The 54,705-nt window shown below is 38.7% G+C and overlaps 2 protein-coding genes across 2 annotated transcripts in view; one reads left to right on the top strand and one right to left on the bottom strand.

Moving 5' to 3' along the window:
- The window catches only part of pnpt1 (polyribonucleotide nucleotidyltransferase 1), a 12,531-nt gene extending 12,038 nt beyond the window's left edge, over positions 1 to 493 (bottom strand). Inside the window, exons 1-2 of the mRNA XM_015017663.1 lie at positions 243 to 493; positions 47 to 107 (exon numbers count right to left, since the gene is read on the bottom strand). Coding sequence (XP_014873149.1) covers positions 47 to 107; positions 243 to 361 — 180 coding nt within the window. The 5' untranslated portion in view covers positions 362 to 493. The remainder of the gene's footprint in view (positions 1 to 46; positions 108 to 242) is intronic.
- Positions 494 to 6,706: 6,213 nt separating this feature from the next.
- Positions 6,707 to 54,619, top strand: ccdc88ab (coiled-coil domain containing 88Ab). The gene is made up of 27 exons (XM_015017667.1): positions 6,707 to 7,408; positions 7,524 to 7,624; positions 19,167 to 19,275; positions 30,665 to 30,734; positions 38,145 to 38,203; positions 38,614 to 38,697; positions 38,791 to 38,931; positions 39,461 to 39,633; positions 43,101 to 43,182; positions 43,653 to 43,811; positions 44,330 to 44,476; positions 44,564 to 44,708; positions 45,809 to 45,987; positions 46,738 to 46,875; positions 47,630 to 47,813; positions 47,938 to 48,068; positions 48,619 to 48,912; positions 49,663 to 49,845; positions 49,928 to 50,206; positions 50,427 to 50,551; positions 50,803 to 50,941; positions 51,144 to 51,320; positions 51,434 to 51,595; positions 53,018 to 53,295; positions 53,412 to 53,555; positions 54,167 to 54,353; positions 54,445 to 54,619. The coding sequence occupies exons 1-27, from the start codon at positions 7,346 to 7,348 to the stop codon at positions 54,592 to 54,594; spliced, it is 4,083 nt and encodes a 1,360-aa protein (XP_014873153.1). The 5' UTR covers positions 6,707 to 7,345; the 3' UTR covers positions 54,595 to 54,619.
- The last annotated feature ends 86 nt before the right edge of the window (positions 54,620 to 54,705 follow it).

Genomic DNA, 54,705 nt, shown 5'->3' with positions numbered 1-54,705 from the left:
ACACATTAAAATTAAAATAGAGTAAATTGTGGCATCTCTTGTCTACCTGTACTACAGCAGACCCATCAGCAAATCTGGCCAAACTCCCTGAAGAGATTTCAAGTTTCCTAGAAGACCAAACACATAAAGAGACTCTAAATAACAGCTTTAGTTCATTTATCATTTATCTACCGAGAATAGAACTCATGCTGAGCTCAGCCCCAGCTACTTAGAAAGAAAGGAAAGAGTGAAAGTCAACTCACTTCTCTCCAAGGTCTACTCCCACTCTCCGTGGGTTGGAGTTCCTCCCATAAATGCTCTGGTGACATGAACGGACATGAAGGCGCGCGAACGAGCGTCCGAGTCCAACTAAATACTTCATATTTACAGAAGCCCACAGCGCGACAGATGGTTCTGAAGAAAGCCAGGAGGAGTTACGGTTTACAGGTAGGAGCTGCCATGACAGTCAGTCAGTCACATGTAAGGAACTACGTAACGACATCGTCGCTTCTGATTGGCTCGGTAAAATAGTTGTGTGTAACATCAAATGTAGTCGCTTTACAACAGTTCTGTTTTGTGTCGTTCCTCTTCTTCTTCATTTTCTATTATGGCGGATTGCAAAATAGCTTCACGGAGCATACTGCCACCTACTGCAATATGCGTGTGTAGCAACAATGATAACATTAACTCACATCCATTAAATCCTATTTTTTAAGTTTGTACTATGAAGATAAATAAATAATGCTTTCCTTAATGTGTAAATATCCTCTATGTTTCCTTTGGCTACCAATAAAAAGATTCCATTCCTGTCCTGTCCGTCTTACTGTTTTCCTCAATCTTTCCCTTTCAGGTTCCTTTCACAATTCATCAATACTCTAAATTTTCTTTCCCTCACATCTTTCACATTTATCATTATTTTTCCTTTTCTGTGGGCCTAGATGCTATCATTAATATTTTAGCTAGCATTAGCCTTTTATCTAATTTTAGCTTTTACATGTATTTCTTTCACACTGCATTTGATATTTTACTGTAGGTCATCTTACTAGTGATAGTCTACATGCCGTCATTAGTATGTCAGCTAGCTTTAACTTTTTACCTAATTTTGCCTTATGATATGCTATGACCTAACAATTTAACTTTGAAAGCAGTGTTCACTGCTTTCCGGTTTTTGGGTGGGATGTCTGCATTGACTGTTTTCACTCCTCTTCAGCAGCTATTTTATATATGGCTTTTGCTTTCTTCTTCTGCCTGTACCCATTTCCCACAGTTCTAGTTGCAGCCATTCTGGAAGATAATTTACCAACCAACAGCCTCCAGTCAGTCACTGAGCAGTCTTGCTTACAGTAGGGGGGCACTCGCAGTTGTTATGGCAACAAATGAGCGTTAACAGCATCTCTGGTGCATGCTGGATCACCTACAGGCATGACAACATGCACACACAAACACAGACACATGCACACAGCAGCTAATTGCTGGAGAAAATAGAAGGGTTCACACAAGTGCCTACAAGTGCATCGCACAGGCTCACATTCCCATAATTACTAGGAGCAGTAACCGTAGGAACACATTATTCTGTTGTGTGTTTTTATGGCTTAGGGAGGCACTGATATCACATTTCGATCATGCAGAACTGATGAAACAGAACCCATCAAATGTTCAGTATGCAGCTTCATCAAAAACAATCCTTTCCCACATAAGAGTATTACATGTTTTTGTGGGGAGCTGAGACTAAAATAAACACTCACAAGTTTCTTACTTAAAGATACAAAATGGCAATAAAATATGACATATATGGTTGGGGGTTGTGGAAGTGCCCATTGACCCGTGCAAACTTAAGCGTCTGCATGTTTTCACCCCTTCAATACTCAGAGGGCTTGCATGAATTTGTAGTTGTCAGGCTGCAACATTGAACAAGCTGCACATGTACATGGAGATTATCTCTCCTATAAGAATTCGGTGAACAAATGCATGTGTGCAGACTTGCAATACATTTTGTTTGTAACTCACCAGGTTTGATCTGCTATTCCAAGAGGACCTCATCCTTAGGCGAAGAAAGTTTTATCATCAATGATGCTCAGTTTGTATCATAGTACTCTCTGTAGTGAGGTTTTATTGCTCCTTGTGTAGTAATAAAATCCCTGTGAATGATCTAACTGACATGCAAAGGCATGATAGAAGTCAGATAGACAGCTCTTGGCACCCTGAACTGGTAGGACATGATTTTCTTTGTCAGAAGCGTGATAATTACATTGTGGCAGATGGCAAACTTCCACATCGCTCCCCTCTCGGATGAATGTAAAAAAAAGAAAGAAAGAAAGAAAGAACTGTTGAAAGATTTGTGCATTTGGAGGAATACAGTTGTACAAATCTCCCAGCATCAAAGGTGTCTAAAAATATCAGATCAGAACTCCAGAAATCACTTAAAGAGAACCTCTCAGACAACACGAAGTAGGCCAAGATATTTCAAAAAGCAATGCACAGTGTCCGAATCCTAAGAAATAATTGTCTTTAAACATTTATCAGTCTGGCAAAGGTTACAAAAGCATTGCAGACCTCACTTCCCTCAGTTAAGGTCAGCGTTCACAATTTAACAATGATTAAAAAAAAACTGGGATAAAATTATTCCTATTTCAAGACCAAAACCAAAACTGCTGACCAAAAAGAACTCAAAGTTGTATCTGACATTTACCAAACATCTCTTTATGATCCTTACAACTTAAGAGAAATGGTTCCTTGAACTGATGAGAGAAATGTACAGCAGTAATTCAGAAGAAGAATATTACACCTACAGTCCAACACGGTGGTAGTAGTGTCATGATCTGGGGGCATTTTGCCGCTTCAGGACCCAGATGACTTACAAAGAGCAAATGGAACCATGAATTCTTCTCTTTAGCAGAAAGCCTCAAAGCAGAAAATCTAGCCTCTCAGAACTGGACTATTGTCTGTGGAGCAGCAACAAGTCCTCTGAATGATTTGGGGGAGAGAAAAAAAGCTAAGTTAAGATTTTAGAGTGGCCTAGTCAAAGTCTGGGCTTCAATCTGATTTTGATAGTGTGCCATGACCAATATAGCTGAAATAAAACATGTACACGAACTCCAAAACTCCTTCACAACAATGTATGACTCATAGGCAATTATCGCAAATACCTGATGAGAGTTTTTGCAGCAAACAGTTAACTGGTTTCATTTTCCTCTGATAATTAAAATCATTGCTTGAAAATTGCATTTTTTTATTTATATTTTCTCTGGTATTGAGATTTCTTTTATAATCTGAAACATTTAAATGTAACAAAAAATAATAATAATAATTTTTTCACATATCAATCCCAAATATGAATAATATTTGATACGGTAACATTGCATAAGCTTTAATAAATCTCAAATGTGACTTAAATCCAGAGATTATAGTTCATAGTTTGGTAACCGATTTTAAAAACACATTAAATGAAATAAAAAGATACATTTTTGGGTGGGAATAAATTACTTTTCAGTCATTTTCATGCTGTGGCATTATATCTCAGCGTCCTAGCAGAATATAACATATTTCATGTGCATGGCCATTTATTGCTACGCAGTCTTGACCTGACTGGGAGCATCCATCTTGATTTTGAATGGATCCTCTGAGAGTTGATTTCCTATGACAACATGGCAGGTCAAAGACAGAGTGGACGTCAGAGTCGCCTTATGAGCAAACACTGAAGTGACACATATAAATAATTTAGTAACTGTGTTTTCTCAATGGGATCCATGGGTAATGTATATGTGTGGCGGCTGCAGGGTTTTTTTTTTGTTTTGTTTTTTTCAGGACTCCATAACCGTGTAGTCATACATTTAGATTTTTATTTTCATGTACAATCCTGGATATAAAACATTTTACAGCCATACTCCTAATATTTCAGTAAAAATAGTCTACAAATGTCCTCTGGTTGACCTTCAAACCTTAATAAACCTTCAAATTTAAATTTGTTTATACAATATTGTCTTTAAATCATTTTAATTTAAGTGTGAAGTGGACTGATTATCTAACCAGATGTTAGGATTTATTTGACGAGTCTGAGAAATTTGAATTATTCATGATGTAAAGTAAAAATGAAAAAAAAAGTCAATAACATGATTTGATTTGAACTGAATTTGATTTCTTTATTAACTAATTTCATATTCAATGATGTATCTAATATATCTTTCAATTAATTGTTGGCAGATCACTTTTTTTAACTTCATTTTATTTATTACATTTTGGCACTGCAAGAACTTGCTCAGCTTTTCACATAGCAAAAATGTTTTAAGTCTTAATTCAAAGCTCATAAAACTTATGTTTCAACAGGCCACATTTTGAACTTCCTTGTTTAACTCCAAAACAAGAACTTCCAGTACGCAGGGAAGATTATTGTGGGTTAAATGTCACTGCAGGAAAAATGAAAATTCCACTCGACCGTAGCCAGAACCGCTGTGCAGAACCAGCTCCAAATAAAAATGCTTGTGGTAACTTGTAACTTCTTGTAAAATAACTCAAGAGAATTTCTCCAGTGAGAGGGGTTTGAGGTCATCCAGGTTCTTAGTCAGCGATTCTTAGTCAGCGAGCAACGCTGCTCCAGAAATAATGGATTTAATTGACAAAACTAACTTTTAAGAGAATAAGAGCATTTCACTATGCCGCAGAAGGAAAATCAAAATCAGATCGGTGGGCTTACAGTGAGCCCTGCTTCTATCATGCTGCAAGTGAGGAATGTGGCGGCGGGTCTATAAACTCCCTGATTCATCAGATGAAAGCTGAAGCTGCTTTGGGAAAGTCCTTGAAAGCATCGTGAGCAACAGATGTTGACGGGGATGGAACAAAGGCCCCGTTCGGTAGAGTTAATGATGATGAATTCCACAGAGATCCACACAAACGCTAACGCACAATAACAAACAAACCCCCTGAGCTTAAAACCGTACGCCTCCGCAGTGACGGAGCAGAAAATGACTGTGTTCCGGCTGCTGTGTGGGTAAGCTGCAGCGACACCAGCAATGAAAGGTTTTCATTAGGTGCGTCACAGTTTAATTGTCTGCTAAAGAGATGGGGGGAGGGGGGGGTAAGTAAGAGATGTGTGTGGGCGCCCTAGAAAAGGGGGAATTAATGTACTTAAATATATACTTTAATATATTGAAATAAAGTACTTCATTTGCAGATGTTCAAAAGCTTTTGTTTCACACAAGGAAAATGACAATATCTTGTGCAAAAAGTGTTTGCAGCCTTTTAAGTTTTCCACAATTTGTCACATTTTAACTACGTTTTAAGGTACTCCGTTGGGATTTTATGTAATACACCAATCCAAACAGGACTTTGTTGGGAGTTTTAATGACAGCAATGCATGTTTTTAGAAAATCTACAGCAGATAAAAATCTGTAAAGTGTGGTATATTCTTGTATTTAGGTCATTTACTTTAAAACTCATAGAATCTAATCCTCTTGCAACAGCAGTATACCCACATGCATACACACGTGGACGCACTCACACGCACACATTTTTTTGTTTTATCCAACATTGGAAATTAGGATTTATCTAGTTTTCAATGCATGTTTACCATTTCAACTGACTGCACATGCTCAGGCACGAGCACGGACAACACTGTCTGCTATAATGAATGCAAGTGAGAACTATTTCTGTGGAAAGGCTGCCTAAAGTGACAGTTTTAGCTGATCTCTTATGCCTTTATTCAAACTACACAATTGGGAAACTCTGTTTCCCAAATTCCCATATCAGCGATTGCCTTTTTATTGGCTGTTTTGCCACATGACCTCTGCTCCGTTTTCACACAATCAGAGCCGTTCATCAAGTAGGTGTCTCAAATCCCAAGAAGTTTCTGACAGTTTAGCCTTGCATGACAGTGACTCCCTGTTGAACAGTTTCCTTCAGAGTCCAAATTAAATCCACTTAATTTAGTCATGACTTGCTTCTTTTATTCAATGTGATTATTTTTGACTGATAGTCTTAAGCTAAATGACCACGGATATGATTTTTTCCCCCCCAACATACAGTGCAATTTCGCCATAGAGTTAAATAAGCACAAGATTTAGGAGATGAAATGTGCCCCATCCTTTGAAGTTTCATTTGGAGATTATTCAGGGCATTAAACCTACCATACATCGGTTCACATACACTGATGTTTTCTTTGGTGGACACAGGGCACCAAAACTCCGAAGCCCAGGGGCCCTCGTCGCTGTAATTCCGGCCCTGGTATCCAAATTAGAAGTTCTTACATTTTCAGCGTAAGATTATGCTACTAAAAGAAAAATATGAATTTATTCCATATACAAGGATGCCAACACGTGTCCACCACTGTATGAGTTCGGTGTTTACCCACCAGGTGTCAGTAGCATCATTGCGTTTACTCCTACACTGCACGCAATTGATGCAGACAAAGAGGGTAATAAGGATGACCTCTATGCATGCTTAAAAAGAACTGCAATAAGCAATTGCATATTCATTAAGATCTAAATTATGCCAGTGGAGCGATTATAAACAGCTTTTTATTCAGAAAAAGAGCTGGCTTGCTTCCTTTCCACACATTCTGCTGGAGACTAATAAATAAAAATTACTTGCATAATAAAGTGTTGACTATGAAGTATTCCTTGCAGTGACTCAGAGGAAATTTGAACAGAAAGAGGATGCTTTGATCCATGCCCTAGTTTTCTTTGAGCAGGGAGGGCGGAGGGAGATGCTTGGCGATCAGGGAGGCGGTTCTTCGTGTCCTCCAGTCATCCTCTCAACTCTTCAGCTCAGTTAGTGTTCGGCGTTTGAAAGGAGTCAGACTGCAGCCCACGTCTGGAAGTCACTTTATTGACAAATACGAGAAGAGAACCGACAACCCGAAAAGGAGGACCTTAAACATCAGGATTTTTATATGTATATTTGCCTCGCTGCAGGATATTTCCCCTTTAATTAACCGTCTCGGATGAATATTACTCCCGTGTGCTGAAATCTTCTGCCACTAACGGTCCACAGTTAGCTTACCTGGCACAGGTTCGCCGCTTTTGTGCCGAGCTAGCTGAACCCGGCTGACCTTGCATCACAGAATACCTTCGTTTTTTAATGTTTTAATTTTGAAAAATGTGATTCCATGCCTCTCTCTCTCTTTTTTTTTTTTTTTTTTCCTGAGAGGAAGCCAAGCCCCTTCATTGGCATCTGACACAGCTGGGTCGTGTCGAGAAGATTGAGGATTAACGGGTTTTTTTTCTCCCCCTTCTTCTTGAAGAAACCCTTTTTCTTGGCTTTGTTTCAGCCCAAATAAAGGTCGAATAAGCAACATGAGCGGAATGTAAATGAATGCATATTTCACTCATATTTCCCTCCACATATCAGCTGACATAAAGGGCACCAAAAGAATATGGAAAACGAGGTTTTCACCCCACTGCTGGAGCAGTTCATGCTCACGCCTCTGGTCTGCTGGGTAAGGAGGACCCCCCCTCAATTAAATATTCGCATGTACTCTCAAAATTTATCACACTGTTTTGTTTTTCTTTATGTTAATTTGGACTTTTATTTTCCATTTCTATTTTTTACAGGTAAAGAGTGTTGGGCACTCGACGGTGACCGATGGCAGTAAATTGTTGGAATACATCGAGTTGGTGGATGGGATTTACCTGAACGAGATCATGTTTGAGATGTAAGTGATTTGACAGGAAGGGAGACATTCCCATCTGTCCCTCTTCTTTGGCCTACATCGAGGGACAGAATTAGCCAAATGAGGGCATGCGAAACTAGATTTATAGTCGGGGTGTTGTGTGTGTGTGTGTGTATATTGTGGCCGTTTTCTGCGATCATTTACATTGTGGTGAGGGGTTAAAACGACACTAACCCTCAGGCCTTTTTTCTCCGTTTTTTTAGGGTCATCCCGTTGAGCAAATTAAAACAACTGCAGCCTCTGTCGAGTTGTTGAATTGAATGTAGGGTACTCACAAAGGGACACTGTTTTGGGTGCAATGCACAGTCAAAAGTGTTCTTGCAAGGCTCCTTTTTGAGCCTTTCTGCGCCCATTTGTTCTTGTTCTTGTTTTTTTTTTTTTTTTTGTCAATTTAAACTGCTTATTTCAATTTTGTCCCTTTAAGGACTGTGATGCATATGAAAAACTGCTGTAGGTTCTTTGATGGAGCTGTTGGTTCTGAATCCAACATAAAATGAAGAAATTGTATGATTATTCCAATTTATTCTAACCATTCATGGTGAATCATAAAAGATGCTTTTGGTTGATAAATTTCTTCAAGAATAGTGACATTTTACTGCATTAGGGGAAAAACAAATCTGTAAATCACCGGTCAGGGAGTACGCTCTGTGTCTGATTGGTCGGTGCATTTCTGCCCTGTTTTATGGATGCACATCTTCACAACTTTCAAATGCCAGGATTTTACTCCACGCTAGATACTGAATGCAGGTTACTTTTGAATGCAGCTGTGTTTTGGATGCAGTGAGGATGGGTTGTAGTACATCCTATTGGTTGGTGCATTGATGGAACAAAAATTGCAAGATTTATTGGGCTTAATGAACAAGGGACTGCCAATCTGATCAGAGCTGATGAAGGAAAAATGAGCTTATTCCAATCTCTGTCCAATTGATTGTTGCATCTCCAATCTGTGGTGCATGGCTGCAGCATGCTGCTCCACTTTCAAATGCTTTTTTTTTCTTCTTTTTCCTTCGCACTACTCTGTCATTTGCAGTAGTTTGGAAGATACCCTGGCTTCTTGAGGTAGCTCCCTGCTGTGTTACAGATTAGTCTGCAAATAGTAGCCTTAAGCATGAGAACCACTTAGTATCTGCAGAGAATCTGGATTTGGGGAAAAAAAAAACATGCAAGCGGGTGATGGAGGGAGACCCAAAAGCACATGTTTGTTTTTTTATCCAATTAAAGCAGAATTAGACTGTTTGCTCCGTTTCTTGGCGTTGAGGGGAGCATTACATGTCGAATTTGTCTCTTTCCACTCACTGAATTATGCATACGGCATGATAGGAGACGGATTTCCACTCCTTTGTCTGGCTCCAGGCTGCTACTTCCTGCTATTAGGATTTTCCATATTCATTCTTTTTTTTTTTTTTTTTTTTTTAAAGATTTTTCCGCTAATACCAGGCTTTACACTGTCAGCATTTTATCCTGCTTGCCAGTCTTAGGGAGTATTCAGCCATGGCTTCTCCCAGTCGAAGGGATCGTCACTTTGCAGGAGGGGATTAAGTGTGGCACATCTTGTGTCGCCTCCCATCAGTTTGAGTCAAAGTCTTGCCAGTTTGGCAATAGTTACAGTACATAAAGAGGATCGCAAGTGTTTGTTATAAAAGTAAAATAACGTATAAAGAAATAAAAATATATAGAATGCAAAGAGAAAAAAAACACAAAAGCAGTATTTTAGCCTTGATATAAGATATTTGAATACAGGTATTTAATGCAATTATCAAGAGCTGTGTTGACATTGGAAGAAGTGTACAGACGATTTTAAATACAAAAACGTTTGTATTTAGGAAGTTTATTTCTTAATCCATTCACCCATGGTGCATTTTCAGAAAGAAAGGATAAAAAGGACAGAAAACATGCTTGGTCCACTGCAATGCAACTCTAGTTTTCCTAGAAAGTCCGGTTCTTTTGGAGAGGTGTGAATGATCAATCAGACTCTCATGCAGACCAAAAAAGCAAACTCTGGTCTTAATTCGGTTGAAGTGAACTCTGGCGTGGTTTGAATTCATACGTTAATGCAAGCTGACCAGAGACCGCTCCTAAAGCAGGAAGTGGGCTATAGCACAGCACATTTTGGGTAAATATAACCAAAACAAATTCGCGTCTCTAGCGCTAGTAGGCGAAATGTCTTGTGGTCTTTTACCAACAACAAAAGTGAAGTCCTGCTAAAATCTGACATCACTTCATATTTGTTTACATTTCGTTAAGAAGGAAGAGATTTTTCAATTGGTTTGAACAGCCTTGGTTTAGAAAAGTATAAATATGTGTAGGATCCCTTTGTTGCACAAAAAACTCATTAACCCCGCTGGCTGTTTCCTGTCATTTGATGACAACCTCTTTCTCCTGCCGTCGCCTCCTTCCTAAGTCCCTGACCTCCCGCTGCTCTGGCGATCAGTCAGCTAAGATGAATCAAGTTAAAGCAGCCTCTTCCATCTCACCCTCTAGTACTTGTTTTTCTCCTCCCCCTTTCAGGCTGCCTTGACTGACTGAGTTGTTTCAAAGGAGAAAATGTTTAGGAAGGCTCTTTTTAGGTCGGCCCTTTCTTGTTTACACGTTGCTTGTGCAAAAACAGAACATGTCCGTGATATTTTCAGATCATTTTTTCCCCTGTGGGGCCGACGGAAATTGGCAAGCGGAAGGATTTTGGGGGGAAGGGTTGGATGAGGAACAGACATGGGGGAAATTCTGCCAAAATCTAAAGGATAACCACCTTTGACACGATGATGCATCCCGGAAAAAGGAAACAAAGTGTTTGAAATGCTAATTGTACAACGGCAACCTCATGACAGCTCCTTAGCTCAAGCTTTCAAGGATAAAAAAATGAGATGCAGTTAGAATTTCTGTCTATAAATGTATGCTGTGGAAATTAAAATTTTTCTGTTGATGGTTTAGTGATTCTGGAAAGGACAGCACTGAACTGAAATGAAGTGTTACTGGTTTGGGGATTGCCTTACAGGATACCAGAGATAGCCAGACAGAGGCAGCACTGTGTGTTTGTGTGCATGAATTTCTGTAAGGCTTCTGTTTGCGTGGGTGTGTGGATTTGTGGATACTTTTTTTTTTTTTTTCCATTCCCTGTGCATTTGGTTATGGACTGAGGCAGCTGTTGGTAGTTGTCTGGCCCAGCCGCCCTCCCACACAAAGGCCTTCAGTACTGGTTAGAAGTTGTTGGTGAAACTGCACGCTCTTTGTCTGCTTCCTCGATTTACGAGAAATGTGTCTGAACAACAAGGAGCTCAGGTAGCAGAAAATATTTTCAGCTTCTGCACAGACGCTTCAACTTTTCCTTTTCCTTCTTTGTCCCAAGTTTGTTGACAGAAACATTGTAACTGTAGTTTATCTATGTCTCGCTGCCCTTATTCTGTCATTGTTAGTTAGTTTTGTGGTGCGTGGTAGTTTTTTTTTTTTTTTCAACATATTGGAAGGCCTGAAGGTGGACATTGATTAATTTGGTTTAATCATATGCTAAACTCCTATACCTTAAATTTTATCTCCCCCACCTCTTCTTTGGTAGTGTTGTTGATCCAGTTGGTTTAAAATGTTTTTTTTTTATGTTGGTATCCTGCAAATACTTCTATTTATTACGAAAATAATGTGCCCAGTGCTCGATTTCAAAATACGCATTTAACTTGCAGATGGGGTGGGCAGTTTTTATATCGTTGATCATTTACTGCAAAAAATTTCTTATAAGAATCTTCATGATAAATGCAAGACAAAACTGACAGCACGATTGGAAATTTTTTCTGCTATTTTCTCCACTGTTCCACAAAAGCCTCATTAAATATCAGTAAATTTGAAAATATGATTAAATGCAGAAGGGATTCACGCTATATCGGCACTAATATCGGTATCGGTTGATTTTCGTCAGTTTTTAAAATGTTTTGTGTCGATCCGATGTGAACAAACAATATTTACTTTTATCTTGTGGCCGTCTGTTCCTGGTCATTTTTCTCAAAATAAATATAAAATTGTTTATTGGCATTAACAGCAATATTAATATTGGATATTGCTATTGGCCCAAATTTTCACATTAATGCGAAGAAGCCTGTTTTAAATGGGAATGTTTTTCAAGAATTAAGTGTTTTAATGCTATGATTGAGTTTCCATGGAGTGCCATAGTTTCCAAAAAGAAAATTAATCATAATCTTCATCAATATCACAATAATACCACAAAGTATTGTGACTGAATTCTCACCCACCCCTAACATGCAATAATGTATTTACAAAATAAAGAAAAATTCCTCTTGAATCCCTTTTTATTTCTTTAAGAAAAGAATATTAAAGTTAATGTTTTGCTGATGGAGTCAGTTGTTCCAGTATGAGCTGCAGCGTTGTATGAATGTGTCACCGATCCAAAAACGGGGCAAATCAACTAGCAGCAGTTGTCATCAGGACAGCACGGGAGAGCGTAGACGGACCCCGGGATTATCTAACGGTTTGCTGACGGACACCCAGATGGCACAGGGACCCCTCCCCTTGTGCCCTCGTGTGACTGACATCATCCAGCCAATTACATTGCCTCCGTTCTGCTGTCATACCAATTGGCTTCCACGCTCGGGGGAGAAGGTGCCAGTTAAAAATTGTCAGACACGCTGCATGTCTGAAATCTGTTTTCTTGGCAGTTCTGTGGAGCAGTGCTGGCCTGCTGGCCCCTTCAGCGAACCGTTTATTCCATCTTCTTCAGACTGTTGGGGAAACAATTGGAATTGTTGTAAAGAAAATCGACGCAATAGAGATTTTCCTCTAAGCAGCTTCACACTGTTTTCAATTTTCATCGAACAGTACTGTTCTGTATAATAGAATACCACAAAAACCGAGTTTAGTTTTTATTTAACTTCTTTGTACCTCTTAGTCTAGATGTCTGTATAAAACCTGTCCAAATCTTCTTGTGAGTTACTGGCACTACTTATTGTCCCTAGCCATGCTTCAGTAGACCGTTTATTATTGGTTGATGTCACGGTTCAATCATAATTCTTGAGCCAAGCATTAGCTGTATCTCGATGCACATCAACCTTTCTGACTCCACTCTGATGTGCATCATATTCAGCAATGTGTTCCAGATGAGGTATGAGTAAGTTGCTCCTCTCAGTGACCTTCTCTTTGCTCTAATAGTCATTGATTGTAAAGTTGAGGCAATTATTTTAAATGCATAGCAATTCCTTTGTTCTACTTGTGCACAAGGAGAAGTTCCACATCAGACTACTTTAAAGGTTTTGGTCAGAGTTCCTGACCGTAAACCCTAAAAGTGAAACTTGTCATGCTCATGTTATGTGGATGCCATTCTTTGTCAATGGGTCAACACTTTTTTTTTTTTTTTTAAGATTATTGACAGTAACATCATACATGATTTTTACATTACCAAATTAACTGTGCTTCTTTTCATTTGGTTTAACTGTAAAACAATACAGTTATTCTTATTTTTCATTGATTACGCATTGATGCAGAATTATTACTATCGAGACCAATATGCATCTAAGAATCAGTAAAACGTACACAGATCTACACTTGGGTTAGTGCATGCTCATGAAAAAGCCACCTCACAAGGAAAAGATGTAAAAAAAAACACCCTGTTTTTTTATTTTATTCAACACGGCAAAAGTTTCATGAATCATAAACTGTCATGTAAGGTCTGTAATGACCGAGGAGTTTTAGTCCACATTTGATGTTTGTTCTTGTTTACATCTGATGTTTGTGTTTTTACAAGTAGAATACAGATTAGAAAAGTCTTTTTCTTTTTTTTTTAAGAATATCTGTAAAGTGTTGATTTATCCCGTTCAGGCTTGATTATTTTAAGTCTTTCACATTTAACGTAATTGGATATGGAAAAATTCTGGCAAAATTTCTTAAAGAAAAACATGAAACATTTGTTAACTTCTGTGCCATTAATCAGTGGTATTCTTACTTTGATTACTAACAGTTTGTCTCACATTTTGCTTCCTTTCTTATTTGAAAATGAGAGCTGGAAACATAGTCTGGGGGAGGGTGCTTATCTGGGACTCTTCATGGCAGTTTGCACTCATAAAGCAACTAAAAAGAAAACACTTTGTAACACAGAATTCACTTTACAGTGGAATCGATGACCTCATGGCTCGTGACCTTGTTACAACCCTATGATACATGCAGCTTAGTCCTTGTGACTGTCATCACTTGAGTGTGATGTGATTTGTTGAAAGGCGTTTGAGATAAGAAGTGTTGGCAGTAGAGATTTAAATCCCAGATTTTTGAAGACTGCTCTTTTGTTCATGATCTTCTAGACTTTTTATTATTCATTTTGTGTACTTTGCTTTGTATTACTGTAATGCTTCTGTAATCCTAAAACTAAGCCAAACATGTTCTCTTTTGAAATAGAAAAAAACTTGAAAACATTGCAGAATTTTGTGCACATGATGAGGATGGTTGCCTTGCTTTTGAAGGGCAGATATCAGGAAAAAGTTCTGCTTATATTATTGTAAAGCCCTGCTTAATACATGGGAAGCACCCCAAAATTCAATCACTCATTTAGTTAGTTAGCATGTTAAACAGAAACGAGTTGATAACTAGTACAATTGGCACAGGAAAACCACATAGGAAATATGTACTGAATATTCCAACTGTGGCACATATCAATATGGCAGAGTTAATTTAGTTTCATGGTTTATAGCAGAAGATTAGTTGTAACTCCCTCTTGGAAAGTCATTCCTTCTATAATTGCTTTTTTCTTGATGGGCTACAAAGTAAAAGAAGATGCTGAAAAACTTCATGCACTACATTGTATTTAAGAAAGTAGTCAACAGAGTCATTGGTTCATTATTTTTTCTATCTTCACTTCAATCTGAAGCTAAGGACGACAGGAAAGTTCGTCGTTCCCAATCACTTCACTCCTCTGCTTTCTTCTGTTTCCTGTATGGACTAGATTATAGCATACATAGTTCAGATTCCTGTTCTGACAAAAGAGAGCCAGGGCTATCTGCTGCTGGGCTGTCTCCTCTTTTACTGCTACTGTCTGCACAGGAGGAGTCGAGGCATTTTTGTCAGAACGTGGAGTTTGATGTTCATCTTGTATCACTCGCAGTCAATCACTCGCAGTCATCTTTGAGTCATGCCAGATCCTTTGTGTCTATAAAGTGGCAGGATGTGCATCATGCTTGTTAGGAAACTACGGCTGTGACCTCAAGGGAAGAAAGCTTGACACACAGTTGTGGTAAAGCGAATCACTGTTAGCCTTATGACCAAGGAAGTGCTTAACCTATAGTTTCAAATCTGAGTTATCCTCTTACTTTACTGCAATGCAATATCCTTCAGACGTTTTTCCAACTAGAAATCCACTTGGATTAATTATTTAACTTTCACATTTCCTTTTTGTCGTCTTCTGTTATCTGCATTAATTTGTTAATGCTGCTTTTTTTGCAGTCGATGCAGAGTCGACACTTTGTCCATCTGTTCCTAGCCTCCCAATGGCTTAGGGGACATATAATCCCCCCATATTCCCCTCAAAGACATTTACTATAAAACATCAGCAGGATTATTGAGTTCCATTAATTGCAGCTTAACATTGAGCATTAGCAGCAGGGTTGTGATAATTATTAACCAGGTACAATATTTCTGTTCCATAGAGGAACTTGGAGCAACTTATTTAAGGCAGAATTACACTCATAAAAGGATTTCATACTCTGTACAAATAAATTCACAGGATTACAATTTAAGTAATTTTGGTCATATGAGATACTGACTGAATAACAAATGAGCACAACTAGGGGTGAACATTTATCATATTTATTGTACTGGATTTCTTATAAGGATTTTGATTTGTTGTCACAATGAATTCCAATTAATGTTTACAACCCACCAAAACTGTCCTTATTGTCGGGGTTAATAGTTTACTATTTTCTCTGTTTGTTCAATAAAAGCATCAATAAATACCAATACATTTGAATATACACTCTCTGTACAACTTAATAATTCACTAAATGTGACCAGTGTCGTAAAGAAGCGCATTACAAATGACAATGTTTTTCAAGAGTAGTATTTGTATTTGTAGGGCTATAATTGCTGTGACACACAGAGTCGTATAGTCACCTAGAAAATATGTAATGAATAGTTATCATCCCTTTTATTGTTATCACAATGGTACCAGTTTCTACTAATACAGTGAAGAGGGGAAGAAACGAAAGTGAAGAAGCCATATGGAAGTTTGGAGACAAAGATGGGATACAATTGACTTCATGTGGAGCAAAAACAAGAAAATTGGGCAATGGGTAATGTACATAAATAAATGATTGGGAATTCAGCAATCTGTTTTGTTTTATGATGTGCAAATACATGCAAACAGTTTTAGTTGTACTAGTAAGCATGTTCAAAAAATGAGATTTATTGCTAACCAAATGAAGGAGAGGCTTTCCTTAAGAGGCCACTATTGTGGATAGAGAGACAATATAGGAAATACGACAGTTTGCATTAAATGAGCGAGTAAACCTTTCGAGTACCGAGTTGGACCAGCCTTTAAACCTTCATACCTGACAGTTTTCAGTTTATATTGACGTGATGGCATCAGGCAGTTGCTGCAGATTTGTCTGTGACGCAAACCTCCGATTCCACCACATCCCGAAGGCGCGCTATTGGTTTGAGATGTATCGACAACACTGTCGTGTTCAAGAAATGGGTTTGAGATTAGTGGAGCTTGGCAACATGGTGGATTATCCTGCTGGAAGTAACCTTTAGAAAATGAGTACACTGTGATTGTAAAGGTCAGTAGCAAAGCCCAGGTAGGTTGTGGTGTGTTTGAGGTTTAGTTGATAAGGGGCTGAAAGTGTGCCTAGAAAGTATCCCTCATGCAATTATGCCTCCGACCTCAACCATGAATACAGGTCACAACGGATGACTGAATGTTGTTTATGCCAATTTTTCACCCCATTATTTGAATACTGCAGATGAGATTTAAGCTAATTAAACCAGGCACCTGTCTGATTGAATGGCAGCCTCAGTTTCCTGTTCTTGACTGACAGAAGTAGCATTTGGGTGCGTCTTACTGCCCATCTTCCTTTAAGGTTCGACAAGTTTTACATTCAGAGATGGCATTAACGAGCAACCAGTTTGCACATAATTCATTGCAATCCTGAGATTGCACAAAAAAATCCCAGTAGATCAGCATTTTCTAAAATACTGAGACCAGACCCAATTGCTTGGCACCGATAACCATGCAAGGTTCAAAGTTACTTGAAGCATTCTGATGGTTGGTTGGAACATCAGAGTCATCGCCACCTTATCTAGAAGCATAACTGTGTGATTGACGGATTTGTATGTGCAGACGGCTCTACCTAATCAAGCGCTTGGTGAGTGTAGTTTATTGAACTAGGGAGATTTTACGCTAAGGTCGTAACTTTCTCTATAGAGTTGTTTATAATTCAGTTTCTGTTGTCAACTCCGAGACTTCAGTATCAAAAATAATTTGGATATACATTATTAGATTTGAGATCCTTGTCGAAATCCTGATTAGACATTTTAGTGTGTGCCAGGTTCTATTTTCTTTTCTCATTTTCACAAACTGAACTATTAACCTACACTGGGCTTAAGTGCTTCTCTGCTCGCGTTGCCTGGCACACTTCAGGGGCCAAGCCCACACCGCCCCGCTGTGCTTGGACTGTACAGCTTATAATCCCTAGCTCCAACACGTGGCCAAATCTAGCCTGCATTCTCTTTCTTTGTGTGTATGTGTGCGCACATTTAGGCCGGTTTCTGTGTCTGTGTGTATGTGCGTGGCTGCCCAAGCTGAGCCTAATTCAGCCTGTCATATATAGGTTAACACTACTCCATAACTCACTCAGCCAATCAAAGGCGGGACATGGGAGGAGGGGGCCCAGCGGCCCCGGGGTCTGAGGCTGGGGCGACGACGGACATCACCAACGGGTTGGCTTACTGACCGGCCGTCTGGCCCAAGAGTTGTCTACCTTCCTGGCAATTGAACTGGCTTCGGCTGGTCATCCCTAATCTTTTCGTGTATTTAAAGTGTTAGGTTTACTGTATCAGCCGGATTAAGAAGGGCGGGTGGGGGTAATAAGCGTATTTTTGACAGCCGTTACTGCTGTAAGTCTCTGTATTTATTTGCCTACTAATCAAAGAGTGCGTCAGGCCGCCCTATGCTGGTTAGGGGCTGCATCCACAAAGCGATGTTTTGGTTGTGTTTCTGTGACCGTCATGTTGTCAGCTGACTGCAACGACGATGAAGGAATGCCATTTTTCTCTCACACACCACATTACCCTGCTCGCCCTGATAGGATTATAGCCTCCTCTGTGATTTTAATTACTGAGTTAAACAGACCCCCCACAATGGGCTTCGAAAGGGGCTGTGTGTGTGAAGGGGAGAGATGGAGCAGTCACATGGGGGTTCATTTAGACCAGAATTAAAAGAACCCTGTGTTCTGCAATTAGCATTAATGTTTTTCTGTGTGTATTAGGGTGAAGGCTGGCCTAAGGCTAATTGACATATACAAAACTTAGCCTGTTGAATTAGGTAAAATGTTTAGTTGGTTTTTTTTATGTAAAACTTACATTCATGCCTTGTTTGGCATCTTAAATTTTAAGGCTTATTATATTTTTAGACTCCTGGTTATAAATCAAATACATGAAATATGTTGATGAATGTTCCACTTCCTACTAATAAAAGGAAGCGGAACATATAGCCTTTATTTAAAGGAATCGTGTTTCAGCATCTTGGCAGGTTTCTGGAAAGCAACAGTTCATTTTAGACCTTTATATATTTCTACATATAAAACATGTTTTCTATCTATATGAGCCACAAGCAGGCAATTGAGTAGAAACTGATTATACATTTCTACTCTGAGTTTTGAGAAAGTTAAATTTTTTATTTCTTTGAATTAGTAAATGAATAAGTAAATTATTATACATAGGATGGTACAACAGATCAGATGTCTATATGCAATATGATGCAAGTACATGCTTGACTTCACTTTTGCTGCCTCACTGCAAGCTTCCATCCATTCATAAACAATCTGACCCCACCTCCTCCTTCTGCTTTAAGAGGATAAATCAAGCATTTGACTCAAAATTAGGTCGTAATGTGGATATGTATTGTCGATTTGAAGTTCATGAAAAAAAATTAACTTGAAAAAATAGAACTTTACATTGATGTCGGTGTTATAAGAGTCTCTGTGTTGTTTCTCAAACAACACAGGAAGACCCCTGGTCAGCATCGTGGTCAACAGAAGATTTCTAACCAGAATAATTAAAAAGATAAAGCACATTGCTCAGGACATGATGGACACTTTTAATATCTCTTTGTAGCAAAATCAGCTTGTATTACTTTGTAGCGTCTTCCTTGAGTCTACATTTCTTCTCTAGATCTGAAACGATTTAATTTTTTTATTTTTTTTATTTTGCCTTTAAAAGTGTGTGGTTTGCTGTACATAATCATGTTTTTGAGTTTTCTCATTATGTTGTACCATATTTGAAAACGTATATAAAATAAAATTTAATTTTCTTGTCTTATATATAGAAATCCAAAAGCAACAGTGCAGAGGACCAACAAGAAAGTAAACAATGACCCTACACTGCGCATTCAGAACCTTTCTATTCTCATCAGGCAGATTAAAGCCTACTATCAGGTAAGACGCTTTTCTTTTACTTAATCAAAAGTTCAGTTTTCTTGCTTAGGTTAATATGTTTTTGTATTTCTCTGTACGTGTCACATTTTATGTGGTTTTGGTTCATAGTTTTCAACCAGTTAGCCCACAAATCAAATAAATTTCCCATCCAAGCTTTTGCTTGACTTACACATATTTTTATAGATCCACACAAGAACATACCCATAATTACTTGGCTGTATAAACAAAAAGATATTTGCAGATGTGAGTGCGTGTGATGTGGTATCCAGATTATCCAGAACTCAGATGGCTCCATAAATTTAAACTGACATCAGAAATGTAAAACACATTGATGCAGCAACATGTCTGCTGCTTACACTGACTCTCTTGCATTAATTTCAAATCTTAGCATCGGTGCAAGTGTCATCCCTTTCAACGAGTTGACACACTAATCTGGAATTTGTTTGAACGCAGCTAAACTTTCACAAGAAAAACTCAGAAGTGAAAGCAAGAGATGTGCTCAGTTTCCTCTAAGAAGGTTTTATCTTGTCATCAGCCTTTCTCTATTTCATAGGCTTGCATCAGCTCAGCAAGCTTCAAAACATGTTGGTTTTTGTTCACGCCGTGATTAATCTTCACTTGATCAGAAAGAACATAATTGCAGTTTCCCTCTCATCTCTGCTAAAATAAACTACGGAAGAGGAAATTTTAAGATGGGTTTCTGAAATAAGGATAAAACTTTGGTGAAATGATTTCAAGTAGAGCGCTTGCAGATATATGTGCTGCTACTTTTGAAACTAATCTTTTTATTTTGGTTTTGCCGTTTGGTTCTCGACTTGACATGAAAGAAAAGAAAATGTTAAAATGAATGTTTTATACCACTTCTACACTGAAGTTGCTTTTTCTTCTATATCAAGAGTCACTTAAAAAAAAGTCTATTTCAAAACGTACTCTGACTTGTCTGGAGATTACAAAAAAGGGTCAACGCACTAAGAATTTAGAGATACCTCTAAATTCAGGTCAGAAGAAATTCCTGTTTGCAGCAATGTCTTTCAGATTCTGTATTGAAATGTAAATCTATGATTAAATTCGAAATGAGAGTGCTTAGGAAAAAAGGTTTTTTGTTTTTCTTTCAAGGTGGAATTGGCTTTGCCGGTACATGTAGAGATGGTATCAGTGAGGCGATGCGGGTTCCTACGAAGTCCAAAGTCTTTTTCAGCGTGCCAGTTGTCAGCTGGAATGGCGGATGCGATCTTGTTGGCTTGGTTTGTCGTTTTGTTTGTCCCGTTTCTGTACCGTCTTGACCAAAAAGCGCGATGCCAGTCAGTAATTTGCTATAACTTCTATGTAAAAGCAGCCATCACAGCAAAATGTTGCAATATGTATTTAACATGAGTCATCATTTTTGTTGGAATAGCTTGGCATCTCGGTGGATTGTGACCTAACAGGCTGTTGCGTCAGTGTGGTAAATTAAGGCAGTGATGTCAAAGTCTGGTCCTGGAGGGCCGGTGTATTGCAGCTTTTAGGACACTGGTCCAACAGAACTTAAGCAAATGAATAGATTACCACTCAACTTTAAAAATGTAAGGAAAAGTTTTTAGTTCAGCACAACTTATCAAAAGTAATCACTGGTTAGTTTTTTGTTCACTGATTGCAAACATCCTGCTAATTACTCTTAGATTGTCTTTTGGAAACAGTCACTCTATTGTTTTGCTGATGATGTTAAAAGCTCCACTAGGCTGCTTCAAATTGCCAGCAGAATTAACCTTTATAAGTGGCTACTTGGGTTAAGACCTTCAAAGTCTGTGGAGGATGAGAGCAGGAAAGGTTAAAGGCATTAGCAAGGGTCAATGTTGTGACTCTGTAAGCTACAAGACAAGTCCAGTGCAATTATGTGATGGTAGCATTTGAAGGAGTCATAAAATGTTAGTTTTGTGCACAACTGTTGAATTGTTACATTTGTGTTTTAATTTTAAGTCACTTTACCCTCTTAATAGGTTGCAACATATTCTGAAAAGATTTAGGGATTTTTCTCTTCTTATTGTAAATTGGCTGTATTGTTGTTAAAACAAACTGCTCTAGACTCAAATAAGTTTTTGAGTTCAGTAGCTGACTTAAGAATTTTGTCATTTATTGTTTGGGGGGGAGAAAAAATGAACAATTAGCATGTTAATTCTGCCCAATTAAATAATTAGTTTTGGTTCCTGTGTTTGATAAACGGCGGTGGAGAAATGTCTAAACATGTTATTGCTGAACTGGTGCCGTTTTCTCAACCATTCAGCTGTCAGGTTTGCATGGTTTTAGATTTAGGGGGACATTATGAACCAACAATGAAACTCTTGTTCATGTTTGACGTTTGATTAATCCTGCCTATTTGTGTCTGCATCGCCCTGTTGACCTCCGGGTCACACTATTGTTCTGCCACTTGTGTCTGTAGGCCCCTGCCTCACAGAGACCACCTATGGGGTTTAAATCCCTGGCTATGTGTTCATCCGCCCCATGATGGCATTCCAAAGACTTTATTGCTCCCTTAAGGTTTCTTGATTGAATGCAATTCATGTTTTATGCCAAAGTCGAGGTAGAAGGCAAAAATTTTATTGAAACTTTTTTTTTTTTTGCTATTATTCTCTATTTATAGTCATATTTAGTAAAAACCAATTATAGATTTTATTGGTTTCATGTACTATAAACTTAAATGTGATGTATTCATTAGATGCAGGTGGAAAATTGTCATCATTAACAGAAACGACGGCTTTAAAACATCAGTCTGTGTAATTTCTATAAACTGTTTCACTTATTGACTTGAGTTACTGAAATAATATAATCAGAATAATATTCTGATTATATGCATCTATGTCCTGCTTGTTATTTTTGAAATTACAATAAATCCAGTAGCAAAACAAATTCTGGGTGGAGAGCACACAAAGTGGATCAGATCAGCATTTTACTATTTCAATAGATTTGAGCAAAAAAAATAAAAATAAAAATAGGGCTGCTTCATTATCAGTGTTTACAGTATAAATATCACAGAGAGCTGGAAAGACTGTATATTCCAAATGTGTTGAGCTGTTAATGGGCTTTGTACACTGTGGTAGATGTCAACATTTAAAATGAATATATATTAATATCTGTATTGGTCCCAATATTGAAAACAATTCTAGATCCAATATCAGTGGCTATGATGATGATGATCCATAAGGGCAGATCTGTTTAGTCTAATTCTATGCTTGGTGCATAGACTTGAGCGACATCGTGCTTTATTATTTATTTTACATCATATTTAGAATTCCTAATTGCATTTTCAGAACTATCTCAAAGGTTTGTTGCAGTTTTTTTATGTTTGACCTAGGTAGTCAATATATTGTTTTTGTCAGCATGCATTATACTCCTAATTTAACTGATTTAACAAATTAAAGTTGAGTTGTTTCTACATGTATGACCAAGCTGGTGAAGCAGTTGAAGTATTTAAGTATGCTGTATTGGTGCAGAGTTATCAAATGTATAATTTACTGCATTCATGTCTGTGTTTTTTGTTGTTTGGTTTTTTTTCTTTTATAAAGAAATGTTTTTATGGACTTCTTTTCTGTCTCAGATCGGTATCTGCTGATGGTAAATCTCAAACATCTTTGTCGGTATCGAATGTGAAGAAAGTGGATCTGTGCATCCCTAATTTATACAACCAAACATATTTTCAAATGGCATAATTTGTCTAAGTAAGATTATGTTTGTAAATGATGGAGCCAGTCGAGAAGCAGTTTGAAAGCCATACATTTTTAAAATCTCAGGACATAGGCCCATTTCTATTTACATTTGTTATTGTTTATGTTCTCTGTCAAATACGGACCGAAACCCCAGAGATCCAGGCAGAGTTATGATGCTCATCTGCTGTGGATGGTGGTACAACACATGCTGTGCAGATGGTGACACATTTTTCTTATTTTCATCTCCATCGTCTTAAACTTGAATTTTGTCATCACTTCCTCTACAAAAAACTCGTTCTTCTCTTTTCATAGGGATATCTGCAAAGCCAGACTCATTCTGTGCTTGTTCTAATGTATTTCCTTGTTCAATACTCTACTCTGCACTAAAAGAAAGCGCTCATCAATTGCACAATTCCTTTTTAGTACTTAATTTTAATTAAAATGGGGGAGATAATGGAAAGTAATTCATTTTAAGATTTAGGCAAGTCAGCAGCACTTTGTAAATACCACCAAAATAAAATGCACTGATGTCAAAAGCTGTTTGACTTCATTAAATCTGAGCCTTTGCTAACTCCCTGAAGGATCTTCTGGTGTCGGGAGGAAACCTAATTCATTAAGTTTGTTGGACTCTTCTAGGCAGACAGTTGAGGACCTTTCCTGGGTCTGTTCTTTGTCCTTCATCTCCCCCTCCTCTTTCTTCCTCCCCTCATCTCTGTACTGTGTGTAATTTTAGGAGCTTGTATTGAGAGCGTATGAGAGGAAGAGTGAAGGTTGACAAGAAATTCAATAATGACGGCTTACATTTCATAAAATGAGCTCTCTTGGGCTGAGCTGAGTGTGTTTCCACATCATGTGTCATTTTGGTGTAAAATCTTTTTTTTTTTTTTCCTCCCAGTTAAGATGTATTGTGTAGGAGGTCGTCTACGTCTAGACAGGCTCTACTCTTTGATTTCAGAATCTGGTAAACGGATCAAGACTGGGGGAGCTGTGACCTGCCTCCCCGTATAAATTGTATTGCGCTTTTTTTCCCCTTCCTTTTTCTTTTTTTAACGGAAGTTAAAATGCTCAAGTCCCATTTTCTGTAAGATGGGACACATTTTCATAAATTTCAGCACTATTTTGGAGCAGTGTATTAACGTTTACGGTTGCTTGGTCATTTTTCCTTTGATTTTTGCACGGCTTAGTCTGCTGAAGGGTTCGTAGCCTCAGTGGTTTGTCCAAATATATGCTGGGCCTCTTTTTAATTTAGTGGCCTTGGTTTGGCATTCTCAGGCAGAATGTAGCACAGAGCCTAAGCCAGATAAACTCAAACTCAAATCTTTGAGCATTAACTTCTGTTTTTTTTCTCTCTCTCTCTAAGCTCCACTATGTGGTTTTTAAAGTTACTCTCAAAGACAATCTGGTCTCACTCACTGTCACAATTATCTATTCAGACTGACACATGTCATCTTAACTTTTTGTCCTGTGTATAGCTGTACAGTTTGTGATCTGTGAAATGTTAAAACTTGCATACGTTTCTCTCTCAGATGGTAACGTTTGTCTGTGGTCCCATCTTTGAAGCTGTAGATGTTATGGTTGAATCAAAAGCATGTCTGTCCTCTTTCCCATCTCTTCAGTCTGAGGTGTGGCATAACTGCTGGGGGCTGTGTTTTGACTATTAAACGGGTAACAGAGAACCCTTTTCATGCAATCTACGTCTCGCCTTGAATCTCTGCAAGGATCAGTCTGAATATCGCATGGTGGCTTATGAAAACTGCTTGATGCTTCGTACTGGTTTACTATGTTGGCAGGATTGCAACTTGGCTGATAAATCTTGGTTAAACTTCAGTTTTAGACCCTTCATTTGTTTCAAATGCTTATAGACCCCTATTAAATTGCTGACGTTACCCTAGTCTAACCTTTTATTCAACATGTATTTTATTGCCGTATTTCACACGCCACAGTGTGCCGCATGTGCTGCAAAAGCCTGTCTGTTCCTTTTTTGACATTCCAGCATCAGTAGTTAAACAAACCGGTTTATTAGGGCACAAGCTGACAGCTGCAGGCTAACTGCATGTCGTCATGCAAAGTCACATGCTAGTCTGAGTTTTTTTTGTTGTCAGCTAACTAGCTAGGGTTTTTCATATATACTATATAGCTATACAGTATCTATATGAATCTATCCTGGAAGTCTATTTATTTGTAGAAATAATAAGCAGATGATCATTTCTTCAGTGACCATCTATTTGCTTTGGTCCTGAATTTCAGCAAAGATCACAGTTTGATATAAAACCACGTTCATTTAATTAACTTTTAAGGCTTATAGTGTAGCAATGGATTTCAGTAGCCAGACCTACTGATGTGACCTTTTTATTTACTTACTTAATATTAAAACAATTAGCACAATAAGTCTGCATGAACTTAATCTCTACAGCTTGGTTATGAGAAGCAGCATACCTTCTTAGAAAATGTATTTGATATGACTTAAGCTGAATATTTAATGATACTGAATGATTTTCGGTCTGATTTAGTGAGAAGAGGATGACAAGTGGTCTCCTCTAACTTTTGCTACTTTAGCAGTAGATGGGACTTGGCAGAACTTCTAAATTATCTACAAGCTCGACTGAGGAGGACATTCTTTGGATTAGCTTGTCTTTTATGTTTTATTTCTTGTCAGAACACTTCATTGATTGAATCGAGATCCTGATCAAGGCATTTCTGAATCCTTTTATTAAATTCAACTTCCCATATAAAATGAATCCTGATCGACATTCCTAATAACATGCATTTCTAAATCAAGTGTTTTTTTGTTTTTTTTTTAAAGAGATGCTTTAGAGAAGTACATTCAGTGATTCCTGGACTCGTCTGTAGAATAATAGTACCATTTGTTCCACTGCATGTTTAGTTTGTTTAACTTTGGCACAAATTACGGCCCACGTATATCATCACGCAATCCCAGCCTTCACTTGGAGCTGAATATGTCTGCATGCAGTTAGTTTGTGTTTGTTTTGAAGCGGAATTAGTGGCAGTAATGATATGGCGGTGGTTCCCATGTACTCAAATGGAACCATTTCACAGTAATAAGGGGAAACGTCAAGCTGGGTTCTTGTTTTGCTGAACAAATAATGAATGCCTGGAATATAAACTAAATCCCTTCATGTTGATTTCATTGATGATTTATATTCAGCCAAATGAATACGTTTGCATTCAGTCGACTGTTTACGTCTAACGACTACCGCTGCCTTCTCGGGAGCGAGTGTGTAACTAAAACATAAATAAAGGAAATCACGCTGCAGCACTAGCAACAAAGCAAGACTAAAGATTATCTGCCAGCTTTTTTTGAACATGGTTAAAATTGACCAATTATCTCTGTTCGTGTCTTTAGTTGTCAATTTGAGAACATCTGTGTGAAATGTAACCATCTGTTTGTAGTTTAAAGTTACAGTCACTGTTTGTGTTGGGTTCCATTCATGCCAATCAGGGTGCATGCAGAGCCATGTGACTTGAGACTGAGTATTAAAGGCAAATATTTATTTATTTTTTTGGCTTCAAAGGTTTATTAAAATGTGTCATGCTAGAGAATACTAGCAGCCTTGACTTGGATAGATTGTGATTGTGTGAACTTTTCCAGCCAGTGTGAAGCGGAGCCCTTGGGTGATGGGTTGAATTTGGAGAGGTCAGGCTTCCCCTGCCCACCTGCCACAACCACTCTATTCGTTGTGCCTCCGGGCTGTGTTGTAAAACACATTTTCTAGCTAATAGATGCCATAGAAACACAAAAGAAACTAGATACTAATGACCAGCTTCCTCCACCTCCTCGTGTAAAAGATCAGGTGCCCATCTGCCTTTTGGGTTCTCTCAAGTGAGAAACCTTTATCATATTGAATAATCTTATGAGAAATTTTAATTTGCCATTAAAGTAGAAAGTTTGTTGACTTGAGTTTTATTTTTTCTTTCTCACTTGATGCTATAATAGTGCAATTATTTAAATTAATTTAGTTGGTTTTTGGCAGCTGGTGTGTTTGTATATCTTTACCAGCTTACCCACCTCTTCTTGGAAGCGCCAGTTGGATTTCCTGTAGAGACCTGAAGTGATAATGGCTTGCTTCCTAAACCCTTTTTATAGTCCTGTTGAAAAAGCTTTCTTTGCATTGATTCACTTCAGGGGGATGCAGTGAGATCTTGTGTAAGTGCGATGACTTATCTGCGTTTGAATATGGATGTTTACACGAGAAAAAGCAGAAGGATGTTTCTTCCCTTTGCTGGTGGGGAAATAACCTTTTTGATCTCCTAATTGTTGCAGTCTGCAGTGGTCATGAGAGCTTACCGGTATGTGTGCGCTTGTGTTTGTGTGTGCATATTTACTGTATCATGTGCAAGAGGCTCTGTAGCATGGGGAGAATAAACCCATCTCCTCGTTTCTATGGTAACTCTCAATGTCTGCAGAATGGGTGTGATTCAAGCTTTCAGGGTTCAGGCACACACACACACATACACTCTCTCATGGAGTAGCTGTACAATTAGTCCCCTGTTGAAGCGTTGCAGCTAGCGGAAGTTGTGCCTGGGTGGAGGGATGGAAAGGTGGTGGAGTTTGTTATGGAGGGCAAACCGGGCCAATAGAAACACAGCCACTTTGTAACCTTTCCACCCATCTGCATTTAAAATAATAAATAAGAATTGTATACACACCGCCATGTCTACTGAATTTAACATTAAACACAGCATGGCCCTTGCTTTATGCTGTTTGAATCTTTATATGACTAGATGTTCAAAATGAGAATCTCTTAATAATTCAGGTGTAGTTTGTCTCGGTTGTTTTTGTTGTAGAAGAAAAACAATGCCTCATCAGAATGGGATGGAGGATAATCAATGAGGTTTTCGTTATAATACAAAACCTATCTGCAGAGATGGACTGATCAAGATGCTGCATTCGTATCATTCACAGCTATTTTTCCCCTCACTTTCTGTAGATGAGCAGAATTTCCTGAGACGATAAATTTCCCCAAACTAGCTTATTCCCATGCACACACGGAGTTGTGAATCAGCCCTTTAACCAGGACTTCATTTAATCGGTCTGTGTAAACATCTCTGTGGGTTGGAAGAGGATCCAGTGTTGAAAAGCCTTGAATGATGCAGGAATCAATAATACAGCAACGTTGTGTCAGGGTAGAGGGGGGGGATGGGGTTCGACGGACGGATGGATGGATGTGGAAAGAGATGGTAACGGCGGTCCTGCAGTACTGGAGTGACACGTGATGGGTTTAGCACCTCACAAATTTTCCATATTACATTTTTATCTCCATTTTCACATGCTTCTCTCCAACACAAAGCACTGGCTGTTCCACACCCCCCTGGTGTGGCATTGACAGGATTAACTAGATAGAACATTGGAGAGACTGAAATATTGACCGAGCCAAAGACATCTCTGCAGTGACGGCCTCAGCAGAGCAGTACGCTTTCTATTTAAAAGCCTTAGTGTTTCCTCACATGCTCAGTGTGGTGGTTGTTATTCCCATTTCTGTCATGTTTTATGTATGAAATATAAGCTATTGCTAGATAAGCCAAGATCTATATTGGGTGTCTCTGCTTTGGCTTTTTTATTGCGACTAATCCTCACAGCATATTATCACCATTATCCAAGTCCAGACAGTTTGGTTTGTATCACTTTTAAGATGTAATGCCAAAGAGGAGTTGACTTTCACTTGATCTTATTGTTTTCTATCCATTCCTAGATCCTTAAAAAGTCCAGTCGTGTTAAAATTAACTTCTCCGTAAGGCTGAATTATAATTCTTTACACATTTTACACACCTTAGGTGTGAAGTGAAAATCTTTAATGGCAGAACTTTGAGGTGTCGGCACTGAATATTTTTCAGATACTAAGTAGACATCAAATCAGTGTTCCTCCTCTCCTGAGGCTTATGAAATCATATTTAGAAAATGTTTAAAGATGAAAATAAAATTACCTGAGCTCTTTTTCAACACACCAATCGAATCAGTCTGCATATCACTCAAACAAGTGCAGCTGATTGAGCAGCGAAATAAGAGCAGTAGAATTGGATGTAGGCATTGGCAGTATGAGGGGTCTAGACCATGACACACAGGATATTATGAAATTACCTCAAATATTTAAAATAAAAATGTGTCTTAGGTGTTATTTATAACAGAAAAGCATAAATTATTTCAAATTTAGCTGAACTGAATTGCTATTGGAAAGTAAGGTTCATAGTTTTGGCTTATTAACTGAATATTAACACGTTAAAATTGTAAGCGTGCATTCTGCATAGTGTGCAGCATGTTAATTAGCAGGTTGTCTTAAATAAAGAGAAAAGTAAAGGGTTTAAGATAAGTGTTGTTTCACAGGATGCTAAGATGCTAGGCGTCTGCTCTTTGTTTCCGGATTATCTAGCAGGTGTGTTCAAAAAGGATTTCTGACTCGGTGACAGATGTACATTTACTGTGGCGTGTTGTGACCAGCTGAAGTCTTATGTATTTGGTTAGTGACAGAAAGCACAGCTGTGTTCATATCATACTTTGCAAATACACGTTGCCAGAGAAGGGGGGCAGGTGTGTGTTGTTGCGACAGCTGTTTGGAGATTGTGTGTTACTTCTCATGACAGTTTTTTTTTTTTTTTTTTTTTTAGTTTTGGTAAAATGTTACACAGTTAGGAATGAGTAACTGTTGCCTCAAACTTTTTCACTTTTGATTCAAATCTTTGTTTTGTGTGTGGACGTGTACACGTGTGTGGGCGTGTGTGTGTGTGTGTCCAGCTGCTGCCATGACTTCATGGTCAGTTGGCTGTCAGACACACCAAATGTCTCTCTGTGAGACATAAACTGTGTCTGCCTATTTTGTGGTGATTATCCTGTCAGAAGCTTGTGGAGTCAATCTGTCTGAGTTTTCACACCTGATGGTGGTTTGAGACTAGAGTTTTCATATTTGAATTATTTTTGCCAGGATCATTGTTTTAATCACAGCTACATCTTTTCATCATCACAGTATTTGGTCGATGTAACATGTTGAGATAAATACTCAACATCAAGAGCTGCTGATGGGATTTCGATGTCACATTTGCTTGTAGGTAAAAAGTAAACAATGAAATGTTCAAGGTGGTTGACTTATTTTAACTTTAAAGAAGGCAGGTTTGAATACAGTGCTCCTTTTTTGTTAGTTTTTTTAGTTAGTTTTAGTTGCTTTTATAATCTTTGTATTTTGAGTTTATGTTGGAAAACTTTGTGCATGACCATTGGCAATGCAGAATGCTGATTTTTATATATATATATATGCATGTTCATGTAGTATATATTACATGGACGTGCAAGGTTTCACAATATCATATCATTTGGCTTTCTAGCAGAATATTAGAAGAACGTTTGGAATGCATATTTTTCAGGCGCATTCCCAATTTTCACAAAACCACTTTTCGTCACTACATAGATGATGGTGTGCAAAATATTCAGATTGTGTTAGAAGCATCGCAGTCATAATCCATGTTCCCTAAATCATTCAGAACTCCTCCTAAGTAACAATTTACTTATCTGGTTTGTCTTCATTTGGATGACCTTTTAGTAGCAGCAGCAGCTAATGAACAAAAAACAATAAAGATCTAAAAAAGAAAAAAAAAGCAGCATTAAATATGTTTTTATAAGAATTTTTGTAAAGTTTAACTTTTACATTTATAATGTTTGTCTCATAAGCTTGATCTAAATTTAGTTAACTTTTTTGCCACAGGAGAGTCTCCAGCAGTTGGTGATGATGCCTTTGCCAAACGTTCTGGTTCTGGGCCGGAACCCACTCTCTGGTGAGTAAAGTTTTTATTGACGGCACAATGACAGGATTTCACAGGTAAACTGTCTGAATAATGCTGTGGAGGTTTTATTTGAGTACTCCAAGGCAGTTCTCTGGTTCAGCAGTGCAGGTAGTGAGTGTAGTAGCAGTGCAAAATGAAGACGTGACACTTGCATAGCTTTTGTCTATTCATTAAAATAAAGCCACAGACTTGCTTTCAATAATCTGGTGCTTTGATGTTTTCTTCTTTGCCAGAGGATTTAATTTTACAGTTACTTCAATCTCTGTCTCCATATGTTTCTTAATGAGTGGATAATTCAGAAGTTATGTGTAACAATTGGACTTTATGTGGTAAATAATAGGACTAAAAGGAAAGTGAGGGGGGGCGGGGGGAAGCTAATTCTGCCTTTGAGGTGATTGAAAACGGACAGTTTAATTGCTTGGCTTCGGGTTACCTTTGTCGGCTACTATGTACTTACTGCAGGGGTGCCACAGCAAGCCAAATCTGTGGAGCTCTTTGACCCGAAATGCTAAATTCATCCGATCAGTTTGTAGTACGCCTTTGACCCTCTGACTTAGTCACGCTATGTGATCCGTCTGACTGGCGTTAGGCAGCAGTGACGCAGTATCAAGTGCTCAGTGTCATGAAAACATGTTAAAGCAGTTTGACCTACTCAGCCTTTCTGCTACCTGATATCTCAATATGAAACCTTTGAGAACAAAAGTAAAAGCAGGTGGCTGTTGAAACTGATCATAAACCGAGTGTTAAAAGCTTTGTTAGATAAAAGGAGAACACTGTGATTAAATTGTGTTTACCAGCCAGCGCAATCGTCAACAGAACGGTTCATTGACTTTGTGTTCATCAGTTCATCATCAGCCCTTCAAAACAGTGAGTTGTTCCATGCTCAACTCAGACTCTGATGAAAGATGTCCATGCATCTTTAAGCAAATAAAATGGCGTCTTAACCCTTGTCCTCCCTCGGCTTCCTTCGTCACACTTTCACCACGTCAGTCATTGGTATTTTGGGCTTTCAACACTCTTTATTCACCTCTTCAATTTTCACTCACTCCCACCAGCGACAAAAGTAAATGATTCAACAATGGAAGCTGCAGGTAATGCACTCATGCTACGCACCTGCGTCATGTTTTTGACTTCTTTTACAGCTGTTACATTTCTGGATACCATTTCAAATAAATGTCCAGGCAGTGTATCAAATGGGTTTTAAGACATTTTGAAAATTACATGACTAATCAAACTCTATCTCTTCTTCCTGCTTTTTGAACAATTTGATTGCTTCACTGTTGAGTCAGCGCTGACAAATGTCATTTTTTTTGTAAAATTCAATGATGCGACGTACCTCATTGTTCATCCATGTGAGCCTGCAGGTCATTTTTGGCTAGCTACTGAAGGTTACCTACTCTGCTGCATCCCACTATCCTTAGTGACGGAAGGGCATTTGGCTCATGCTCGCATTGTATGCCCAGTTGTGATGTCGGACCATGTTCACACCATAAACAAACCACTATAGAGCCTCAGAAACTGGTATTGTTCGGTAGAGTCCAAATTGTCTCTTCTCTAATTTGTACACTTTTTCTAAAAATGCTACTTAAGAAGATGATACTGTATTTTAAAGCTTTTCTACAGCCACTGAGTAGTCAAAACCAAGCCAGGCCAGTGCTCTGCGTGAAGCCTCTACTGCAGTAGACAGGGGGGGGGGGGGCAGAAGGGAAGAATAAGATTCCTTAAAGACTTGCCTCTCCTTTACCTTTATCTTGTCAGATAATCGGTCAGACCAGGAGCGAATGAGGAGCGAGGATTCGCTGGCTGCCAGCTGAAAGTCATCGGCCATGTGGCTTTTATTATGCTCCTGTTTGAGGGGGCTGGGGGACAGTGCTGAATGTGTGTGAGCACATGCATGTGTGCATTTGGTTGGCGATTGGGGGAAGGGTGTCCTTACCACAGTGAACTGTGGAAATGCACTGTATTACACCCTCCCGCCCCCCCCAAGGCTGTGAGTCTGAGCTAGCCTCAGCTGCCTTGCATAAACACGCACGGTGAGACACACACACTCCTTTGCTTGCAAGTACTGTTTAGTCAGTGTGAGTTCAGAACCCGTACATGCCAGATTACTCTTTGTTACTGTAAATCCAGAAACTTAATTGGTTACATTTCTTTTAAAATGTTCTTTCTTTTAAAAAACCTGACATCTTGAATGCTTTTAATAAGCATTTAAAAGGTGGTTGTTCTTGTTGTATATGCCTGGGCTGTAGCTGGCATCTTTCTCGTTTTCTTTCAAAAAGCACATTAGACATCAACGATTCTAGGTTTGCAGAAATCATTTGATAAAAAGAAAACTGTTAAAGTGACAACTGAATATTTTGAGGTCTTAATCACTCTCATGTGTCTCTTTAACACAGAATAGACAAGACGGAAGTCTCTCCAATAAACAGTGTTGTCTATGGCAACCATTGACTTTGATCATTGTACCTCATTTTCCATCGCACAAATAACCTAAAATAATCCAAAACTAAGATTGATCACTGTTTTCTCTCTCTCTCTCTGGGATGAAATTAATATTAGCCTGGAAATAATTGTGTCATCACTAGTAAAGAGATCGGCTTATTCCCAATGACTGTCACGGCTGAGGAAATGGTGCTGTAGCAATAAACTGCACATGCCCACAAACACGTTTTTCTTTTTTTTCTTTCTTCTCATCCTCCCTCCCTACATCCTCACAAACTGATTAACAATGGCAATGCAGAGTGAAGGGTTAGTCACTGTCCTTTTGACCTCCGTTTTCCTGCCAAGAGGATCAAAACAGGGTGGAAAGACAGGAGGTAAAAACGAAGGCTTAGTCCAGGTGGCGACACTGAAGGAGCAGCTCATGTGTAACGATGTTATGGGAAGGAAGGACGGGTGGGTGGATGTGTGCTGCAGAGAATACATGGATGAAATGAATGTATGAGCAGCAGCGGAAGAGGGATGCAGACCAGATGAGGTGTGAAGTGAGACAACGGAGCCTCCTTTAAGCCTTCAGCTTGTGCTGCTGGAGGGAGATTTCTTCTATTTTCAGCCTTGCCTCTCTGGCTCCCTGCTGCTGTTCTGTCTCTCACTTTATTTATCTTCTTTTTTTAAGCTTGTGATACTTTTCCTCCTCCTGTCTCTGTTTGCTTTTATCTCGCCTTTTGCCTGCTTCTCTCTCTTGTTCCCCCTTTCAAACCCCATAAATTATTTATCCAGTGGGGTTCCTTATCTCTCCCGAGTAGCTCCAGTAGATTTGCTGGTCTAAATCCCTTCACTGACTATAATAGGTTTTTATGGTTTTTAATAGAGGGTTTTTAAGCTCTATAGGTTTGGGAAGTTTTACTTGTTGCTGCTCTTCTAGACCCAAATCTACACAAATTGTATTTCATATGGAACATATTTTATTTCATGCCATAAATAAGGTACTGGTGTAATTGGCTTTACATATTTACTTAAAATATTTGGAAACTAACTAGTTTTACAAGCTATTCACTTTGTGTTTATCATCAATATCTGTTGAGTTCAAGTTTGAGCTGCGTAACTACTCCAGATTTTGAGCTAATCCCGGAGTCCTTTGATTTGGTTAAATAGAAAAGTTCCAACTTTTAACATGGTAACAATTATTTAGCTGCTTTTAAATGAACATTAAAGTTCTTTCTTCAGCTATGTTTTTTACAACGCAAAACAAATGCAAATTATCAGGAAAAAGTAAAATGAAGACAACTTTGAAGCATTCGGACAAAGATAAATACGCCAAAATCATGTTTTCTTAATTGTATTTTGAACCGGATGGAGAAAAAAAATGGTCCATGTATACATGGAATGAATTATCTAATGACCAAATCTGTTTGTTTTTTTTTGTTTTTGTTTTTATTACTATCCAACCAAACACAATTTCAGTTTTTCTTTTCTGGTATTTGTTTGGAATATGCCAAAACTTTAACACAAACCTGCCTCACAAAGAATAGTGTGAATCGATCAGTATCTGTCATGTTTCCTGTTAAGCAGCAACCCTGTTCTTCCAATGTCAGCTCTGGTTGATGCACCTCATATCCATGTTGTGCAGATAAACTTGCTGGGAGCGTGCCTGGAGGCACAAACGCGCCATCCTTTTACAAACAATAAGTAAAGAGAGACGAAAACGAGAAATTACTCGTCTGTGATATCTGGTGATTTTTCGTCTCTTGATTCAGTTTTATTACAGTAAACTATAAAAGACAATAATTGCCAATCGATCTCTGTCAGATTTATTGTCTTATAAGACAGTTTAGGAGAAAGTTGTGCCCCTCTAGACGAAATGCATTTTGTTTACATTAGCATGCATTGATTAAAACATGAGTAGGTGAAATAAACATGTCCCTAAACTTGCTACAGAAAGGGAATTTATCTGTTAAAAATCAGCTAAAATATTTCTCATCTCAGAGTTTGTTGTTATTCATAAAGCATAAAATCTCAAAAACGTTTCATCTCAAGGCACTAAATTAAAAAAAACTTCAACTCGTGTTGAGGATTACACATCCCATAGGTTTGTTCCCATAGGTTCACAAAGCTTCTTGCAGTAAAGTAAACATTTGTCTATGTGACAATTTTGCATTCATTTTTTTTGTCTACATTAGAAATTACTTTGTTGTTTTGACTAAGACTGTAAAAATAAAGCTTGAGTGAGAAATTTTCATTCCTTCACTTACTATGTCATATCCACATCCACAGTCCCAACTAGAGTATGTTGATGTCCTCATTTGACCCTTAAAATGTCTAAATATTAACTTATGTTCTCCCTTCATGAAGCTGTTGTCTGACCCAAGCTAGAAAGCTGTTCTCAGAATTACTGAGAAACTTAATGCATTTCTTGATTGGCAGAATTATGGAAATTACAGCTATTCTCTTACAGACATTCCCACTTCTTTATCTCAGTGGAAGTTAAAAGCAGAATGAAATGCAGATGGAGACTAAATGCCGTGAGATTGGATTACCAACTACTTCCTCACGTTGCGACTGTTTTATTTAGAGACAGATTTCTTTGGGTCATTTAGTTTTATTTCAGTAGTGTTTGTAACCGGTATATATTGACCTTTTTTATGTAAAAATTACATGTTATACTATCCCTCCTGAGTGCATGCACCTATGTTGTCAATAAGGCCATTGCTTTGGGTTGAATTATTGATTCAGAGGTTATTGCTTAGCGTATTCTGTAAATTAGATGGATAGATCATGAAGAAACAACTGAGAGTGTCATTATTATTCTGCTGTCCAGGATTACCTTTTTTTTTTTTTTTACTCCCCAGTGGCTAGTGATCTTCATTTTAAGAACTGCAAATACAGTATAGACCTTATATTCTGCTTTCCTATTTTTGTCTCGCCCAGTGCTGATGAGTGGCCTCATAAACCCAGAAGCAAGCAGGCCACCCTGCACAGAGAACTTGCTGTCACTAAGCTGGATTTATTGTCATTAGAGCCGGAACAGCATTGGCACTCAGTGCTCCATTCGTCACATCATGACTTGGCTTATCACTTAACACACACACATGAAGAGCAATTCAAACAGAGGAAGCATGCGGTGCTTTTTACAGCCACAGACACATAAATTACTAATTACTTATTGTATACCACTAAATCACTCTCACGCACACACGTTTGTGTTTCTACCTACCCATATTAGGACATTGTATTCACTTCCATTTATTTTAGTAACTGCTTTCATACGTACCCCAACAATTACTCTAACCATTTATAGCTCTGAAAATGCAGGGTTCGCCCCATTAGAACCAAGCTTTGGTCCCCCTAAGGCCCTTTGGTCTTCAGATGGTTTGTGTACCAGGAAGTGTCTGAAATGGGCAACATAACAGAGCAGACAAGCTGTTATTCTATACCAGGGTGTCCACATCCTTAAAGTATTCACATTCATGTATCTAAAATTAAGACCTTAAATATCTTAAATTCATTTTAGAAAAAGGTTAGTCTTATGGTAATTACAGGTTTTAAATTTTATTTAATCTAGTATATTCTATGTATTGAATTTTTCTGTCAGGCAAAAGTTTGAGTCACACACAGACATCTTTATCGCATTCTGTGACTCTATGGTTGAGTCTGCTGGTAGCTAGCTGCTAATACCCTTGCTAGCTAGCTCGCTAGCTATCTAGCTAGCTTTTTTTTTGTCTATCCTGACTAAGAGCAAATTCCTTGCTAGTTAGTTCATAGATTTTTGTTGAATAAAAGATATAGGTCATAAATTCCATCCATAGTGGTCTTACAAACGTGTTAAAATGCTGCATTTGAGTTGGAGAAACCTGCAGAAACCATGTACACTAAATCGGTACACACACACACACACACCACCTGCTTTGCTGTTGTGCAGCTTCAAATCCCCAGATGAGCTCAGGCCTGTTGAGTAGGCAGACAGCTGTTTGTAGGTTACAGCGGTTTCTGACAATATGCCCCGACATGTGGATGAGAGCTGGGAGTTTATCCGGCCAGCCAGCTACTCTGTGGAAAACCTTGTGGCTCTGTATCTGGAGGGAAGGATTTATAGAGGGGGAAATTGTAACAAGCCTGGAATTTAGCTAATTGGAATTCGATGTGGGAAAGATGGGAGCTTGATTCTGTCTTTATAGGCAGAGGTCCAACTAGGATCTTCTAAATCTAGACTTTAACTGAAGTATGTTGCATTTTTTCACATGAGTGAGCATACATCTGTTTAGGAAAAATGAGCCTTAAAATTGATCCGTAACTGGAACTAAGAAATTGTTGGGGTTTCTTGTGGGAAAACACTTGGTTTTGCAGCATACATTTAGTATTTTTTCTCCATGTAGAGGAAATATGTATATAAAGTTTGTATTTGCTTCTAAATGTGGTTGGCAATGCAAGCTGGGGATGGATTTCACTTCATTTGATGCATTCAGATATTTTACAGAAATATATGTGCCAGTTTATTAATTCACAAACTGTCAGAATTGCTGGTAAATAGTTTATAAAATTGCGACTTTCACTGCATTCTATTATGTGTGGCGGCCATATTGGATAAGTCACCTGAGGATGCACATTGAGCTCTGACTGGAAAAAAAGGATTGCAGTCACTATAAGTCGATTTCTGAAGGTAAATGGTTGCACTGGTTGGCATGCAACACTTTTCAGATTATTCCTAAAAGCGGATATATACATTTTTTCTTGTTCTTCAAAATTGGACTAAATAAAATGACAGAAAAATATATCGAAATTTGAAGTTTTAACATGACCAGAGGTGAGGAGTACTTTTACAAAACATTGTACCTTTTAATGGAAATGTCTGATTTATTACATGTAGTTTTATATGTGGAAATATTTGAACCTCCCCTCCTTTCTTTTTTTTTCTTTTAACCTTTGTCCCAATATTTCTTTTTAATTTTTTATTTTTTTTTTTAGAACAAGGCCTGGAGGAGATGAGGAAGATGTTGCTGCTGCTTTTAGGATGTGCTGTTCAGGTAAGAGCACACTTAGTCTACTTGAATGCTGTCAACATGTCTAACCTTTTATTTAACTTCCTTGTCACTTACAAACCGACTCAGACATGTGGTGTCGATAAATTTCTTACTAGTCTGTTGACCTTTCACCAGCTTTTTAGTTGTTCTTGATGTCTCAACACTTCAGCTGTAGCTAAAATTGTCCCTGAATGAACTTTGGATCCTCATCCTGTAGAGCTAACTTATCATTGTTTGTGACTTGTTTTACATCATTATTATAATATTTTCTTTTTACCTCAGATTTTGGTGTGACTTTGTGCTCTTCAAACACTCCACTCTCCAACTTATGTAACACCTTAATATAAACCCCACTTCTGCTCTTTCTGCTGGAAATCGGACAATCTCCTAACATTTTACTTCTCCATTTACAGTGTGAGAAGAAAGAAGAATACATTGAACGTATCCAGACTCTGGATTTTGACACCAAAGCCGCAATAGCATCTCACATTCAAGAGGTGTTTTCTCTCTTTGACCAACATCAAGCTGTAGTAATATTAGCGTGACGTAGTGACCGTTTACTACCATTTACCATTTTGTCCTGGTTTCAGGTGACCCATAACCAGGAGAACGTGGTGGACCTGCAGTGGTTGGAAAATGGAGAAATGCCCCCTGAGGATTTGGACAGCCTGTCGAGAAACCTGGCTTTCCACCTCAAACGTCTGGTGGATGAAAGGGACACACAGCTGGAGGTAATGGTGTGATTTATTAAGCCCATTTATCTTGTTCCATGTTTTTACAAGAAGATACGCGACTGAAGCTTTTTCTAGCACGGTCATGTGGAAACTTTTCCTTTTTTGTTGTTGCCACAAAAGAGCAGCCTCAGGAAGGAAGGGCTGAGACTGTTAACTGTCATTTGGTGTGCGTGTGTGTGTGTTGTGACTACACGCAGCATTAAATGAGTTTTCAAGCCATGGGGTGCAGATTCCTATTGCTGATAGCAGATTTTGTGTGTGGGTGCATGCGAGGGGTTCTAATGACCTCCAGATTATCATAGAATCATCCAGCCGCTTTCAATTAAAATCCCATTTCCTGTTGAGGGCAGTAGATTGAAATAGGCTTGGTGTGGGGCCTCTGTGTAACTTTTCTAACTTTGCCTGCCAGTGACTTCCCAAATATTAAAACTCATCTTTAAGTATCTTGTGTTTCCTTTCTTTCTTGAACTGCAGTGTAGCACAGCTTCACCTGTCCACTTTTTCTTTCCATCCTTCCTGCATTCAGACGATCGTGGAGCTCACCCAGGAGAGAGACTGTGTGCAGCTCTCTCCCCTGGCTCCCATCGCCACCCAGTCCCCTGGTGACTCTCCCAGCATGAGGAGGACTGAGAGTCGACAGCACCTCTCGGTGGAGTTGGCCGATGCCAAGGCCAAAATCAGACGCCTTCGACAGGAACTGTGAGTGCCGTTGTCCTCCTATCAGCTTGATCAACAATTATTTCAATGGGGCGTGTAAATAGGCTTTTGGTAGTGGAGTCAAATGGGTTCCAGAGCTGAATGTGATTTTTATTTAGATATTACGAGGCTACTTAATAATGTGTGTGTGTGTATATATGTATGTATATGTGTGTGTATATATATATATATATATATATATATATATATATATATATGTGTGTGTCTTTTTTTTGCCAAAAGTGATTTTTTTTGTTTGCCTAAATCAGTTTTTGGCTATAAAAATGGGTAATTTTGAAGAAACTGTGGCACAGTGTTGCACAAACAGCTTTTTCTTAGTTTTTGCTCTCAACAGATTTCTCAACCATTTTTAAGCTTGTGCTCCTGCTGCAGTCATTATGGGAACACCTTCCATCTTTTTCACATATACATATGCAAACCAAAAATCTGCTGTGATATTTTCTGTCTGTTTCTCCATGTACCAAAGTAAAATACAAAGCAGACTTATGAATACAAATGGGGGTTTTTTGTCCGTAATTTGAAACAGGCCTCAAGTCTTGGAGAAATCATCATCATTGTCTCTCTGTATATAGCAAGATTGTGTATTTTGTTAACTTTTCCAAAACAAAGCCGTGTGTTTTTATGTGTGTGCGAGCAGAATGAAAGCCTAAATTAAGGCCATTGTAATTCAGATATGCGCAGGTCAGTCTGTTTGGTCAAAGGAAGGGGCTGAACAATTTTACTCGAAACAACCCAAAACAAGTTTATCTGCATCAACAGGTGACTTATTGACATTGTTACTATTTATTTCAGTTGCTTTAAATTCAAATACAAAACCGCAACCATCAAGATGATTTAATATTTTGGTTCATTGTTCTTTTTTTTTTTTTTTTTTTTTTTTTTTTTTTCGTGGCATCTGTAATGGAAAGTTGTTGTACCATGAAGTGTACAAAGAAAAAAAACCTGTCAATTTATAGAATCTGGTCACATGACTGCTCTTTCATCTCTTTAGACAAGAAGTATGATTGTCATAAACATCTTATGTAGCTAAATTAGATTTTATTTACCATAATAGATATATTTATCGACATCGGTCAGTTCCAGGGAGTTGCAAAGTGTTTTTAATCTGCCACATGGTCAAAATCCCACAGCTGCAGTTGATGATGCAGCTTTAAATGCGAAAGCCTCATCCTGCACAGATGCAGCTTGTTTTCAGAAAGCGGAAGAAACTGTGCCAGCTGAATACGTAATGTGACGGCCACGCTAATCTTCTATGCAGCAGTTGACAGGTGCTTGTAATTTTCAAGAAACGGATTGTGTGAAAACGAGGCAAAACTGCAGAGAATCGGAGCGTTAATGGGTTTAAAAAAAAGGTCGAAGGGGGTGACTTCCCGTGCCACGATTGTTTAACTTCCCAGATAACTGTCTGAGGAAACGGAAGGTGAATGAGTGGAGAGAAAACAATGAGAGAGGGAGAGAATAGGATTCCTTTCCTTATTGAGATGCGCTAGGAGACTCCAGAGAGCTGTAATCAAATGGGCCATCAGATGTTCAGCGGACCAGTTTCATGCAAACACATGCACAGACTGAGCAGCATCTCAGGAATGCAGTCGTTTTCTCCCAATGCAGTGCGACACTTTTTCTCCCGAGAGCTGAGCCTGGAGAACTTGCACACACACACTCGCAGACATATTGCGTGTTCATATCTTCACAAGGATTTTGCATCGATTTCCATTCTTATTATTATTTTATTGTTTGTATTCTGTAGCCTTTCCCTGATCCTAAACCTAACCTAAAGTCTATACCTAACCCAAAAATGGCACTTCTTCTTGACTTTTACAAAGTGCCTTATTTCACTTCTTTTCACACATGTAGCCTTCTAGTGTTGATGTAGGAAAAAAAACACGCTGCGGTTTTTGAAGAATTAAAAATACAGAATTCACCTTGTGAACTCTTTACTTGTCAGGTCTGACTTGTTTCTTCCTCTGAGTAAAGGAGGATGAAGCGTTGTTGCCTCAGGGGAATATTTGCTGTGTGTTCAGCATGGTTGTAGTCACAGGAGGTTTTCAGATGCTTGAGCTAGTTCTGCTTTTCTTTGGGGTTTTTGAGAAACGAGACGACAGAAATCAAAATTTCTCACTTATGTAAGCACACACTTAGGCTGGTTTGGCGTTCAGTGGTGTTTGTCCATCAACTTAGGACTTGCCAATATTGCACAGTACTTAATTTATAGTGAGATATTAACTATTTTTTAAAATATTATTTTTATGTACTTGTATAACTATGTTTTAAATTTGTGCAAATGTGGAACATTTAGGTTTAAAACTAACCAACTTTAGAAAGTAGCATGAAAGCAAAATATAAGGACTCCCATCTATTACTAAAGTCTGCTTTTTTGGGGGGACATTAAGGTTTCTCTCTCAGCTACACTGACAACATAGAAAAAGAGGCAGACTGAAGCAAAGGTTTACCTCAGCATTTTTCTAAAGGAAATTAATGTAGCTAGCCCTACATTAAATGACTCAACCTACCCAACTTAAACATCACTGATACTGAGAAAAATCATAGACTGTGCACTTCCACACTGCCTGTTATTTAACAAGCCATAAATACCATGTTAGCATCTATAGCCCCTACGAATGACCACACATGGTGGTATGTCAAGACGACGTTTCCTTACAGGTGATGCGTTCAAGAACAATTTGCACAAGTTATGTAGATATCAAAACAACTCCAAAGTATGCTTTTTTATTATTTATTTTTTTTTTTATTTCAAAGTCTAATTAAACAGCTTTTTATGTTTTTTAGCGTGGGATTATTCTTGTACAATGATTTTAATAGTGGACTAAATCACACCAAGTCTCCACTCAGTTCTACACTAACCACTTTTTTGAAATGCTTGAACATCATATTGATAAAATCATGTTTTCAAAAATTCTTTGCAAAAAACAAAAACAAAAAAACTTTAGTTTTTTTTAATTAAGTCACTGAAAACATAGCAAGCCATGGTTTTAAACCAGCCTACCAAACCAGGATTTTATCTGCTTTTATCTCTGCTTTTATGAAATGTTGGATTTTTTTCCCCTTCTTTTTTGCGCTTTTATAGTCTATATGCCCTGAATCAGACGTGTTGTCGTAAGTTAAAAACAAATGATTACTCATAGCACCACTTCTGTTGTGACACATAATTCCCATTTCCTCACATCACAAAAATGTTTGTGCAGATTTTGTTTACTGTAACTTTTCTATGAAACTACCCAAAGGCTATTGTTATATAATACAGCTTTAAAGTACTGAATGAGAATAAGCACAAAAGGAATTTCCTAACTGGACTGATGTCGTCATAAGTACCTCCTTTAAGAAAAAAAAAAAAAAAAAAAACAGAAAACAAATGGCATATTGTGTTTTGTTGCAGTTCTCGTATGTCATTTCTGTACTTTGCTTTTGTTTATGCTGGTTCTCCTTTGCAGGGAGGAAAAAAGCGAGCAGCTTCTGGACACCAGGCAGGAGCTGGAGAACATGGAGGTGGAGCTGAAGAGAATCCAGCAGGAGGTAAAGTTACCAATCACAGCTCTATGCTGTGCGGTTTACAAATATTCGAATGACCTCACTTCTCCTCCACCTGGTTTTCTCTTCCTTAGCGCTCGGTTTCTAAATTGATGCCAGGCTGTAATTAGCTAGTGAGTGACTTAGCTCATTAGAGGGTGCTCAAACTATTTTTAGTCTGGCTGCAGATTCTCCTGGCTTTTGATGCAATTGTTTACCAAAAAAAAAAAAAAAAAACAGCTTGGGGCATTGTGGAGAAATGCGAGTACATATGCTTTTTGTTAAACTGATGATGTGCAGAAGCTATTCTGTTCATTGGTGTTTTTTGTTCTCAAATACTCCACAAATTATATAATATAAACACATTAAAGCCATTGTTTCAGTATGTTTGGTTTTGTGTTTGTGCGATTTAAGCACTTCATTGAACTTTTCTACTTTTGTTTATGCTCCATAAACAAATTTATGTACTCCTGCAGAGCTATCAGCTGCTGTCCGACGCTCGCTCGGCTCGGGCCTACCGCGATGAGCTGGACGCACTCCGAGAAAAAGCCATACGTGTCGACAAACTGGAGAGCGAGCTCTGCCGGTACAAGGAGAGACTTCATGACATTGACTTCTACAAGGCCAGAGTCGAGGTAAACGGCTGCAAAAACGGAATAAAGACCATTTTAACTTTGAGGGGCAGTAAAAAAGTTTTACATGTTCAGCATCTTTCAGCCTGTGTTATATTCGTCTGTCCGTATGTCAGTTTGTTCACATCAGCCGTCTCATTTGTTTGCCTAACCATCAATCTGTCTACCAGTCTGTTCCATATTCATGAAATGGTGAATCTGCTGTACCATCCATCTTTGTCTGTCGATCCGTCTTTCCATCTATTCATCCAATCTGATTTCTGTACAAATATTAGCCTTAAGTTTCTTGTCAACTTTTGTATTTATTTGTCAAAATTATCTTGAAAGTATTGAGAGTAATGGAGTTCATACAGTTTGACCATGCAGTTCATTTGGATATAAATAACAGTTTAGTTTTTTTTTTTTTCTTAATTTATATTGCAAATATACATTGGCCCTAAAAGTTGGGCTTAGTTAGGTCTTTTGCATGCTGCTGCAGTTTTCTCCTCTGTGTTAGACTTGCGTTCTTAATGTTTTTATAGGAGCTAAAGGAGGACAACCAGATTTTGCTAGAAACAAAGACGATGTTGGAGGAGCAGCTGGATTCCACCAGGACGCGGTCCGACAAGCTACACCTTCTGGAGAAAGAGAACCTCCAGCTCAAGTCCAAGATGCATGATCTGGAGATGGTATAGTCATGCTTTCTGGGTGTAATCTGGGACAGAAATTGCAGTAGCAACATGTATAGCAACGATATTTGTTGAACTGATCTCCAGGAGCGGGACCTTGACCGGAAGCGAATGGAGGAGCTGTTGGAGGAGAATCTCGTGTTGGAGATGGCCCAGAAACAGAGCATGGACGAGTCGCTGCACCTGGGATGGGAGCTGGAGCAATTATCAAAGACACCAGAGCTGACTGATGGTGAGAAAAAAAGGCAACAATATCTGTTACTAAAATTATCATTAGTGACAATCATATTATTTACCAGATTGGTGATTATTCCAACGATTAATCGATTATTCGGATGATTAATCGACTCTTCCAACTATTAACCAATTATTCCAACGATTAATTGGATAAGAAAATAGCACATTCTGCTGATTTTTCATTTAACCACTTAAGCTTTTTTGTACCATAGAGGTACATTAAGATATGAAAATAAGCATTTTAAATAAACTTATACATTTAGCATCAGCTTTTTCTGCTTGACTTTGACATTGTTGCAGTGTAGGGCTGATATGTTGTATTTATAATTAACTGATCAAAATTATTTATCTTTTTTTTCTTTTAGAGAATTTATTTGTACATTTGTCCTTTTTTGGAGTCTCTCTCCCTCTCTCTCTCTCTCTCTCTCTCTTTGTGTGTATATGTGTGTGTATGTATATATGTGTATGTATATGTGTGTGTGTATATATATATATATATATAGAAAACTTACTCGATAACTTACTTTTTTTGGAGTCTCTATGCTAGTTAATGATCAATCAATTATTAAATCACTTGATGATTAATTCAATAATTGATTAATCACAATTAATCGTTTTAACTTTAGTAACAGAGAGCATATAAAGAATGGGAAAATAAAGAATAAGTCATTCACTTAAAAAGTTAAGCTGCTAACAGACACTGAAGAGTTCACTCTACTGGAAGCTGCAGACGGGCGACGTACCAGGCCTTGGTCTTTGGCCCTTAATCCTGGCATCGTCCCTCCAGGCTCTGTCTGTATGTGCCAGCCTCCACAGGGTTTTCTTTCCACTTGGTTAAGATCTGTGCTGTAATTAATATTCAGTGACTCCTGAAAGATAAGCTGTGGAATTGGATAATAAGAGCTGTTAATAGGTTTAGCAAGCCCAGGATCTGGATAAAGACTCTGTGAAGGTGGATGTTTGTCAAAGCTTGCTTTAGTGGAATTACAGTCTCTCAAGATTTAATCTGAGTTATTGATATTTAGTAGTAATAAGGCAAAAGACATGATGCATCTTGTATTTTGCAAAGACATTGAAGTTCTGTCTTTATTTTAGCCCCGCAGAAGTCTTTGGGCGAGGAGGTGAATGAGCTGACCTCCAGTCGCCTGTTAAAGCTGGAGAAAGAAAATCAAGCTCTGCTGAAGAAGGTGGAGGAACTCAAAGGGACAGCCAGTCAGGACGACACAGCTAAACTGACCAAAGCCAATCAAGAAAACCAGAAACTTAACCAGAAAGTAAGCCTTAATTTCTTTGATTCTTAGAACAGACTCATTTCGGGATTTGTGATGTTTTTATTTCTAGAACATCTTTAATTCTCTCTTCTTCAGCAGCAAAACCAACATGCTACACCAGCACTCCCTGCATAATGTACATGCCTCCTCTTGACTGTAGACCTTTAGATCACAGTGACACAGAGAAAGTAAAACTGGGCAAGGATAAAGAGGGGCGGATAGGAGGATGAAAGCAAAGCTGTAAATCCACATGGTTTAACTGCCTTTAACTCTGGAACACCCTGTGCTAAAAGACGTTTCGCAGCTATTTTCAGAAACATAAGATTCTCTGTGTGCCCTCCGAACAAAAAAACATACCACTAAGTTCATCTCCCTCAAAGGGAAAATCCACCCTGTGGAATTTCTAAGCGACTTTAAAAACTTAATCCAAGATGCGTTTAAATTTGAAGCAGCTATTGGGATTCGTGTAGCTCACAAATAAGCATATTTCATTTCATTGTTGTTTCACTATGAATTTAATTCATACAGAATGGGGTATTATTTTAAACAGTTCTTCTATTTGTATCGCAATCATTTTATGGTTAAAAATGACATGTGGATACTTTTTCTGTGCTTAAAGTTAAGTGCCAAATAAAAAAATACTTTTGAAGTACCAAAAATTCAGGATTTGTTTCAACAGATTAAAATTATTTTAAATTACTTTTGTATTAGTGTATATATACAATACAGATAAAAGGCTCTTATTTATTGCAGTTGGAGCGACTGGAGAATGAACTAATGGTGGATAGGGAGTCGCTCCGTAGTGCCGAGTCACTGAGTACGGACCTGATGAAGGAAAAGGCTTTGTTGGAGAAGACTCTGGAGACACTCAGGGAAAACTCCGAGAGACAGGTGGGCATGCAAACACGCACTCAGTGCTGTTCAGAAGCCATTTTGTAATTGTTCGGAACAGTCTGATTGTTATCCGTTAAAACTGTGACACATCTAGCTGATTAAAGAGTGACTTCAAGGCTTTTTAGCTCTAATCTCATGTAGGATTCACTTTAATTTAGAAAGTTAATGTTTGACTACTGACATTTAACACATTAGAAAAAAAAAACATCAAATAGATTTGATATAAACTTTTTTTTTTTTCCTATAAAATTTTCGCTAACTGTTCCAAGATGTCCCACAAAAACATGCAGAATAAATACATTTCACTGATTGTTCCTGCAAACAGTTTTCAGACATCTGCATTTGGATCAACTCGCTGAATGCTTCGTTGAATCCCGATTTCTTGCAGTCTGCAGCTTAGATGGAGTCGCTCACTGTGTGTGGCCAGGTCTTTGCAGTTGTCAGACCCAAATCTGACACCTTTGATTAGTTTAACCTTCTGATTCGTTAAATCCAGCTTTGATGAGCTTCAGGGGGGAAAGCAAACAGAACGCCGCACTCGCAGATTATCTGCCTCCATTGGCTTTGTTGCAAACATAATGAGATGTAACTAATGCTGTGCTATTCCAGTCGGTCAGGCAAACGGCAGAGTTATCCTAGTTTTTTGTGTTTGTAGTGTTGATTCTGCTGGGAAATCGGTGCCTTGTACTGTTCCTATCCCACTAAGAATATAAATCACAATTAAATCAAAGCTTCATTTCGTTCTCTGCAGACGAAGGGTCTAGAGCAGGAGAACAAGCACCTGAGCCAAACCATTTCCTCGCTGCGTCAACGCTGCCAGGTTGGAGCTGAGGCCCGCGTGAAAGACGTGGAGAAGGAGAACAGAGTTCTTCACGAGTCGATCTGCGAGACGACGGGCAAACTGAATAAGCTCGAATTTGAAAGGAAGCAGCTACGTGAGTAACCAGCTGGATGAACATTTTTGGGTTTGAATGTTTTTCTGAGAATAGTATTTAGTTCTGTTTTCTTCATTTTAACAAGAGTTTTGAGTGTTTTGAAAAGTGATTTTTTTTAATGCAGGAAAGGAGCTTGAATTGATGAAGGAAAAAGGTGAGAGAGCAGAAGAGTTGGAGATTCGGCTGCAGAAGCTGGAAAGGGAAAATGAAAGCCTGCAGAAGAAAGTTGCCACTCTTGGAATTACCTGCGAGAAGGTCTGGTCCATCTCCTCACATATTGCTATATTACCTTGGTTTGCTTACGTTTTAAATACTTTTTTTAATCCATACATTTTCACTTGGGTTGTGGAATATTTTTGTACTTTACTAATGATTTGATTTGTTTAACAATCTCAATGCAATGAATGTAGATTCTCAAAGTCAGGGTTCTTGTGGAGTCTAGACAAAAAAAATAGAATTTGACTTGATAATTGTTCAGGTATAGAAAAAGAAAAAAGTATGGAGCGTTTATTTCATAGCTGTATCTGATGTCACTTGCAGATCTTTTTTTCTATTCGTTTTGGTTTTTGCAGCATTTATGTTTTAAAGTCTGATCTAAACAGAAATGTATGCAGAAATTTCACAGGGAATCTTTGCCTCTACAGCTTTAAAATAGGACATAAACATGTGAATTTGTTACATTTAATTTGGGAATCAAGACATAAAAAATGTCTTGATTTTTTATGTCAAGACATCCCGCCAGATTAGAAATAATGCATTTGTTTCAGACTTGCATCTCCCAACTTCTCACACCTCTTCCTTGCAGGTTTCTTCTTTGGAGAAGGAGAACTCTGAGTTGGAGGTGGAGGGCCGCCGTCTAAAGAAGAAACTGGACGCTCTAAAAAATATGGCTTTCCAGTTAGAGGCGCTGGAGAAGGAAAACGGCCAGCTCGAACAGGAGAACCTGGAGCTCCGGCGCTCAACCGAGACGCTCCGGTCAGCGGGGGCAAAGGCCGCTCAGCTGGAAGCCGAGAACAGGGAGCTGGAGAGCGAGAGGACCCAGCTGAAGCGCAGCTTGGAACTGCTTAAAGCCTCGTCTAAGAAAACAGAAAGATTAGAGGTATGAACACACATCAAGGAGCTGCTCCTGGACTGTGATGTCAGCTGGTTTTCTTGGTTTGTAAAATAAGCAAACTCGTTGGATCATATTCCTCATAATAAATCAGTGTTTCAACTAACGATTACTTTAGTTGTCAATTTATTAATCTTTTTGACGATTAATCGGATCTTAAAAAATTGACACATTGTGCAGATTTTTCTTTTAAGCCTTTTTAATATATTAGAAATATAGAAAAATGCAAATAAACAATTACATTTCTTTTTAAATAGCTAAATAATTTATTGCCTAAAATGCTTAACACCTGTTTTGTAACAAACACTGCATCTCCATCTAAAACAAAAACTTCTGTAACATCTAAATGTGAAAAGCTCAGCACTTTCTGCTCAACTCAACACCAACATACTGAAGGGCTGACCTGTTGATTATTTTTTGAATAACTAAATATCTGGATAGCAAAAGGTGATTAAACATATATATAATTTTTTTATTTACAGAATTTGAATCTGGTGAAGCTAAAACTATGGCATTGAGTTTTGGGTAGAGCACATTTACAAAATTTCTGTTTTTATATTGTTTTAAATGCAACCTGTGTGTATTTTAGTACAGTTTTGGCTTAATCACTGCTCTGAATATGCTGTTTTTTCAGCAAATAGCCTTTTTTTAAGTCTAAATATTCACAATTACTTTCTTCAACACAACAGTTAAAAAATGACTGCATTGTTCAAGTTTTTCTACACTTTTGTTTCCCAGGTGAGCTACCAGGGTCTGGACACGGAGAACCAGCGGCTTCAGAAGGCTTTGGAGAACAGCAGCAAGAAGATCCAGCAGCTGGAGGCAGAATTGCAAGAGGTGGAAACGGAGAACCAAACCCTTCAGCGTAACCTGGAGGAACTGAAGATCTCGAGTAAACGGCTGGAGCAGCTGGAGCAGGAGGTAGGCCGTAGTCACGGTCGCTGCGCTAATGTTCCGCAGTTAGCATCCATCTTTACTTTACTGCGTCCCGTCTCACTCACAGAACAAAACTCTGGAACTGGAAAGCTCCCAGCTGGAGAAAGATAAGAAGCTTCTGGAGAAGGAGAACAAGCGACTGAGGCAGCAGGCCGAGATCCGCGACTCCAAGCTGGATGACGGCAACCAGCGGATCGCCGCCCTGGAGAAGGAGAACCGCACCATGGGCAAGGAGATGATCTTCTTCAGGGACTCGTGTACGAGAGTCAAGGACCTGGAGAAAGAGAACAAAGAGCTGGTCAAACAGGGCAGTATAGATAAGAAGACACTGATGACACTAAGAGAGGTAAGCAGAGTTTGTTTTTGTTTTTTTAATGTATGTGTTAAGATTCAGCAGATTAAATTAAAACAATCAGCTTTACTGATCTACTCTACGTTAGTCATTTAATGTTGTTTTTATATAAATGTTAAGTAAATGTGGGGTTTTATTAGAAGATGCTTAACATGTACTATTTTGTGTGTGTGTGTGTGTGTGTGTGTGCGCGCACATGCGTGCGTGTGTGTAGGAGCTTGTGAGTGAGAAACTGCGGACGCAGCAGATGAATAATGACCTTGAGAAACTTACTCATGAATTGGAGAAAATTGGACTGAACAAAGAGAGACTCCTGCACGATGAGAGCTCCGATGACAGGTACACAATGATTGCTGATCTGTGACACAGCCTTTATAAAATCTTTGAAGGCTAGTTTAAATTTAAACTCCTTTACAACATTCAGAATAATGACCCATTTTACTGGAAGGGCTGTTTTTCTCTCTATTTTCCAAGCCAGAGTCATCCCTTCCTTAGTGAGATGATAATTTACCTTTTTTTTTTCCCTCCACATTGTCGTAATACATTTATGCATTTAACACATAACTACATAAACCTTTATTTATTCCCAGGTTTAAGCTGCTTGAAACCAAACTGGAGTCAACTCTGAAATCATCTTTGGAGATCAAAGAGGAGAAAATCGCTGCTTTAGAGGCGCGATTACAGGAATCCTCCAACCTCAACCAGCAACTTCGGCAGGAGCTAAAAACGGTAAGCAAAATTGAAATCCATGCTTTTATAATAAATATAAACAATAGTTCTTCTTTGCAGACTTTAAGCTAAACTGGAAAATAAGCGTGCTACAAGAACAAAACCGTGAAATTTAAAGTTCAAAACATCTTAAAATGTTCTCCTGCAGCAGCTATTAGACTATTTAGCTATTTAGCTTGACGGTTTACTCGATTCACCTCAGGTAAAGAAGAACTATGAGGCGCTTCGCCAGAGAGAGGAGGAGGAAAGGATGGTGCACAGCTCTCCCCCGAAAGGAGGGGAAAACTCCCAGACCGTCAATAAATGGGAAAAGGAGAGCCATGAAGCCACCAGGGAGCTGCTGAAAGTCAAAGACAGACTAATTGAAGTGGAGAGAAATGTAAGTTTAAATGAATCTTAGATTTCTCAGGTGTGTGTTTTTTTTTTTTTTTTGCCCTCCATTTCGGTTCCAAATTTCTGTATTATTCATTATAATAATGCTTTTCCCCTCAGAATGCTACACTGCAGGCTGAGAAGGTGGCTCTGAGAAGCCAACTCAAACAACTGGAAACTCAGAGCTCCAACCTGCAGGCACAGATTGTAGCGGTGCAGAGGCAGACCGCCTCCTTACAGGAGAACAACACCACTCTGCAGACGCAGAATGCCAAACTGCAGGTAAACCCATCATACAAACCAGAAATAACCCAACATTAAATAGTTTAGCCTATATTCCTTATGTATTTTGAGGAACAGAATTTTTTTTTTTAAGTATTTACCAGTTTTTGCATTCAAGTCCTATACTGGTTCTTTTCCCTTACAAGAGCAGCTTAATAAACACTTTTATGTTTTATTTCTACTTGTGCTTTACAATGATTTGAACTAATGAAGTTCAAAGTCCTCCAATAGTTTTGCAGCCTTTTCACTGTCAACAACCTTCGTCCTCTGAGGGCAGGCATGTATATAATGATTCAATTTTAATGGATCTCTTTCTGTGATGAATTTGGTTTGATATGAAAACAAAACCTCCTGGTGGCAACATGTTTGGGTGTCAAAGCTGCCAGATTCCTGCAGCAGAATCCTGACAGTGGCAGGAGCTTGGTGATTTCTGTGTCAGTGGTGTATGTGTGGATGATTCAGACCCACACACTGCTGTTTCAGACCATTGCATAGATATTTATAGCAAAAATAACATCCCGAATGTTGTTTTATATTCATGTCAGGAATTAAAGAGGAACACTAGCAACAAAAGTTCTGTCTTTATCGTTAACAGTGGTCTAAATTGTCAACGTTTCTTATTTTGCCTTCCACTGAAGATCATGTTAAGTTTCATGAAGGAAAATCCAGTTGAACACAATCTAGTGTGCTACACAGATGAAATACTTTGTAGCAAAATGCAAATCAGTTAATGTTGTGAGTGGGACTTTATTTTAAAATGTCTCTGCGAACATTTCACCGGTTTCAGAATAACTTGGTTATCATTAATGTGACCTTGTATCATACTGGTTACATTATGGTAGTGCTGTGGCGCCTGTTCAGGAGCGTACATCAAAAATAACACAGATATCTCGTCCCGCCTTCTGTGTTTGTGCAGCCAGTCAGCTTTGCTCCCTGCTATGGATTTACGTTTGCTCTCACTGTTTGGCAGCTTTTCAAACTCTTCTTATGTGTGGCAGCTGCTTACTGCATCTGGAAAATGTTCAAGTAGGTTGCTGCGAGTTGTGCGTCTGTAACGGCACGCTGCATGTTGGCGAATACTGTGTCATTGTGCTGCCTTTGCTGTTTTACCTGAACCCAGTCTGTCTGTCAGAGTGTAAATATTGTCTGTGATGACTGGGCTGGTAAACCACTGTGGCCATAAAGGGAACTCATAAACTGATAAAGAAACTTGCTTCCGCTTTTTTATTTCCTCTCCCAAGCTGGAGGTTATCCCACACGGACGCAGTGCCCCCTACAGGCAAAAACTCAAATAAATTCTTCCTTGGGTTTTAATGTTTGATTCGCAGAGATCTGGGCTTTGAATATTTCATCTTCACTTGAAATATACCACAAATCATATGTTATAAGTGATGGTGCTGCTCCTCCACCTCTGTCCTGTAGGTGGAGAACTCCACCCTGAGCTCTCAAAGTGCGGCCCTCATGGCCCAGAACGCCCAGCTGCAGAGCCAGCAGAGCAGCGTGGAGGGAGAGCGGGAGGGAGCGCTGAGAGAGAAGGAGGAGCTGAGGGCGGCCTACGAGCTGCTGCTCCGGGATCACGAGAAGCTGGCGGCGCTCCACGAGCGGCAGGCGGCCGAGTACGAAGCTCTGATTGGGAAACACGGCGGCCTGAAGACCTCCCATAAGAGCCTGGAGCAACAGCACAGAGACTTGGAGGACAAGTGAGCTTCTCTCGAACTACAGCAATATTCAATCAATTCTGTCATTTTTCTGAGGAACTTTAAAACAAAAAAAATATTGTTGTCTTTAAGTTGTATTTTGTTTTCCTTCTGTCCAGGTACAAGCAGCTCCTGCAGAGAAAGGGAGAGCTGGAGGAGTTGGAGAAAAACCTGAAGGAGCAGCAGGACAAGATGACTCAGGAGAATCAGAGCCACCAAGCCACAGCTGACCAGTGCAAACTGCTCAAAGAGGAAAACGACAGGTCAGGCTTTTTATGCTATAAAATACTGGCTTATGGAAAATGTTTCAGTTTTAAGTCTTTTTTTTCCCAGTTAAATTAAAAACTGCTACAAAATTAATCTTTTTCGACCATTTGCATGTAAATGGTGTTTTTTTGTTTTCCACATCAGATTTTTGGTCCATCTAACTGATGAATTTGTTTTCTAATTTTACTAAGAACCCAGAGACAAATGCAGGTGGTCTAAAATTTAAAGGTCGACTGTTTCGTTCATGGTTCAGAGGTCTTGGAGTTTCTGCTTCCTGGCTGCTGCTCAGGTTGACTTTTTCTGGTCCAACTGCTGGAAATGGGGCAAAAAAAAAACAACAAAAAAATGTTAAATTTATATGTAGTATGTTCATGTATTTAAATCTGTACTTGTAAATCAACCCCCACAACCAAATCAGAATTCAACTTTTTTACTGTCGATTCATAATTGTGAAATATAACGGTTCAAAATGTATGAAGTATTTGGAGAAATCTGGACTGTTTAGTCTGGAAAAGTTTGACATTTAGAAGTAGAAAGCGAGTGGGATGTTTTCAGGGTGACTGAAATGCACATTTCCACCAAAGAGTCTGTTGTGCTGTCTTTCCAGGCTGAACACCGCCTATCACCAACTGATGAAGGACAACGAGAGTCTGCAGGTGGACCATAAGAACATAAAGAGCCAGCTGAACAGTGCAAAGCTGGAGCAGACCAAGCTAGAAGCCGAGTTCTCCAAACTCAAGGAGCAATACCAGCAGCTGGACATCACCTCCACTAAACTCACCAACCAGTGTGAGGTAACGAGACCTTCAAGTGTATTTTTATTGAACGCTTTTGGATAAATCTCTTTACCGTTTTAAGCCGGTCTTCCCTTTTCGTGTGAATTAGCTGTTGAGCCAGCTGAAAGGCAACTTGGAGGAGGAGAACCGTCACCTGTTGGACCAGATCCAGACCCTGATGCTGCAGAACCGCACACTTCTGGAGCAGACGATGGAGAGCAAGGACCTGTTCCATGTAGAGCAAAGACAATACATGTAAAACAAGAGATACATTTGTCTTTTTCTTTGGAGTGAATGTTGGATTACGGTGCCTTACAAAAGCATCCGTGCCCCTTGGATTTTTCACATTTTGCATCTCATACCACTAATA

This window comes from Poecilia latipinna, unplaced genomic scaffold (assembly GCF_001443285.1).
Source record: "Poecilia latipinna isolate Pla-1442-1.1 unplaced genomic scaffold, P_latipinna-1.0 Scaffold2175, whole genome shotgun sequence".
Taxonomy (NCBI): Eukaryota; Metazoa; Chordata; class Actinopteri; order Cyprinodontiformes; family Poeciliidae; genus Poecilia; species Poecilia latipinna.
The sequence above is the reverse complement of the archived record's forward strand: the minus strand, read 5'-3'. Positions and strand labels throughout refer to the sequence as shown.

Bases quoted from the DNA above. Each gene is read 5' to 3' on its own strand.
- ccdc88ab (XM_015017667.1), top strand. From the start codon at position 7,346: ATGGAAAACGAGGTTTTCACCCCACTGCTGGAGCAGTTCATGCTCACG. The intron at 38,932-39,460 runs GTAATGGTGTGA...TCCTGCATTCAG, and splicing joins AAAGGGACACACAGCTGGAG to ACGATCGTGGAGCTCACCCA. The intron at 49,846-49,927 runs GTAGGCCGTAGT...TCTCACTCACAG, and splicing joins TGGAGCAGCTGGAGCAGGAG to AACAAAACTCTGGAACTGGA.